The sequence below is a fragment of the Trachypithecus francoisi genome, unplaced genomic scaffold, assembly GCF_009764315.1.
Source record: "Trachypithecus francoisi isolate TF-2019V2 unplaced genomic scaffold, Tfra_2.0 Lachesis_group6, whole genome shotgun sequence".
Lineage (NCBI taxonomy): Eukaryota > Metazoa > Chordata > Mammalia > Primates > Cercopithecidae > Trachypithecus > Trachypithecus francoisi.
In genome coordinates this window covers 40,113,892-40,185,980 of record NW_022681471.1, presented here as the reverse complement: position 1 = coordinate 40,185,980, position 72,089 = coordinate 40,113,892, and positions in this window count along the sequence as shown.

Sequence of the window (72,089 nt, the reverse complement as noted above, 5' to 3'; positions counted from 1 at the left end):
ACTTCTCTTTTACATTTAGGATAGTTTTTGCAGTCAGATAATTAAAACTTTTCTGTATTTAAATATATCAGTTTTCCTACATGACTCCTCAGTTTTTCTGTTGCTTGGAAAGGCCTTCTTCAATATTAGATTATTTTATAAACATTCTGTGATATTTTCATTTAGTCTTTTTACAATTTTATTTTTGACCCTTAAGTCTTTTACTATCTGGAATGTATTTTAGGGTAAGGAGTCAGCCAATTATACCAACATCAGTTATTGAATAATTTGTTTCCTGGCACATTTTAAATACCATCTAGACAATTAAAAAATTCCTGTATGTATAGGTGCTCTTTCTGGATACTCTGTTGAGTTTCATCGACCAGTTTGTTTTCTTATTATCTAGCCCCAGGTTATTGAAATTATTATAGTTTTATAATATGTTTTTCAGTAGTTTTCTGGCTAATCTTGTATGTTTATTTTCCAGCATGTTTAAATCCAAAAAGTCCTGTTGGCATTTCCATTTGTATCATAATTAAATTAATAGATTAAATTTTAGCCCTATATGTGATTTGACATCTTAAAATATTGAATTCACATATTCAAGAACAGTATATCTTTCTATTTGTGCAAGTTTTGTTTTATAATTCTTAGTACTATTTAACATTTAAACAGTCCTCATAGAAATCTTATATATTTTTGTTTAGTTCTGTTTGAAACAGAATCTTTATTTCCATTTAGAGTTTCTAACAATATGAAAGTTAATCATTTTGTATTTGTAAACTGGTGATGATAATAATAGTTGCTAGCTCCCGGAGATGCTACAAGGATTGAATGAAACACAATTGGGTTGGTTGGTGCAAGTGTAATCGTGTTTTTTTTGCCATTGAAAGCAATGGCAATAGGGGCGGAGCAAGATGGCCGAATAGGAACAGCTCCAGTCTCCAACTCCTGGCGCGAGCGACACAGAAGACGGGTGATTTCTGCATTTTCAACTGAGGTACTGGGGTCATCTCACTGGGCAGTGCCGGACAATCGATGCTGGTCAGCTGCTGCGGCCCGACCAGTGAGAGCTGAAGCATGGCGAGGCATCGCCTCACCTGGGAAGTGCAAGGGGGAAGGGAATCCCTTTTCCTAGCCAGGGGAACTGAGACACACAACACCTGGAAAATCGGGTAATTCCCACCCCAATACTGCACTTTAAGGAAACGGGAACACCAGGAGATTATACCCACACCTGGCCAGGAGGGTCCCACGGCCACAGAGCCTCCCTCATTGCTAGCACAGCAGTCTGCGATCTAACTGCAAGACAGCAGCGAGGCTGGGGGAGGGGCGCCCACCATTTCTGAGGCTTAAGTAGGTAAACAAACCCACTGGGAAGCTCGAACTGGGTGGAGCTCACAGCAGCTCAAGGAAACCTGCCTGTCTCTGTAGACTCCACCTCTGGGGACAGGACACAGCTAAACAACAACAGGGGAAGCAGCAGAGGCCTGTGCAGACGCGAACGACTCTGTCTGACAGCTTTGAAGAGAGCAGTGGATCTCCCAACACGGAGGTTGAGATCTGAGAACGGACAGACTGCCTGCTCAAGTGGGTCCCTGACCCCTGAGTAGCCTAACTGGGAGACATCCCCCACTAGGGGCAGTCTGACACCCCACACCTCACAGAGTGGAGTACACCCCTGAGAGGAAGCTTCCAAAGTAAGAATCAGACAGATACACTCACTCTTCAGCAATATTCTATGTTCTGCAACCTCTGCTGCTGATACCCAGGCAAACAGGGTCTGGAGTGGACCTCAAGCAATCTCCAACAGACCTACAGCTGAGGGTCCTGACTCTTAGAAGGAAAACTATCAAACAGGAAGGACACCTATACCAAAACCCCATCAGTATGCCACCATCATCAAAGACCAGAGGCAGATAAAACCACAAAGATGGGGAAGAAGCAGGGCAGAAAAGCTGGAAATTCAAAAAATAAGAGCGCATCTCCCCCTGCAAAGGAGCACAGCTCATCGCGAGCAACGGATCAAAGCTGGTCGGAGAATGACTTTGATGAGATGAGAGAAGAAGGCTTCAGTCCATCAAACTTCTCAGAACTAAAGGAGGAATTACATACCCAGCGCAAAGAAACTAAAAATCTTGAAAAAAGAGTGGAAGAATTGATAGCTAGAATAATTAATGCAGAGAAGGTCATAAATGAAATGACAGAGATGAAAACCATGACACGAGAAATACGTGACAAATGCACAAGCTTCAGTAACCGACTCGATCAACCAGAAGAAAGAGTATGAGCGATTGAGGATCAAATGAATGAAATGAAGCGAGAAGAGAACCAAAAGAAAAAAGAAGAAAAAAAAATGAACAAAGCCTGCACGAAGTATGGGATTATGTAAAAAGACCAAATCTACATCGGATTGGGGTGCCTGAAAGTGAGGGGGAAAATGGAACCAAATTGGAAAACACTCTTCAGGATATCATCCAGGAGAACTTCCCCAACCTAGTAGGGCAGGCCAACATTCAAATTCAGGAAATACAGAGAACACCACAAAGATACTCCTCGAGAAGAGCAACTCCAAGACACATAATTGCCAGATTCACCAAAGTTGAAATGAAGGAAAAAATCTTAGGGGCAGCCAGAGAGAAAGGTCGGGTTACCCACAAAGGGAAGCCCATCACACTAACAGCAGACCTCTCGGCAGAAACTCTGCAAGCCAGAAGAGAGTGGGGGCCAATATTCAACATTCTTAAAGAAAAGAATTTTCAACCCAGAATTTCATATCCAGCCAAACTAAGTTTCATCAGTGAAGGAGAAATAAAATCCTTTACAGATAAGCAAATGCTTAGAGATTTTGTCACCACCAGGCCTGCCTTACAAGAGACCCTGAAGGAAGCCCTAAACATGGAAAGGAGCAACCGGTACCAGCCATTGCAAAAACATGCCAAAATGTAAAGACCATCGAGGCTAGGAAGAAACTGCATCAACTAACGAGCAAAATAACCAGCTAATATCACAATGGCAGGATCAAGTTCACACATAACAATATTAACCTTAAATGTTAATGGACTAAATGCTCCAATTAAAAGACACAGACTGGCAAACTGGATAAAGAGTCAAGAGCCATCAGTCTGCTGTATCCAGGAGAACCATCTCACATGCAGAGACATACATAGGCTCAAAATAAAGGGATGGAGGAAGATCTACCAAGCAAATGGAGAACAAAAAAAGGCAGGGGTTGCAATACTAGTCTCTGATAAAGTAGACTTTAAACCATCAAAGATCAAAAGAGACAAAGAAGGCCATTACATAATGGTAAAGGGATCAATTCAACAGGAAGAGCTAACTCTCCTAAATATATATGCACCCAATACAGGAGCACCCAGATTCATAAAGCAAGTCCTTAGAGACTTACAAAGAGACTTAGACTCCCATACAGTAATAATGGGAGACTTCAACACTCCACTGTCAACATTAGACAGATCAACGAGACAGAAAGTTCACAAGGATATCCAGGAATTGAACTCATCTCTGCACCAAGCGGACCTAATAGACATCTATAGAACTCTCCACCCCAAATCAACAGAATATACATTCTTCTCAGCACCACATCGCACTTATTCCAAAATTGACCACATAATTGGAATAAAGCACTCCTTAGCAAATGTACAAGAACAGAAATTATAACAAACTGTCTCTCAGACCACAGTGCAATCAAACTAGAACTCAGGACTAAGAAACTCAATCAAAACCGCCCAATTACATGGAAACTGAACAACCTGCCCCTGAATGACTACGGGTACATAACGAAATGAAGGCAGAAATAAAGATGTTCTTTGAAACCAACGAGAACAAAGATACAACATGCCAGAATCTCTGGGACACATTTAAAGCAGTGTGTAGAGGAAATTTATAGCACTAAATGCCCACAAGAGAAAGCTGGAAAGAGCTAACGTTGACACTCTAACATCACAATTAAAAGAACTAGAGAGGCAAGAGCAAACACATTCAAAAGCTAGCAGAAGGCAAGAAATAACTAAGATCAGAGCAGAACTGAAGGAGATAGAGACAAAAAACCCTCCAAAAAATCAATGAATCCAGGAGTTGGTTTTTTGAAAAAATCAACAGAATTGACAGACCGCTAGCAAGACTAATAAAGAAGAAAAGAGAGAAGAATCAAATAGACGCAATAAAAAATGATAAAGGGGATATCACCACCGACCCCACAGAAATACAAACTACCATCAGAGAATACTATAAACACCTCTACGCAAATCAACTAGAAAATCTAGAAGAAATGGATAATTTCCTGGACACTTACACTCTTCCACGACTAAACCAGGAAGAAGTTGAATCCCTGAATAGACCAATAGCAGGCTCTGAAATTGAGGCAATAATTAATAGCCTACCAACCAAAAAAAGTCCAGGACCAGATGGATTCACAGCTGAATTCTACCAGAGGTATAAGGAGGAGCTGGTACCATTCCTTCTGAAACTATTCCAATCAATAGAAAAAGAGGGAATCCTCCCTAACTCATTTTATGAGGCCAACATCATCCTGATACCAAAGCCTGGCAGAGACACAACAAAAAGAGAAAATTTTAGATCAATATCCCTGATGAACATCGATGCAAAAATTCTCAATAAAATACTGGCAAACCGGATTCAGCAGCACATCAAAAAGCTTATCCACCATGATCAAGTGGGCTTCATCCCTGGGATGCAAGGCTGGTTCAACATTCGCAAATCAATAAACGTAATCCAGCATATAAACAGAACCAAAGACAAGAACCACATGATTATCTCAATAGATGCAGAAAAGGCTTTTGACAAAATTCAACAGCCCTTCATGCTAAAAATGCTCAATAAATTCGGTATTGATGGAACGTACCTCAAAATAATAAGAGCTATTTATGACAAACCCACAGCCAATATCATACTGAATGGGCAAAAACTGGAAAAATTCCCTTTGAAAAGTGGCACAAGACAGGGATGCCCTCTCTCACCACTCCTATTCAACATAGTGTTAGAAGTTCTGGCTAGAGCAATCAGGCAAGAGAAAGAAATCAAGGGTATTCAGTTAGGAAAAGAAGAAGTCAAATTGTCCTTGTTTGCAGATGACATGATTGTATATTTAGAAAAACCCATTGTCTCAGCTCAAATCTCCTTAAGCTGATAAGCAACTTCAGCAAAGTCTCAGGATACAAAATTAATGTGCAAAAATCACAAGCATTCTTATACACCAGTAACAGACAAACAGAGAGCCAAATCATGAATGAACTTCCATTCACAATTGCTTCAAAGAGAATCAAATACCTAGGAATCCAACTTACAAGGGATGTAAAGGACCTCTTCAAGGAGAACTACAAACCACTGCTCAGTGAAATCAAAGAGGACACTAACAAATGGAAAAACACACCATGCTCATGGATAGGAAGAATCAATATCGTGAAAATGGCCATACTGCCCAAGGTTATTTATAGATTCAATGCCATCCCCATCAAGCTACCAATGAGTTTCTTCACAGAATTGGAAAAAACCACTTTAAAGTTCATATGGAACCAAAAAAGAGCCCGCGTTGCCAAGACAATCCTAAGTCAAAAGAACAAAGCTGGAGGCATCACACTACCTGACTTCAAACTATACTACAAGGCTACAGTAACCAAAACAGCATGGTACTGGTACCAAAACAGAGATATAGACCAATGGAACAGAACAGAGTCCTCAGAAATAATACCACACATCTACAGCCATCTGATCTTTGACAAACCTGAGAGAAACAAGAAATGGGGAAAGGATTCCCTATTTCATAAATGGTGCTGGGAAAATTGGCTAGCCATAAGTAGAAAGCTGAAACTGGATCCTTTCCTTACCCCTTATACGAAGATTAATTCAAGATGGATTAGAGACTTAAATGTTAGACCTAATACCATAAAAACCCTAGAAGAAAATATAGGTAGTACCATTCAGGACATAGACATGGGCAAGGACTTCATGTCTAAAACACCAAAAGCAACGGCAGCAAAAGCCAAAATTGACAAATGGAATCTAATTAAACTAAAGAGCTGCTGCACAGCAAAAGAAACTACCATCAGCGTGAACAGGCAACCTACAGAATGGGAGAAAATTTTTGCAATCTACTCATTTGACAAAGAGCTAATATCCAGAATCTACAAAGAACTCAAACAAATATACAATGAAAAAACAACCCCATCAAAAAGTGGGCAAAGGATATGAACAGACATTTCTCAAAAGAAGACATTCATACAGCCAACAGACACATGAAAAAATGCTCATCATCACTGGCGATCAGAGAAATGCAAATCAAAACCACAATGAGATACCATCTCACACCAGTTAGAATGGCAATCATTAAAAAGTCAGGAAAGAACAGGTGCTGGAGAGGATGTGGAGAAATAGGAACACTTTTACACTGTTGGTGGGATTGTAAACTAGTTCAACCATTATGGAAAACAGTATGGCGATTCCTCAAGGATCTAGAACTAGATGTACCATATGACCCAGCCATCCCACTACTGGGTATATACCCAAAGGATTATAAATCATGCTGCTATAAAGACACATGCACACATATATGTTCATTGCGGCACTATTCACAATAGCAAAGACTTGGAATCAACCCAAATGTCCATCTGTGACAGACTGGATTAAGAAAATGTGGCACATATACACCATGGAATATTATGCAGCCATAAAAAAGGATGAGTTTGCATCCTTTGTAGGGACATGGATGCAGCTGGAAACCATCATTCTTAACAAACTATCACAAGAACAGAAAACCAAACACTGCATGTTCTCACTCATAGGTGGGAACTGAACAATGAGATCACTTGGACTCGGGAAGGGGAACATCACACATCGGGGCCTATCATGGGGAGTGGGGAGGGGGAAGGGATTGCATTGGGGGTTATACCTGATACAAATGACGAATTGATGGGTGCTGACGAGTTGATGGGTGCAGCACACCAACATGGCACAAGTATACATATGTAACAAACCTGCACGTTAAGCACATGTACCCTAGAACTTAAGGTATAATAAAAAAAATTTAAAGAATAAAAAAAAAAAGAAGGGAGGATAGAACGTCCCCAGTGCTGGCCAAGGTTGCAGTCTGCATTCTGTGCTACCAGACCTGGAGTTGCGCATTCTTGCTGAGACAACCTAGGCATCTCAGAATAAGAGTGACACAGTTGGTTGGATCACATGGTTCAAATACCACAGATGCAAAGTCCTATTAGTAGATTAGGCAACATAAACCATAAATCTAGTGTGTGGCTCAGGATCAAGATAATGAAACCAATAAAGAGGTTAGATATGGGCAGATACGGTCAACACTGAGTAGGTGTGGGATTCAGGGTATTATTAGTGCAGTCACAGGCATCTGGAACTGGCAGTAACATCCTAGAGGGAGGAGATTATGTCTCATTTTTTCATTGACTCCTCAGCACCCAAGAGAGTGTCTTTTTTGTTAATCGCTGTATTTAAGGGTAATCATGGAATTGGGCTGGACTGCAAACATGCAGCAAAGGTCTGCTTAGCTTAAAATACCAGTGTCAAATAAAGGAGGTGGAGAGAGTGCCAGGATAAGAACTAGAATTCCTCTGCAGGGGTGGAGTCGGATGAGAGCACACGGCCAAGACATTTCCTTCCATTTTTATGCTGTCACCCTCGGAAAAGTCGGCAAGGACTCTGTCACAGTGACACTCGCAGTAACTTACATATCAATTCTTGGTAGCCTGGATCAGACATTTTAAATCCTCCCCATTTCATCATAGCCAGTTTCTCAATGAATGTTGATTTTTTTTTGTTTGCTTTTATTTAGTTTTGCTTGTTCTTGATGGACAAATACAGCAATTAGATGTCTAGAGGCTCTGCAAAGGTTTGCCTGTGGATGCAGGAGAAAGAACAAATGAAGAGCTTTTTTCTCACTGCAGTGCTGGTATCTTTGACTATCATTTTTATTTCTGCTAAGACTATCACAATTCTTTTTATTTTCTCAGCTTAGCACTGGACTCTCACGCTTTTATGATATATGTAACTCAATGGGATAGTAGGAAACAAATGCTTCTGCATGAAGAAGTCACTCAGTTTTGGTTCTAGTATTCTATTTTACCTGTAGTAATTTACTAGATTGTAGAATTATTAACAAATTTTTGAGAGCTAACAAGTATGATTCCCCAGATTCAGAGTCAAACACTTCTTCACCGTAAACCAATTCTTCACATAGTTCCTGGGCCAGTGTACTTTTGCAAGATGTTCAGGTATAAGATGTCATTTTTGATAGCACATGTTGATATTAGCAATCGTCAAAAATAATTGTCTCTGTCAAAGCACAACTATTGTAATGTACACGTACCTTTTTCTGTCAACTATGAATTTGAAAACAAAATTACACTGCTTTGCAAGTGTTGAAGCTCTTTACGTTGCACTTCAAATAAATGATATTTTATGGGGAAAAAAGAAAGAAAGTAATGGCAAAAACCGCAACTACTTTTGCACCAACCTAATAAAAGCACTTCACACAGTGCCTGGCACATAATAATCATACAGTGGTACCCAGTTTTCTGTTTCCTTGCCATAGCATCTGGACTCTGCCTCAGTATCCTTGTTGGAACATAAGACAAGCAATTCCAATCTCTAGTTCAAGAAAAAGTGGTGGCTATGATGTAAATGACTCATTCACTAATCATAAGCAATCAAAGCAATTCTCAGAAATCCTGTTCTCTGAATTTCAATCCTTCTGTCCAGATTGCCTAATAAAATACCAGAGCATAATGTATTTTCTTCATACCCGCTCAACACTTTTCTAATTACTGAGAAGGCAATAATGTGAAATCTCTAGCCATGGTTGGGAACTTTTTGCCAGGGTGAACAGATTTGGATTATTATAGAAGGGAATTTGGTAGACTGGACAGATGCTTTCTGCTTCTGTACACCCATGTAAGTCATTCCTAGTAGTCTGAGCATTAGGTCCTGACGAGGCCAATCCTTGAAGCTTGAGATAGAATTTCCATTTTTGATCCCCTTTGGATAGAATGCTCTGGAGTTTTTTGCAGTAAGGTACCAAATCTTGGTTGCCTAGAAGCAACAACAATTTATCTAGGGCTGGTGGTTGCAGTACCTAACTCCTCCGTGCATATCAGCTCTAGTTCACGGGGGCCCCTGAAGGAAATAGGTCTAGCTCTTGGAAGCAAGCACAGCTTTTAAGACTGGCCTATATTCTATGATTTTTAGGGTTCTGAGCATGCCTCACTGCCCTTTAGAGTCCTTCTGTCAGCTTACAGAGGCCTTTTACTCTGTGGTTGAAAAAGAAGTGCATGGGAAAAGGATTGCAGTAATGTGAGGTTAATTCAGAACAGAAGACTTGACTAGTAGGCTAATTTTTATAAGAAGAGGGCCTTGAATGTCTGGAACAGATATTATATTGAAGAGATGTTACCATGGAGTATTGATAATGGGTTTAAAAAGTGGAGGGTTGGTTTGCTAAAGGCAATTTTCTTTAAAGCCAAACTTGAATACACTAATAGTAAAATTAACAAAATCACCATCTTTATTATACCCTGGCATCAGTGTTACTAACTTTATAGATCCATGCAAATGACTATCTGCAAGGCTCCAGAAAGTGAACATATACACATAAGGCCTCCCCTTTCTCAATTATTTAATCCCCATCCTTCTTGCTTCAATCCTGCTATACCTACACATTTCATTACACACTTGGTGCTGAATCTAAGCACATTCTCAGACATTTCTGTTTTTCATTCTGGGCCTCAAGCATAAAGAAACCCATGAATACCTAATTTTAGATAAGCAACTTTGCTTTGATTCATAAGCAGGCTAAGGGGTGTATCCAGTCTCATTCAGAAACACTGAGTGGTTATTTGATTTAAAGCATAAATTGTAACTCTGGCCTGATCCTTAAGGACTTACAATTTGGTAAGGCATCACTACGATTGAAACTTGACTTACATTAATTCATGAAACAAACATTGATGGAATGTCCATAACACATTAGGGACTGTGCAAAGGAATGGGGATATAAGAATGAATGAGGCATGGGCTCTGCTCTCAAGGCAGACTAGTTGAATGACAATTATAACAGAAGCAGTAAATGAGTAAATGCAGTGGTAGAGAGAAGCATTGGGTTCGGAGGCCTCAGTTTCAGAGGTGATCACCTAGGGGGCTAAGGTGAGAGTCTTGGAGCACAACACAATTTGAGGTTTGAGTAGAGCAAGAGAATCTGGATACGTGACCAGAAAATGAGCAAGGATAAATGGCCAGAAGAGGAGAGAAACTGGTAGAAGAGGACTTCAAAGAAGTCAAAGAAAGAGAGAGAGCAATGTCCCCTCATTTATTCTAACTCCCAGCACCTGACCACCACTGTTTTAATCTCTGCTTCCATAAGCTCAACTTTTTTAGATTCCACATGTAAGTTAGGTCATGCAGTATTTGTCTGTCTGTGTCTGACTTATTTTACTTGGCATAAGGTTCTCCAAGTTTACTCATCTTGTTTCAAATGGCAGGATTTCCTTATTTTTATGGCTGAATACTTCTAAGGATCTAAAGTACAGCAGAGTAGCTATGGTTAATAATATTGTATAGTTTACTTAAATTTTATAAGGGAGCAAATTTTAAGTGTCCTCACCCCTCCCTCACACACATACATACAAAATGATAACTATGGGTGGTGATGGATGTATCAATTACTTTGATTGTAGGAATCAGTACATACTGTATATGTATGTAAAATCACGATGTGTACCTTGAATTTGTGCAATTTTTATTTTTCAATTAAATATTTTTAAATAAGCAAAAGGAAGAGAGAGGAGTTTAAGGAGTCATCTCACTGTTTTGATCTAGAGAAAAGGAGCTAATAGTGGGTGTGGTTGCTGGATAAGAAAGTCTCCCTGATGGATGGACTTGATTTACTCAATGAAATAAGAGGCTCAGGCATCCTTAGGCAGTGATGGAAGAGATTGAAGAGTAAGATTCATGACAGTCAAGTGTCTGGCCCAAACCATGGTGCCCAGGAGAGAATATGAGGGAAAATAATGACGACTGCTACCATTACTAGTAATAAATACTTGCAAAGTTCTATTCAACAACTCTAACACTTGGAAATTAGGCTAGTGTGTAGAGGGATGGGACATCAGTAAGCAGGGCTCAACAATCTCTTTAGCTTCAGGGCCCTGCTATGTTATTGAGATAGATAATATTAGTATTTGGAGCCTTCTCATTTTCCTCTGTAAACAGCTCCACACACACTGCAGGTGCCAAGACTTTGAAATATAACTGCAGATGATGATGAACATGATAAGAAGGAAGAATAGTTAATACTCATTCAGTGCTTTCTAAGTGACAGACATGGTCCTAAGCTCTTTCCAGGAATGAGAATGGACTAAACAGATGAGTTAATTCATAGAAAGTGATTATGTATGTATATGTTTGTGTATATATGTTCATGTATATGTATGATAAATATAATACAAATGATGCATGTATAACATATAAACTTCACACTGTTTCTAATGTTTAGTAGGAGCTCTAATTTTTCCCTATCTTCCTCCATCTTCCTTCTTTTCCTCATTACACTTCCTAGTCATCTACCAATCCCCTCCTACACCAGAACTGGGATAAGAGAGGTGAATGCAGAAGGGGTCTGTGTGTCATTTTCCCTGACAAGAGACTGGTTAGTGGAAGAGAGATAAGCCCTTGGAATTGTCTTTGGACTTGGTGTCTAAGAGTTTTCTTCCTATTGAAGTTATAATTTCTTCAAGGACAGTAACTATGTGGTACCCTTGTTGTGTTCCCCATAAGCACTGGCATGGTAGTGGGTATGTGGTAGGTACTCAGTAAACTCTTTGAGGCCAGTCTCGGCTTGGGGGTCCTGATTATTGGCACCATCAACATTTTCAGTGATGACTGAGGCAGGTGGAGCCACAGCTGAGAGTGTCTAATGAGCTCATAGACAGCAGCAGCTGGAGCCACCCAGTAGTGGCCCTCTTGGCAGTGCTCTGCGGGTGATGGGCCACGAGGCCAGGAGGCCAAGGACTTGCATTCCAGAGGCCACTCACAGGTAACCCTGTTCAAATCTCTCTACTACCTGGATTCTTACTTGTAAAGTGAAGGTCATAATCTTTACTTTGCCTCCTTTGTAAACGTTCTCTAAGGATCCAGTTTAGATGACAGTCATGAAAGCTCTTTGCAAAGTGAAAGGGCATGCAGATGTGAAGGGATGATAACTCCCAGAGCCTGGCCTTGGTTCAGAAGAAGACAGGAAGGGAGAGTCCCTGTGTAACCAGACATAAGGGGACTTTAATTTGTTTTCTTCCTGTTAAAATAACTTTCATGATTCAAGCTGGTACTGCATGTGGAACATTCTGTCCTTTGAGATCTTCAGGGACAGGAGAATTTGTAAAGCAGTGAGACTGCAACCAACTCATGATGTAATGAAAAATACATGAAATATTGTGGGGTTCATACTTGTGCTTCTTCAAACATTTCCTGCCTAATAGCAGTAAAGTGAGACAGGTAGCTTGTCCTCTGCTCAAATCCTTAGCAAATCTTTCTCTTCTTGCCCCTGATCTTGCAATGTGGTCAGGCTCCACAGCTCTGTTTTGGACCATATTTTCTTCTCTCCCCCTCCATTTTCCCCTTCCCTTCCTGTTTTCCCCTCCCTTTATTCTTCCTCTTCCTCCATGCATAACCTTAACCATTCTCTTGGCCTCACGTAACCACCTCCCAATTCTGTGCCACCTTCACTCTAGAACTCTAATGTGAGCCCTACGCCTGAAACTCTACTCAGATCCCCCCACAGACACCTCACAGTCACCCTCTCCAGAACCTAACTTTCCCTTCTTCCCACTTCAAATCTGCTGCTTCTTCAGTTTGACGGGAGTGTTATAGGCCTTCCCTTGTAAAAGGCCAAACCAGATAGCCACTATCAAGGACTTGGAGCAACTCAGTGTTATGTATGGATACCCTCAAGGCACACATTTCATTGGACATGAGGGCTAAGATTGGGAACATGAAAAAGACATAGATTGCTTTCACTTGCCATATAACACCCAAGCAGCAGACTTAATTGAAAGGAAAAAAAATGCCATTTCAAAGGCACAATGTGAACACTTCTGCAATCCAATTGTTTGCATGGGTGGGTGAAGGTTTTGCCTCAGGCCACTAAAAACCTTAATTTGGTTGAAACAAATACTTGGCTGGCAGCATACCAATGACTCGAAACCACTGCAGGAGAAGGTCCATTGACCATAGTTGTAAAGAAAGTCCAACCATACACATTTCTACCACAGCACGTAAAAAGCCTATGACAAATGTTATTTAGGACTCCTCAAGACCTTGAACTAGGGGAGGGGGAGGGGACACTTGAATGGGGGTTGGACTGGCAACTTCCCTCAGGCTGGATAGGGTATTTCTTGCCAGAGAGTGAGGAATTCCCCTGCCAGATAACGTGGTCTCCGTCGATACTGCTGGAGTCCAAGCCAAAATGCTCCACATAACCGTACACTGGAATAGAACCCTTTTAAAGTTGGCCATTTGACATGGTCTTTTGCTGCCCCTGTAATCTTACAGATAATATCAGTACCGTCTCCCTTCAGGCAACATGTTTGGTATACACTCTCAGCCCATAATCCTTAGACCACCTGTTTCCTAACAGATGTCATAGCTCTCATAGTTATGACAGTCATTCTGTTTGATGGGGAAGAAATGCCCTGCCAAGTACCTACTAAACACTTGTATTTCTACCCATCTACCTGTGAATGTACCCATATTTTTTCTCTTCTCTCATGTTACTGTGAAAGAACCATCTCTGCACCTATCTAAGGCCAAACCCTCCATTTCTGCACTATCTCCCAACACCTCTAGGTTACTCAAAGATACTGCTCTAGCAATTTTTGCTTAATCTCCTGCATCAGTGGAGCTCTACTGGTTCATTCCCAGCACTATATAAACATACTGTTATCACTCACATCTTAAAGAAACCTTCCCTTGACCCCACTTGCCCTGCATGTATGGCCTCATTTCTCTGGTTCCCTTCGTAACAAAACTCCTCAAAGAAGTTCTTTACTTACTGTCCCCAATCTTCTTTTTAGTCCACTCAAATCAGGCTTTTGCCTCGATCACTCCATCAAAACTGTTCTTTGTAGAAATCACTAATGACCTCCACTTTGTTACATTAAGTAATCAATTCCTATTCTTACCTTTCTAGACCTATCAGGAGCAATGAACACAATCAACATCCTTTCTCAAATACTTTCTTCACTTGACTTCCAAGACTCCTCACTCTCTGATTCTTCTCCTATCTTACTGGTTGTCCTTCTCACTTTCTGCTGATTTCTTTTCCTCCCTCTTCCTCCAATCTCTGTGATCTCCATGGCCAGTCTCACAATCTTCTCTTCTATTTGTACTCATTGCCTTGGCAATCTCATCCAGATTCATGGTTTTGAATATTAACTATATAATGATGAATCCAAGTTTATATCCTAGGCCCAAACCTTTTCCCTAGTTTGCAGACTCATACTTCCAAAATGAAATTCCTGATCTTCAACTCCAAACATGTTTCTCCTATAGTCTCTCCCATCTTAGTAAATGTCAATTCCACTTTCATCCTTGAATCTTTTCTTACTCTCTCTTTCTTCCCCCTTATTTACCCACCCCACCCCGTTTATCTCTCTCCACATCCAACTCATAGGGGAAATTATGTTAGCATTACCTTCAAAATATCCAAAATTCAACTATTTCTCATCATTTTTTATTGCCATGACTCTGGTCCAAAACATGATGTCATGTTTGGATCATTGCAATAGCCTCATCTTACTTGACTCTGTGCTTCTGTTCTATACTCCTACATTCTATTCTCCACACAGAAGCATAAATGAACATTTGGGAACATCAGCCAAGTCATGTCATCCCTCTTCTTATAACCCTCCAATGGCTGCCATTTCACTCAGATGAAAAGCCAAAGTCCTTATAATGGCCTGCAAGATCCCACCTAATCTGGCACCAGTCCCCATCCTTTATGTACTCTGACCTTATCTCCAACCACTCTCTTCTTTTTATTACTTTGTTCTAACCACATTGATCTCCTGACTCGTTTTACTACATAGTGGTTATATTCCTGCCTAAGGGCTTTCTCCCTTGTTACCTTTGCCTAGAAGGATCTTCCCCCATGTGTCCCCATGGCTTGTTCTCTCAAAGAATGAAAGAACCAAAACATGAATGTAGGATAAACAACTTTCTGAAACCTCACAATACTCAAGCCCTTAAAGCACTTCCTTTATATATTTTTATTTTACATATACTCTCTTAGGGCAGATTGAACTCTTACCTATAAGCTCATGACTCCCAAATCTGTATTTTCAACCCAGATATCTCTTACCAAACTTCAGATCCACATCTTCAGCTAGCTACTAGCAGAGCAATTGCAAAAGGTTCTGGGAGAAGTGGGAGGTGTAATCCAGCTGGTGCTCTGCTCACCAAGCCCCCTACCAGCCTGTGTCAAACTGGATAAAGAGGTGCTTTTTTCTTCACATAAAGGTACTATCTGTCTGTCCACTAAGTCTTGTGCTCAGGGCTCTGTCTATCTGGAGAGAGCACCTTGTTAGATATCCACACAAAAATTCTAAAAAAGCTAACTGTAAGTCTGCCTGCTGGGCATCACTGCCTGAATGTTCCACTGGCACCTCAAACACATGTACAAAATGATCTCATTATCTTTTCTACCTCTACCGCAAATCCACTCCTGTTCTAGACTTCCAAATATCCCTTAATGGCATAATCATTTTCCCAGTCATTCAAGCTCCAAACTCTGGCACTATCCTCCCACTCCTTCCTGCCATTTGAATGCAGAGTTTCAATTTCTCTCAATTCCATCTCCGCGACATTTCTTGTCTCTGCACCCCTAGGATCTATTGTCTCCACTTGAATATAACCGTGTTCTAACTAATTCGAAGAGCTGCTTAGGAAATTGCCTCAACAATAGCTATGGAAGTTGTGGGCTACAGATGGATAATAGTCCATTTAAACTGTAAGTATAAAATCTAGGAAAAGATTGGATAAGGAGTATCTCCTTTTCATGTCCCTTATCTGAATAAGAGTGAGTAATGCAGAGTGATTTATAGATTTCCTCAGAATATTAAAATATGAATTCTTAGCCCCATTCCCATTTTACAAATCAACTTAGTAAACCACATTCAACTTTTCTAAACTTTTGTTTTCTTATCTGAAAACTGAAGGCATTGATTTAGAGGAACCTTTAGTTTCTTCTTGCTCTGACAGCCCAAATTTCTCAACTTTTTGTTCTGAATCACACTTGATATCAGGGTAAAAAAAAGAGGAGAAACTAACACTTATTAAGTATCTCAATACTTAACACTTATAAAACGGACCAAACTCTTTATATCAATTTTGTAATATGTTACTCATCACAATTCTATAAGGTAGATAAGGTTATGCCTATTTTTTCAGTTGAAGAAACTGAGGTTTGGCCAATTTAAATATTTTTTATGGTCACAGACTTGATAAAGACTGGGCCTGACCACAGGTCTCTTGCCTTGAAAGCCCACCTCCCAGATACAGATGTAAAAGGTACTCCTGTATATTTTTTTTCTTAGTTGCCTTTCTTTGATCTCAATCCTCAAGACAATTCATTTTTCAAATCAAGTGCACTGAACCAATCACCTCAATGTCAGTTATAATCATCTGAACTCTGGAGCTCACTTTTCTCTCCTTCTTACTGTCTACTTCACTTCTAACCACACATTGCAGTAATGTTGAAGCATGCTGTTCCCTCCAGGGAAAAACATAATTGTTCATAGCTTTGTGGCATGAGCAGGATTAATTATGGAGAAGGATAATTAGACTGATAAGTAGTATCATTTACAATATCATTCAAGTCACATTATTGGCAACATCCTAAGAAAGGACTCACTCCTTTCCTCTTCTGCTCTAATCAAGTCCCTTTTTTCAGACCCCTGGAAAAACTCTCTGTTGGGAAATTTCACCTTTAGATGAAGTTCAGTCACATCCATTGAGGTCATATATACCAGTTGGAAAGTGAAGGAATCAGCATAATTTGCCAGGCACTTTAAAGTCTTCTTATGTGACATGACTGGTTTGAAGGATTGCTTTAAAAATTGCTAATAGATTAATCAAAGTGCTTTCTACAAACTTGTAAAAACCACAAAGCCTTAACTAGCTAAAAATATAGTCACATATCTGGATATCTGTTTTTCAATTCCATGGACAGCAAATGACTTTTGGATTAACGTAATGAGGAGCAGGATACTTTAAGATAATACTAGTCTTTAATGCCTTCACTCAGATTTGTTTTTATATCAGTAGCATTACCCAGCAGGATCCCTAAGGAGGGAGATGTAGGACAGGTAAACTTTGTTAAGAAAAAGAGAGGATGTGGACCTTGGGGCAATGGTTCCAGTTGCTATAACTGAATTAGCCTATTATTTCATTCTCTTTTCTGTCTTTTCAGTGCCTAGTCTCACTCATCTAGACAGTTAGCAGACAGCTCTGTGGCAATCACTGAAAGGGAAATGGGTTGGCAATTAGGAGGTGGCATGATGATGCTTGGTGCCTGGGAGAGAAAAGGAGTTCTGTTAGGAGGAAGGAGGGTGCATCTAAAGTAAAGAAGGCTCTCTCAAGCCTTAACCTAGAGAAGTAAGGAATGTGAAATGCTGCCTTTTTACTGTCAGAGCCTGTAAAGAAGAGACATTTGAAGGGCAATCAGCTTTTTTTCAAGGCCATTCAGTAACATAGAGGTAACTGATGCCTAAGCCATCTGTGCCGATTAGACATCATAGTTCCTAAGGGGTAAAGAAGCACAATCAAGAATCAGTGAGATCCCCACTCTAAGATGTGGAACTGCTGTGAAAGATTTAGTCCTGGAGACAGCAAAGAAAAAAAAACAAAACAGAATGGAACAACGGTAGGCCAGATCAGTTAGGGTTTGCAGGAAAGAGGTAAGAACAGCACAATGGGAACTAAGCTGATACTCTGATGGGATTAAGGAAAACAAGAAGGGCTTTCAGAGACAAATGGATAAAGTGGGAGGATCAAGCAATTCATACATAAGACAGAGTGTGAGATTAGCAATGACTGACAAATGGCTGAAACCCAGAGCTCAGTTTTGAGATCAATCTTCTGAAAAGAACAAGATAAGCAAATAAAGCATTGACAGTTTGAATATGTTGAAGATCTAGCATGAAGTGGTATAGACCAAATTGCAAAAGCGAACTGCATACTTTGTTCAAAGACACACTCATTCTTATAAATAATTTGTTTTGCCTGTGCTTTTTATATGTTTGTGCATAATGCTACCTTGTTTCATTTATTCATTAATCATTTAATAAAAACCGCTTGTTACCTAGAACTGAGGGGGAAAGCTCTGAGCAATTAAAAAACAAAGAAGGCATACATCATTCCTGCCCTTGAGGAGTTTATAATATTGTTTTAAAGACAAGACTCCCAATTATTTTTAAAATTTGGCTTTATTAAGGTATAATAAACCAGTAAAAATTGTATATATTTAAAGTATACAACATGATGTTTTTTCTTACTTAGTTTTTAAAAAAACAATTAATTTTGAATTTTTGTGGGTGCATAGTAAGTGTATATATTTATGGGTTACATGAGATATTTTGATACAGGCATACAATGCATAACAGTCACATCAAGGTAAATGGGGTATCTATCATCTCAAGCATTTATCCTTTCTTTGTGTTACAAGCAATCCAATTATACCCTTTTAGATATTTTAAAATGTAACAATATGATGTTTTCATATGCATATACATTGTGAAATGATTGCCACAATCAAGCTAATTAGTATATCCATCACCTCACATAGTTACCATTTTTGTGTGTGTAGTGAGAATATTTAAGATCTACTCTCTTAGCAAATTTTGAGTGTACAATACTGCACTATTAACTATAGTCATCATGCCATGCATTAGATCTGCGGAACTTATTTGTCTTGAATGCATAACTGAGACTGTACTCATTAGCCAACATTTCAGTTAGTCAACAATTAAAAATTGTGGTAATAGAGAAATTTTAACATAATTTAAGCATATCATGGGTTAAATAGTTATTTTAGTAGGCTGGCCATAAATGAATGATTATATCTAACATTTTTTTCTTTATGGAAACAAACCCTGAGTGATAAATTAGAGGCAAAAGGGTCATTGCGAGTTAGGATTTCTCTGCTCAGTGGATCCTGAGCTGAGTCTGGGTGAATGGACATGGAGGAGGCGGAAAGCAACAGGCACAGATGCAGAGGCAGGAATTGCAGAAAGTACACTTGGTAGCAGTAAGTAGAAAAGTTTGACTGGAATGTGGGGTTCATATTGGGAGGCAGGATGGCTTGTGAATGGGGAGGCCCTTGAATGTAAGTCTTAACATGGTCACTTCAAGTCTATAGGGCTTTTGAGTAGAAGAATGGCATGATCGATTTAATATCCTTTTTACTTACTTAACAGTATAGAATGTCCATTTCACATATCATGTAGTCTTTGTAAAGACTCAATTTTAAGTTGGGACGATTAAATAAAATTAAGATATTAAGATCTATACTTTTTTTCCTAGACTTTTGTCTTCTAGTGTCCATGTAGCCAATTAGACTCTAAAATTATTTTTTGTAATTAAGAGAATTATGGTGACACTCTCCTTGGCCTAAGTGTACCTATTCTAAGTGCTTTACATCTATTAACTCATTTAGTCCCAAAAATATCTCGTGAGAAAGATGCTATTATTATCCCTACTTTATAGCTATATACCAAGGTGAAATCTCCTGATGAAAGCAGCATTCTGTTTAACGAAGTGATTTTCAACTTGTATGGACAATCACCACGCAGCTATAACAAATTTCACAATAACTGTCAAAACAAGAATGTTCTTTTCCATTACATGAAGAAAGAACTTTCAGGAATATAAATTGTAGCATCCTGTAAAGTCTTATATATCTGGGATTAGAATCTGACTCTGTTACTTCCTAGCTGGGTCACTTTGAACAAGTTTCTTCATCTCTCTGTGCCTCCATTTCTTCATCTGTAGAATGAGGAGAAACATTCATACCACATAGGGTTGAGGATTAATGAACATCATGCATGCAAAGATTTCAGCACAGAGTCTGGCAAGTGGTAAGCATTCAATAAGTTCCATCATTTGTTGAAAGTGGTGCTGACAGTTCTGAGTGCAAGCTGCATGGAAGGTAGCAGAGTGAGGTGGTTAAGATAAGAGCACGACTTCTGGAGCTAAGCTGCCTTGACTTGAATACCAGTTGTGCTTTGTGACCTTGAGCAAATAACTTAACCATTCTATGCCTGAATGTTCTCATTTGCAAAATGAAGATAATAATGATAATTATGTCACAGAATTGTTATGAGAGTTACATAAGTAAATGCATGTAAAGAATGCTAAAATGCTGCTTGACAGGTAGCAAATCTCAATAAGTGTTAGCCACTATTATGTGCCAGGTACTACGTTGAAGGTTTTATATGCTTTAACTCATTTAATCCTCAAACACACTATGAGATAGGTATTAGTACAGTATTATCCCCATTTTATAGAAAGGCAAATTGAGGCTCAGATAAATTAAATTCTAGTTAGTAATATGTCTATGATCACACCACTAGCAAATAACTCCAATTAGGTCTGTCTGACTCTAAAAACCTGAATCCTCTTGACTACTGCTCTATATAGTAAGGCCTGCTTTTCACAGGAGAGTAGTTTAAGTGTGGTACACTATGCCGGGCGCGGTGGCTCAAGCCTGTAATCCCAGCACTTTGGGAGGCCGAGACGGGCGGATCACGAGGTCAGGAGATCGAGACCATCCTGGCTAACATGGTGAAACCCCGTCTCTACTAAAAAATACAAAAAACTAGCCGGGCGAGGTGGCGGGCGTCTGTAGTCCCAGCTACTCGGGAGGCTGAGGCGAGAGAATGGCGTAAACTCGGGAGGCGGAGCGTGCAGTGAGCTGAGATCCGGCCACTGCACTCCAGCCCGGGCGACAGCGAGACTCCGTCTCAAAAAAAAAAAAAAAAGTGTGGTACACTATAAGAGAATTGGAATGGAGGAGAGCTGGTCTGGAAAGGAAGGTGAATTGGATGTGAGATATATTGAGTTCGAGAAGCTAGAGGGAAATTTCAGGGGAGGATGTCTTGCTATTTCCTGTAGAAATCTGTGTTCCCATTAGAATAAGCAGTCTGTTCTGAGCCCATGTTATAAACACTTTAGGGGATTTGCAGTGCTTAATTTAAAAACTTAGGCAGTATTTTAAAATAGCAATAACACAAACTTCTACTTTAAAGGGCAAAATGCAACTGGTGAAAAATGAAGAGCAAACCTCCTGACTGAGAAAGGTCAGCTATGCCAAACAAGTACAAAACTAAGAATCAAACAGGAAGAATGGTTAGGAACACAAAAGAGCAGAGGTAGGTGGCATTGTAAAAGACTCATAGGTCACATCCACAGCTACAGAGTAGAGCTAAGAAGGCGGAGCACCAGCAGGAAGAAAAGATCCTAGGGTCTTAACCACTTGAGAGTACTTGGTTAGGGTCTCCTTTTCCACATGGTCTTGACTTACAGGTTAATCCTTATTTTTCTGTTTTCTTTTAGAGTGCTGCAATATTAAGGTCTACTTTTCGGGATTCACTTCTTCAGCTCTAGAAACTTCCCATAATCAAATAAGAATAGTCCTAGTGGGATAATGATCATAACTGAAACTACCAGAGCACATATCATGAGCTAGACCCTATTCTAAGTGCTTTACATATATTAACTCATTTAGTCCCAAAAATATCTCATGAGAAAGATGCTATTATTTTCCCCACTTTATAGACAATAAAACAGCCACAGAGAAATAGGGAATTTACCAAGATCATACACCTAATACGTGGAAAAGCCAAGCAGTTTGGCATCAGCATCTATGGGTTAACTGCCACGTTATACTGCCTCATTGAGCCATTATCTGCAGTACGCTAACATTTTAGTTTGATCTTATTTTCTTTTCTTTCTTTCCTTTCCTTTCCTTTCCTTTCCTTTCCTTTCCTTTCTTCTTTCTTTCTTTCTTTCTTCTTCTTCTTCTTTTTTTTTTTTTCCAGTGTGGTAGCTAGCTGAGAGCTGGGTAAAGAAAATCTTGCAGTCACCATGTTCACATCCGAGAACCAACCACAGAACTGAATAAAGTTCTGGGCCTCCCTCTAGGGGAAGAGGTGTTGTGGTTCAAATTAGGAGTGTGCCAGTTAGATTGGCTTTGGACTAGCCCCAGAGTTAACTGTTGTCTTTTCCCAAGAATTGTGATGGTGGACTCTTTTACTATCATCTTCTCTGATAGGTAATTCAATGTAGTGTTTAAGAGCATCAGCTATGAAGGCAAACAAAAGGGTTCAAATGCAACCCCTGAAATTTTCTAACTATGTAACTTATGCAAGTTACTTAAATTTTTGTGTATCAATAATGCTGGTAAAATGAGGAGAAAACGAGTATCAATCTCACGATTGTTGGAAGGAAAAATGAAATAAACCAGTATTAAAATGAAAAAAACTTGGCCTGATGTGGTGGCTCATGCTTGTGATCCCAGCACTTTAGGAGGCCAAGGCAGGCAGATTACTTGAGGCCAGGAGTTCAAGACCAGCCTGGACACAGAGAGACACTTTCTGTTTAAAAAAAACCATAAAGATTAGCCAGATGTGGTGGTATGCACTTGTAGTCCTAGCCACTCAGGAGGTTAAGGCGAGATGATTGCTTGAGTCCAGGAGTTCAAGGCTTCAGTGTGCTATGGTCCCGCCACTGCTCTCCAGCCTGTGTGACAGAGCAAGACTCCATCCTCCACTTTTTTAAGAGTAAGCAAGCTCATTTTGCTGTTATTCTCTCTGGGAGTGTTTAGCAGCCTCAGTAGTTTATTTCCAAGCCTGACTAGCCATTCCTTTTTCCTTCCTGTCATTTTTCAGAAGTTCTTTAGGGTCTCCATTCATTTGTCTCCATGGATTTTCTTTCCCCTACATTTGGCTTTCAATTTAAAGAAAGAGAGCATTTATTCAGACCACTCAACCTTTTGACAGCTTCCATCATATTCTTTGCTAAGATGTGTCAGTAAATTAATCAGTTTTGCTTGGGGGCAGAGTGAAAGGAAACATGAACAAGAGATTGATGTTGAAAAGCCACCAAGATGGCAGTATCTATTTTCTTAATGAAACCTTTCCCAAAGTGTGTTATGTGTAATTAGTCTCATGAGATGCTCCCAAGAGTAAAATCAAAACAAAAGACAAAACAAAAACAAAACCAACTCAGTTTACATTGTCAAAAAGTTTGGGAAATAGAGCATGCTATATTTTCTCCTTGGAGAGTCATACTCCCCACTAGTCTATTAAAAGCTCTAAATAGTCTGCAATAAGGAGATACGTTTAACTCTGTCTTACTCAACACTTAAACAAATTAATTTGACCTCAGAACCTCTTTTCTACTCTCAGAGTGGGAAATTACCTGGATGCAATGGTCCTCTCCAAGTATGCTACCAGGCAAGTAACATAGCATAGAGGGCACGCAGCAGAAGGGCTGAAAGACCAAATTAAGGTGACTGCATCGTATGATTTATCAAATTAATTTTAATATACTGTGAAAAGCAATTGAAAATAGATTGGTATTTTAACATACTGGGGATAGAGATCTGCTAGTGCAGCTCATCAATTCATTAAAATGAAACTATTAAACTGGTCGTTTGTTTTCAGATAATAGTAAAAAATAATTAATATTTTTAAGTACTAGGCACTATTCTATGTTTTTTGCATATACTTAACAGAGCCCTAGTTGTGCATATTTTGTGGTATGGAAATGAATAAAATGTTCAGTTTCACAAACAGACATTAAGTTTTTTCAAAGTCAATGGTTTTGAGCACCGAGTGTTTCTTATGATTATCCCTGTAGATTTTGTTAAGAAGGAAATAAAAAATAAGACTTTGGGGCTCACGGTGCTGGTGAATTAAACACAGAGACCTAATTTCACTCCAAGAGTTTCTCCCATGTCTTGGGTCCAGGGAAAGCTTCTGATGTAATACAGATGACATCAAGGACAAAAACTAGGAGGATTGAGTAAATCTGTACATACTGAAGTCAGAAACCTCCTGCTTCTTCCCATCCTCAGCTCTCAAAATGTTGGCAACCAGATTTTCATCCCACTGGCTGGAGATTAGAATCACATTCTCTGGGAAACCTGAGAACTTTAAAAGGAAAGACCCAAAGATATTGACCTTGGAGAGTTCATCAAACCTGAAATGTCTCTAAACTACAATCAAATGATTTTTCAAAAAGATATAAAGCCCAAAAGGATAGAGAGAACTGGAGGGAATACAAGAGCAATATTTTGGAAGATGGAAAGCAAATAGATCAAGGTTAACTGAATTAACAAACCTAAGAAAGATGAACTTTAGACAGTCAGTGGGGAAAGCTGAGAGCCAACCTGGTTCACCACGCACAATCATCAAAAGGCCCACAATTGGAGGCAACTTGTACCTCTGAAACTGGGGATAAAGTGGAAGCTATGATAAGGAAGATTGATTGAAAGCTGTTTAAGAAGTAAATCCCTGGATGTGCTCACTTACTCCACACTTCCAGGCAGCAGAAAACTAGAGATTTATTCTCTAGAGATGGTAAAACAGAGGGTATTTGAACTGTGGAATGCCATAAACAGCTGACAGCTTGAATATCATAAGGAACATGGGATTAAATAAAATGAATCCTGAATACGGAAATCCCAGCCTTTTCTTCCTTCTAGATTCTGTTCAGAGAAAGGATCCAAAAGTTGAAATAAGGCTAAAAATTTGCAGCATGTTTTTTTCTGATGTTATATAGAGCACTGTTTAACAAGCCCATCCAAGAATGATTTAATTGTTCAGGGAAATATACCTCTATTTGACTTTACTTACTATTTTCTCTTAAACTCAGTGAAGATTTATGTTTACTTGAAGATTTTACCCAAGAGAGATATAAATAATTTTTGTCCATTAGAAAATATAACTCTAAAGATTATTGGTTTTAATTGTCTTATTGGACACTTACCAGTTGTACATATAACCTAACAATTTGACTTTAAATTTTTTCTAAATGACTGTAAATAATGTTCAGCTTCTCAAAATATTATCTGAATCTGTTTGACCCTAGATTTGTATATAAGAATCATGTTTTTAATTTTTGAACTTTATACTTTGACAGTTTCTAAAACATTGGCAGTCAGGCCTTTACCTCTAGGTAGGAAATTGAAAGAGTATTCCCTGGGAAATCTGACCACCCAAAGAGGAAAAACCTAGAGATATGGACATCTAAATGTCCTAATAAATGACCCAGGCAGATCACTTTGTATTTAGGATAACCATATAATTTATCATACAAAATGGCACATTTTTGAGCAAAAGGAAGCTTCATTAGTTATTATTGAACAATAAGCATAACCTGGAACTGTCCTGGTAATACCAGGACATATAACTATACTACCTATAGTGAAGTTCTCGGTCAACAATCCCATTCATGCAGTAAGAATTTCCAATCAGCTTTTTAGCTGCCCTATATACGAGCAGAAAACAAAGTATCACAAGGATTTGATGAAAGCTTCTAACTTGAAAGACAGAACAAAACAAAGAAACAGTTAAAGGCAACGTGGAGGGAACAGAGGCTATACAAGGATAATAAAGTTTCCTCCTCCCCAAACATACTACCATAAATAACGTTAGAGAGCTAAAATTTGCGTTGAATTTATGAAATGAGAAATGATGATTTAAAAAGAAGAAAACAGAGCATTTAGAGAGCAGCTGCAATGAAACCTTTGAAAATTTCAAACATAATAGCAAAAATGAGTGAAAGGATTAGAAAATAAAGTTATGGAAATCTCACAGAAAGTAGAGCAAAGACAAAAGATGGAGAATAAGAGAGAAAAACAATAAGAAAACTAAAGGACTAATTAATAGGCCCAACATCTAGATAATAGAAAATTTAAAGAGAGAAAACAGGGAAAATGGAAAAGAAGAAATCATCAGTAAAGTAAAACAAGAAGAGTTTCCCATGCTGAAGAATATGAATTTCCATATTTAAAGGGCCAAATTAGTGCCCAGCACAATTAATGAAAATGGGCCCACAGAAAGGCACATTATTACGAAATTTATACTATTAGTTACAAATAGAAGATCTTACAAGCTTTTGGGATGGGGTAGGGTAAGGTCATATATTAAGCATAGAGGATTGAGAATGATTTAACAGAGAAACAAGAAGACAAAAGAAAATGGAGCCATGTTTTTTAAATCAGATGAAAAACTATTTCTAACTTAGCAACCCAAATTATCAAGTATGATCTTGTCTACTCGAAGAGTAGAATCAATATATTTGTAGATATGAAAGATCTCAAAATAAATTCTTTCCATGCACACTTTCTCTAGTACGTACTGAAGGATATATTCCACCAAAATGAGGAGGTTAACTTAAAAAAAAAAAAGATGTAATATATGAAACAGGATCTGAAACATAGGAGAGATGCCAGAGGAATCTCCAGGTTGAAGCTAAAGGGAGAAATCAATGTAACACAGTGTACTAAAGCAGAAAGGACAACTTGTCCAGATTGTTGAACAGAAGATTCGGAGATAAACTTCTCCATGAATTTGATATTGATTCAATAATTGATGTATAATATCTTGAGAGTAGATTTTGACAACCGGAGAAAATTTGGGGTGGAATTAATGATAAGTATGTACTACATTAAACAAACAAAAATCTCCAGTAATTATTAATTGCAGGGAAAATAAGAACTTGTGCAACAAAGTTAAAGTAATCAAAGGTTACTATATTGCCAAAATAATGTAAACACTGATCTAAACCAATTATACTGAGATTTTGAAGAGATGGAAAATGTGTAGTTTGTGGTGGGCAGGGAAAAAAAAAAGAATGCCAAATCTTCATCTTCTAACCTGGCAAATCAATAGATACTGTCTAAAACTGAAAATCTATGAGTCAGCAATACAAACATGTAAATTTGGAGATACAGAGATATGCATAAAAAGAATCAGAGTCATTATCCTAAGTGAATTAGCATGGGAACAGAAAACCAAACATCACATGTTCTCACTTATAATTGGGAGCTAAACATTGGGTACTCATAGACATAAGGGTGGGAAAAACAGACACTGGGAACTACTAGAAGAGGAAGGAAGAGAGGGGGGAAGGGTTGAAAAACTAACTATTGGGTACTATGCTCACTACTTGGGTGATGAGATCATTCATAACCCAGACCTCAGCATTATGCAATATACATAGGTAACAAACCTGTACATGTATCCACTGAATGTAAGGTACAAGTTTTTGTTTATTGTTTTTGTTTCTTTGTTTTTTTGGAGATGGAGTCTCACTCTGTCACCCAGGCTGGAGTGCAGTGGCATGATGATGGCTTACTGCAGCCTGGACCTCCCAGACTCCAGCAGCCCTCCCACCTTAGCCTCCTGACTAGCTGGGACCAAAAGCATGCACCACCATACCTGTCTAACTTATTTTTACATTTTGTAGAGATAGGGTCAGTCTCACCATGTTGCCCAGGCTGGTCTTGAGCTCCTGGCCACAAGCAATCCTCCCTCCTTGGCTCCTAAAGTGCTGGGATTACAGGTGTGAGCCACCAAACCTGGCCCTAAAATAAAAGTTAAAAAAAAATTAGAGTGAATATATTTAACTTATATTTAATTATTTATTTATTTTTCAGTGACAAATACATATTGTATGTATTTATCATGTAGAACATGTTTTGAACCATGTGTAAATTTTGGGATGGCTAAATTGAGCTAACTAACATATGCATTACCTCACATACTTATCATCTTTTGTGGTGAGAACACGAAATCTACTCCCTTGGCAATTTTCAAGAATAGAATACATTGTTATTAGCTATCGTCACTGTATTTTTATACTATATTTCTTAAATTTATTTCTCCTATCTAAATGAAATTTTGTGTTCTTTGACCAACATCTCCTAAACCATTCCTCCACCTCTGTTACCCACCATTCTATCTGTACTTTTATGAGTTCAATATTTTTAGATTCAACATATGAGTTTGATCATGTGGCATTTGTCTTTCAGTGCATGACTTATTTTACTTAATGTAACATCCTCCAGGGTCATCTGTGTTGTCACAATGACAGGATTCCTTCTTTTTTAGGGCTGAATAGTATTTCAATGTGTATATATTCCACATTTTAAAAATTCATTCATCCATTGATGAACACAGGTGATTCTGTATTTTGGCTGTTGGGAATAATACTTCAATGAACATGCCTTGTTCAGATATATTTTTGACACGCTGATTTTGTTTCCTTTGGACATATACCAGTAGTGGGACTTCGAGATGATACAGGAATTCTATTTCTGTTTTTTTAAGAAACCTCCACACAGTTTTCCAAAATGACTCTACTAATTTACATTCCCACCAACAGTGTATAAGAGTACCCCTTTCTCCTCTGGTAGAACCATTCCTTCTGAAACTATTCCAATCAATAGAAAAAGAGGGAATCCTCCCTAACTCATTTTATGAGGCCAACATCATCCTGATACCAAAGCCTGGCAAAGACACAACAAAAAAAGAGAATTTTAGACCAATATCCCTGATGAACATCGATGCAAAAATTCTCAATAAAATACTGGCAAACAGGATTCAACAGCACATCAAAAAGCTTATCCACCATGATCAATGGGGCTTCATCCCTGGGATGCAAGGCTGGTTCACATCACACAATCAATAAACATAACCCAGCATATAAACAGAACCAAAGACAAGAACCACATGATTATCTCAATAGATGCAGAAAAGGCTTTTGACAAAATTCAACAGCCTTCATGCTAAAAACGCTCAATAAATTCGGTATTGATGGAACGTACCTCAAAATAATAAGAGCTATTTATGACAAACCCACAGCTAATATCATACTGAATGGGCAAAAACTGGAAAAATTCGCTTTGAAACTGGGCACAGACAGGATGCCCTCTCTCACCACTCCTATTCAACATAGTGTTGGAAGTCTGGCTAGGGCAATCAGGCAAGAGAAAGAAATCAAGGGTATTCAGTTAGGAAAAGAAGAAGTCAAATTATCCCTGTTTGCAGATGACATGATTGTATATTTAGAAACCCATTGTCTCAGCCCAAAATCTCCTTAAGCTGATAAGCAACTTCAGCAAAGTCTCAGGATACAAAATTAATGTGCAAAAATCACAAGCATTCTTATACACCAGTAACAGACGAACAGAGAGCCAATCATGAACGAACTTCCATTCACAATTGCTTCAAAGAGAATCAAATACCTAGGAATCCAACTTACAAGGGATGTAAAGGACCTCTTCAAGGAGAACTACAAACCACTGCTCAGTGAAATCAAAGAGGCCACAAACAATGGAAGAACATATACCACGCTCATGGAGAGGAAGAATCAATATCGTGAAAATGGCCATACTGCCCAAGGTTATTTATAGATTCAATGCCATCCCCATCAAGCTACCAATGAGTTTCTTCACAGATTGGAAAAACTGCTTTAAAGTTCATATGGAACCAAAAAAGAGCCCGCATTGCCAAGACAATCCTAAGTCAAAAGGACAAAGCTGGAGGCGTCACGCTACCTGACTTCAAACTATACTACAAGGCTACAGTAACCAAAACAGCATGGTACCGGTACCAAAACAGAGATATAGACCAATGGAACAGAACAGAGTCCTCGGAAATAATACCACACATCTGCAGCCATCTAATCTTTGACAAACCTGAGAGAAACAAGAATGGAAAGGATTCCCTATTTAATAAATGGTGCTGGGAAAATTGGCTAGGCCATAAGTAGAAAGCTGAAACTGGATCCTTTCCTTACTCCTTATACGAAGATTAATTCAAGATGGATTAGAGACTTAAATGTTAGACCTAATACCATAAAAACCCTAGAAGAAAACCTAGGTAGTACCATTCAGGACATAGGCATGGGCAAGGACTTCATGTCTAAAACACCAAAAGCAACGGCAGCAAAGCCAAAATTGACAAATGGGATCTCATTAAACTAAAGAGCTTCTGCACAGCAAAAGAAACTACCATCAGACTGAACAGGCAACCTACAGAATGGAGAAAATTTTTGCAACTTACTCATCTGACAAAGGGCTAATATCCAGAATCTACAAGGAATTCAAACAAATACAAGAAAAAACAAACAACCCCATCAAAAAGTGGGCAAAGATATGAACAGACATTTCTCAAAAGAAGACATTCACACAGCCAAGAGACACATGAAAAAATGCTCATCATCACTGGCCACCAGAGAAATGCAAATCAAAACCACAATGAGATACCATCTCACACCAGTTAGAATGGCAATCATTAAAAAGTCAGGAAACAACAGGTGTGGGAGGATGTGGAGAAATAGGAACACTTTTACACTGTTGGTGGGATTGTAAACTAGTTCAACCATTATGGAAAACAGTATGGCAATTCCTCAAGGATCTAGAACTAGATGTACCATATGACCCAGCCATCCCACTACTGGGTATATACCCAAAGGATTATAAATCATGCTGCTATAAAGACACATGCACACGTATGTTTATTGTGGCACTATTCACAATAGTAAGGACTTGGAATCAACCCAAATGTCCATCTGTGCCAGACTGGATTAAGAAAACGTGGCACATATACACCATGGAATACTATGCAGCCATAAAAAAAGGATGAATTTGCGTCCTTTGTAGGGACATGGATGCAGCTGGAAACCATCATTCTTAGCAAACTATCACAAGAACAGAAAACCAAACACCACATGTTCTCACTCATAGGTGGGAACTGAACAATGAGATCACTTGGACTCAGGAAGGGGAACATCACACACCAGGGCCTATCATGGGGAGGGGGGAGGGGGGAGGGATTGCACTGGGAGTTATACCTGATGTAAATGATGAATTGATGGGTGCTGACGAGTTGATGGGTGCAGCACACCAACATCGCACAAGTACACATATGTAACAAACCTGCACGTTATGCACATGTACCCTAGAACTTAAAGTATAATAAAGTAAAATAAAAAAATAAAATAAATAAACACCTAGATCCTTCAACAAAAAAAAAAAAAAAAGAGAGTACCCCTTTCTCCATATTCTCACCAGCATTTGTTGTCTTTCATCTTTTTTACAGGAGCCATTCTAACAGGTGTTGAGGTGATATCTCATTGTGGTTTTAATTTGCATTTCTCCAATGATTACTGATTTTGAGCATTGTTTCATATTCCTGTTGGCCATATATTGTCTTCTTTTGAGAAATGTCTATCTGGGTCCTCTACTCAATTTTAAAATTCAGTTATTTGTTTGCTTACTATTGGATTGTTTGAGTTCTTTATATATTTTTACTATTAATCCCTTATCAGATATATGGTTTACAAATATATTTTCCCATTTACTTTCCCAAGTAACAATCAACTCTTACTCTGTTGATTGTTTCCTTTGCTGTGGAGAAGTTTTTAGTTTGATATAATTTCACTTGTGTATTTTTGCTTTTATTTCTTGTGCTTTTGTGGTCATATCCAAAAAACTGTGTCTTAGACCAACATCATGGAGCTTGCATCTTGTTTTCTTGTAATAGTTTTATTGTTTTAGGTCTCACATTTAAGTCTTTCATCCATTTTGACTTGATTTTGTAGATGGTGTGAGACAAGAGTGTAATTTCATTCTTCTTCATGTGGATATCCACTTGTCTCAACACCATTTATTGGAGAGACTGACCTTTTTCCATTGTGTGTTCTTGGGACCTTTGTTAAAAATCAATTGGCCATAAATGCATGAATTTATATCTGGGCCTTCCGTTCTGTTCCATTGGTTTATGTGTTTGCTTTTATGCCAGTATCATGCTGTTTTGATTTCTATAGCGTCGTAGTATACTGTACTACCTTGAAGTCAGGTAATATAATACTTACAGTGTAGTTCTTTTTGTTCAAGGTTGCTTTGGCTATTTGGGGTCTTTTGTGGTTCCATACGAAGTTTAGGATTGTTTCTATTTCAGTGAAAAATGTTATGGGAATTTTCATAGGGTATGCATTGAATCTGTCGATAACTTTGAATAGTATAGACATTTAAAAATATTAATTCTTCCAATCCATGAACATGAGATATTTCCTCATTTATTTGTGTCTTCTTCAATTTCTTTCATTAGTATTTTATAGTTTTCAGTGCACAGGTCTTTTATCTACTTGGATAAATTTATTCATAAGTTTTTTCATAGCTATCGTAAATCAGATTGTTTTCTCTATTTTTTTGATAGTTTATTGACAGTGAAAATATTAATATTTGAAGATGCTTTCTTAATGGGAAGAAGAAATTGGGTGAAAAAAGAGGAATAAAGACTGCTGTTTGACCTAAGATACCGTGTAGAATTAGTTGGTTTATTATAGTAGGTGTATATGAACTTTGATAATTTTTTAAACAAAAAGGAATAATAACTTTGTTGGGGTCATGATAAAGAAACAACTGATATTGGAGTTTGGAAACTTAAGTACTTGGTTCTGGCTTGAAGTTCAGGTTTTGGTAAGGGATTCTGGCTTATGGACTTAATCTAAAACAACCATGTAGAAAGGCTTTTCTCTTTCAGAAAATCTGTTTTGGGTCCTGGAATGTTTAAATTAACTCTTATCATTTATGAGAAAAATACTGTTTTGAGGTAACAGAATACTGTTGTTCTTAAGTAAGGATCACCTAGGAATCAGGAAACTTTAATTCTAATATCTATGCTGCCACTGAATGTTGTACCACTTTGAACAACTCATTCACCTGTTTTGGACATCAGTTTTCTCACCTGTCAAATGAATATAGTAAGAGCAGTTGTGTCTGCTATCATGCTATGAGCCAGAAATTCTCTCCTCCAGCACCAGTGCCAGAGAGATCAAGAAACCTCAGAGAGAAAGACTGGTAAAGAGGCAACAAAGACTATCAAGAGTATAAATCATTTTAAGTCAGAATGGAACCTTAGCTCTACAGAGGAGACTCAAACTATTCCACAGGGATGTGGTATCCCCAACAGGATCAGAGGCTTATTGAATAGATAAGAATACAGCTGCTGAGAATAAAGACACAAAGCTGCTATAGCAAGCCTACTGTCCTTTAAAAATCACACAACATCTACTCCTAACAGCAGAGATATCTAGGCGCCCACAACCATTTCCAAATAGAGTAAATAAAATGCCTCTTTTGATTTACACCTATTAAAATTTAATTAGTTTTACTATGCCTTCCTATGCCTTTCTCTCACTGAGCTTTTGTCCTGGCACCCAGTTTCTCATATTTTTATTATGCCAACCCTATTCTGACTCCTCTTTTGTCACCCTTGCTTGCAGACATCTCATAACCTGCTCTAGTGACCATATCTTTTCCAGAACTTGGCCTTTATTTCTAATCCTAATTCCCTACCAATCTAGCACCTATGTAAAAAAGGTGTGCACAACCTCAAGTGACATAATGCCATGTTTTATTTATTTATTTATTTGTTTTATTTTATTTTCCAAACTCTAGAGGTTCATACTGATGCCTCAGGATCCAAAGAGTGACTGGCGTAAGGAGTGGGAAAAGTAACTGAGGCCTAGTTCACAGAGCTTTAGAACATCCCTTTCAACTAGATCACCTCTACTTTTATTATATATACATGTATGTATACAATTTATATACAATATGTATTTTTATGTCTATTTAGTTTCTGGGCAAGTCTTTGGCAGAAGAAATCTTCAAAAAATGAAGTTTAAAAATACAAATGTTTGATGTGATATATGTGAAAAAATGTATTATTTGGATTGAAATCCCAGTTTTCTCACTTATGGGTTGTGTGACTATGGGTAAGTCACTTAACTCTCCCTGTGCCTCAGTTTCATCAACTGTACATACTATATATAATGAAAAAACAGAATCCAAAGGTAAGGGAATATTATTTTTCATTCCTCCTGAACTTTCTCATTCTAACTTCTCAGGTGGTTGTAACCTTCAACAAACCACCTCTTCCCTGCTCATGCTAAATTTGGGGGCCAGCAGTCAAGATTCTTTAAACTATGTGAAAAGCCCAAGTACCATTCTATGGTCTTTGGTAGTTGTGTGTGGCCCAAAGGAATCTTTGCATTGGTCAGGTTGTACTCATTCTATAACCGGAAGGTGCCACTCATCCATTTTTTCTTCAGGGCATGACTCACAAGCAACTGGCAGCCAGGCCTCTATGAGTCCCCTGCTCACACTGCTTAATTCTTGACAACTCATTGTGCCTCTGACATAAAAAGCATATTGTCCCAGGTGTCATCAATTTAGTATGTTTCAATTTGCCCGTTCTGATCCCAGAGACACTCTAGAGCCTTAATTCTTAACTGTTGAAAATTAATCTGACACTTTGTGCACTCTCAGATGGAGACAAATGGACCCTGAATAATTTAAAGGACATTTTCTCAAAATGTCCCGCAGAGTTAAAGGCTCCTGGTTTGTCATTGTTCTTATAACCTAAGCCAAACTGGCTAAATGACCAATATTAATGCTTTCATTATCTAAAAACAATGGCCAGTAAACATACCAGGTGATCAGAATATATTTGCTTATCAAAGTTGAATAACCATTTTGGGGAGCTGGTATCTTTGAATCTGCCTCTAGCTGGATTCTTGACACTGAAGAGTGACAAGTGGTTTAGTTTGTTCTAGGATGTTTCAAATGTGCTCTAGTTAAAAGAAGGCAGAATAAACACAGGAAGTAGACTAAATGAAGTCCAGGGATAATCCAGTGGTTACAGTGACATATGCTTGGCTTTTTAATATTAGTGGAATTCCCAGTAACAGTTGTATTAATAGATTTCTTAAGCAACTGAAAATCATGAACCATAACAAAAATCGTTCAGACATATTTTCAATAGATGGATCCTTTTAAAATATGGCTTATCCCTTAGAATATTCAGAGTTTCCCTCTGAAGGTAGGTTTTATTTTGCATATATAGAAGTATTGCCTTTTTTAAATCCAGCGTCCTCCCAAATCAAGGCAACCTACAGGAAATGGACATTCAATAGTCAAAGGGAGAATTGGGAGAGGCTGAAGGAAAAATAAAGATGGATGGTCTTCATCATATCAGTCTTTAATATTGGTAACTGCCATGACCCAGTCCTGGATCCTCACCTTTTTCACTGTATACTCCTATCTAGGTTATCTCATTCAGCCTCACGGTTTTAAATACCATCTCTATACTTATGACTTTCAAATTTGTAGCTCCAGCTTGATCTGAGCTCCAGATTGTACTATGTACTTCTTATTGGACATCCCAGCTTGGATTTCCCCAATTCACCTCCAAATCAGCACATCTAAAGCTAAACTTGTTGTCTTTTCCCATTCCTGTTCCTGCCTGCTAGGTACCAAACACTATTCTTGGTGATAGAAAATTTAACTGTGAACAGATTTCTGACTTCTGGTATCTACATTTTATTGGTGGGGAGTAATAATTTTTAAAAAGCAAATAAAGAAGTCCAATGACTGTTTTATACATAAAATATAAAATAAAGTATATTGAAACAAAGTGAACCAAGGAGATAGAGAGTGATGGGGAGGATACTGTGTTTGATAGGGTGATGGAAGAAAGTCTGAGAAAACACTAATTAAGAAAAAAACTGAACAAAAAGAAAGAATAAACCATGTATCTGGGAGAAGAATATTTCACACAGTGAAAATAGCAAGTGCAGATGCTCTGAGGTAGGAATACGTTTGGTGCATTTGAGGAAAAGCATAATGACTGGGGAGTAGTAGGTAAGAAGAAAAGTTTTAGGAAATGGTTTAGAGAGGTAGCCAGGGTCTGGATCATATACATACTTGTAAGTCTTAGGAGAAGTGGAATTTTGTTTCAAGTGTGATGAGAAGTCATTGTAAGGTTTTGAGCAGAGGAGTGACATAGTCTGACTTAGGTTTTTAAAGGAGTTATTGCCATTATGATGAGAATAGACTGTAGAGGGCCGGAGTGGAAGCACAGAGACCAATCTGGGTGCTATTCCAAAAGTCTCGGGGAAATGATGGACTAGAGTGATAGCAGTGGGTGTGGTAAAAAGTGGTTACATGCAGCTTATGTTTTATAGGTAGTGCCAACTGGATTTGCCTATCTAAGGGAATGGCACCACCAACATCCAACCAATTTCAAGTCAGAAACCTAGAAGTCATTCTTGACTCTTTTTTTTTTTTTTAAATTCAACCCTACAACCAATCCATTGCTAGAGTCTGTTGATTCTCTCCACACAAAGAATAACATTTCTGGTAGAAAGAGAAGAACGTGAACTGAAATAAAATGTTTAGTAGGATTGATTAGACCACAGACTATTTTCAAGGAAACTAATTAAGGTAACAGCATCCAGGATTAAATATCACTACATGGAATGACCCTGTCAGACTCCTCCCCCAACCTAAATTATCTTACCACATTTCATGTTAACACAGTTCCTTGATATTTTCCTCATAGCAGTCATGGCAAATTGTGGATACATATTTATTCATTTGATTATTTATTTAATATCTCTCTGCCTCACTAGGTTGTATGCTTAGATATGTGCAGGAACCATGTCTTACTTATTTTTGTTTCTCTAGTGCCTAGCCCAGTGCCTGACTCATAGAAGGTACTCAATGTGTGATGAATGAATACATGCATCAGTGAATATAAATATAGGAAAGGCTATTATAAAGAGAATTCCAATATAAAGAGAGGTCATTATTAAATACCTTAGAGCACTGACAGATAATGAGATTAGGCATAAAGAAAAAACTCCTGACCGAAATATTCTGAAATTCTGGAATAAGTCTAAGAGTAATGGTATCTCATTTCTTATATTCATTATACAAGAGACTTCCAAGTACTGTATATAAAATGTTTGTTCCCACATGGACTAAATGATCTTTAAATTCCCTTCTAGAATTGTAGGATTCTGAGAAGTATAACTGACAATCTACTAATCTTGGAAGTATTCATTGACCTATTGATTCAGCAGAAATATTTTGAGTACCTACTCTGTGCTAGGCACTGGACCAGGCATTATGGACTCAACATGTATTCTGTCTGTACTCTCAAGGGGACTGCATTCTAGTAGGAGCATTCATTTGAGAAATATGCATGGTATAAGTGGACATGATCTCTTGCCTCCAAGTCTAGCCCCAAGTATGACATCTTAAAGACTGACAGCCAGCAATTGTGGTATGTGTGTCAAGTTCCCATGAGAAACCAATATCAAGGTGACAGTAAATGTCCAAGATTTTATTAGGAAAAACACCTGTGAGAGAAAATGGAGAAGGGGCCAGTAAAAGCTAAAACAGCTGTCAGACCACAATCTAAATCTGACCCCGAGTGAAGTACAGTCCAGTAGATATGTCTTAGACCTCTGAACACTCTGAAGATGATTTGACAAAGGTTTAGAGAGTCAGTCATCAGAGGAATCTTGTGTCTCCCCAGGATGGACCTGCCTAAATTTCTCTGCTGCATTTAGTCAGGAGCAGCTTGTAGAGAGTGTGACTTTGGAACAAATGCTGTGCTTGATTCAGAGGACAACAACTGTTGCTCTCGGTCAATTATTCTTCTTGTAGTTGACAAGTCTATAAGGCTCATTCTCATGGCTGCCACAGCCTGCTATGGAATTATGATGACTTACGAAAGCTGTAAATACTTATTTGGAGCAAGTATTGTGAATAGTTTCCCAAGAAGTCTACTGTTATAGAAATAAACCAAAGAAATAGCTCAGCATAAGAAATTGATTGCCAGGTTGCTAGTGAGAGAAACACTCGAAGCTTAGTTCTCTTGGTTCATATGTTCACCTGATCTATGCAGATATGTGTATACAATTTAATTATCCTGATGTTTGTTTTTATTGGCACTCTATAGGAAAGGTACTGCCTACTCTAGTGAGGGCACTGCCATAGCTATGGCTTGTTTGTAGCAGTTTCCCCTCAAGTGTGCCAATATTCAACCTTCCAAACCCCATTAGTTAATAAGCAGCTGTTACTAAATCCATAGCAAAGGTTGTAAAAGCATGGGATGCTGTCTTATTTTACTCCTTTCACTTTGTATCAATCAGGGTATGCTAGATTATGCTGTAGTGAGAAATGAGAAATAACTTGAAAAATTACATTGGCTTGAGTTGGCAGAAGTTTATTTCTCCTCACACATTTTGTGGTTGGCTAGGGCTCTTCTCTATGCCATCCTTCTTCTGGCACCCAGGCTAATGGAATAACTACCATCTGTAATATTGCTGGTCATGATTGTAGAGGAAAAATTGGTTGTGGCTGAGCATGTAGTAACTCTTAAGCTCTATTAGAAGTGTGTATCTCATTATCTTCATCCAAACACATCTAATGCCTAAAACTGCACTTCAAAAGGGTGGAAAGTATTATTTTTCCACAGGATGAGGATTCACACGTTAGGAAACACTAATATAGGGAATGCAGTCTCATTCTGGACAGTCTGTATCCCTGGTACCTACAAAGGTACCTGCAACATAGTATGTGCTCAATCAAGATTTGTTGAATGATGAATAGAGTTTAAACCTGAAACACTAAGACCCTTCAAGTCCCAGCCTTCTCCTTATTGCATCTCTAACATAGGGGTTACCAGTCGAATAAGTACAAAGGGACTGAAGTATAAAAAGCTTACAGGCTGGATCAGGAGGAAATGATCAGGGTGCCTGGTAAGTCTTGCTGGAAACATTTTCATGAGTTCAGCAATAAGGGAAGTAACCCCTTTGTACATGAAGGTGATAGTTTCTAGGATTGACTCAAAAAGTACCTTTCAAGTCAGTGGATGTTTATGAAAAGCCAACTTTGTGACAAACAACTAAGGATACAATGAAGAGAACAGAGGATCTAGAAGTATTATAAGACCTAGATTTTGTTCTTGGAAAGTTTATAGTCTGATTGGAAAGACAAAACATATACAATAGAAACAATTAGAATAAACACTATATAATGAAAAAATACTGACTTGGAGCCAGATCAATCTGGATTTGAGTCCTGCATAGACCATTTTGTTTTGTATGACCTTGGGCATGTGTATTAACCTTTCTGAGTTTCATATGACTCATCTGTTTAATGGGGATAATAATAGGACCTTATGTCACGTGGTTGTTGTGTATATTAAATGAGATAATGCACGTCACAAGCCTAGCACATAGTAGGCAAGAAATAATAGTTAATATTTACTGAACACTCACCAGGTGACTGGGCTACTTTAAGTACTATGTGTGTGTATGTATGTGTGTGTATAATATATATATGTGTGTGTGTGTATATATAGTACACATACATACACATAGTCTTTTCATCTTTACCACAACCCTTTGAGGTAAGTGAGGTAGGTACTGTTATTATCCTCATTTTATAGATGAGAAAGCTAAGGCACAGAGAGATTATGTAGCTTGCCAAGGTATACAGATAGTAAGTGAGAGCTGACATTTTAACTCAAGAAGCTTGACCTTAGCAGCTGTACTCTTAATCACAATGCTGCAATGTGAGCAAGTGTGGGACATGTGCAGACAACATGAAGTAGCCAAGACTGCATATGGCTTGAGTGTGTATGTCAGAGAGCAACAGGCTATAAAGCTGCTCAAGGAAAGTTTGTGGAGTTTTAGAAGTAGATAAACTGTGATTACTGAAATTATTGTCTGAAATGCAGCAGAGACTAAAAAAGGTAGCTATTGTTCATTGGAATGACTAACTAGAAGATGATGTGAAAGTATTTATAAACCGAGACTATATTTCCTGATAGCATGAGAAGGTTTCTTGGTCATCAAGAAGGAAGCCATCAGCACAGGGTGAAATAATGATGGATGGCTTTATTAAGGAGCTAGGATCTGAAGATTTATGTTTTTAATTTAAAAGACGAGCAAAGGCATGACATGTGGAGAAGTAATGATGGACAGTGACAGACAGTCTTGACCAAAAAGGGAGGATCATCTTGGGGAGTCATGGGACAAGCAGTTGGCATTTCAATAAAATCAGGACAGTGGTAATGCTAATGCTTTTCATGTATATTGCATATTCCCGCTTGTACTGTTCAGTATTGTGTGAGAGAAAAAGTACTGGACTGAGACAGTTTGTGGACCCAGGTTCATAAGCTACTGCTATAACATATTAACTAGCTCAATAAGCTTAGACATATAACAGACCATTTCTAATTCTCAATTTCCTGTTTGCAATTTGAATATAGTAATATAATATTTAGCACAGAGTTGTTTTAGCAATTAATTGAGACAATAGCTATGAAAATAGTGAAACCACTCCACAAATGTTTGTTCTTTTCTTCTACATCTCATTGGATCCCGTCTATGAAGTACATTGTGCAAACTTCATTATTGAACCTTATCTTTTGGGAGAAGGAAGCTGAGATTCAGAGAAACTGAGGTTTAGAGAATCCAAGTGATTTGCCCCTGAATTACATGGCTATTAAGTGGGATATGGTCATTGTAATTTCCAGTCTAAAATATATTCCCTAAATACATTCTAGTTAGACAGCTAGGGGACGGCAGGAGTTTGTGGGACTAGGACCCAAGATAGGAATACTTTGCATAAGGGAGAGGGAGACAGGACCAGCTCTGAGTGGGTTATTGCCTGGGAGAAGGGAAGTAGAAAAGGGCCCTAAGTAGCCCGGAGGTAGGATGAGGTCTTGTTGGGTGGGATAGGTGTCCAAGTAGGGAGCAGGAAGCAGAAAGTGTGGGGACCACCACAGATCAACATTGCCTTCCTCAGTTTGTCTCAGACAAGTTATCCAGGATGAGTGTTGGCTCTGTATCTTATAATATGCATTTTGCAAAGAAGATTTGAACCAAATTCATGAATATAGATATATGTATGTTTGTATACACACACACACACACACACACGCACATACTGATGGGGTGGTGGGGTGGAAAAGAAAAGAAATAATAGCGATGTTTGGAATTGTTTCCAACAGAAACATTGACATCTAAAACTGGAGTTCATAGCTTCATAGGTCAATATGAAACATCACAGGGTGAAAACCAGAAGAAACACCATCTACCCCTATGTACTTGAACTAATTAGATATCCTCTAGTTCTTTTTTTTTTTTTTTTTTATGGAGTCTTGCTCTGTCACCCCAGGCTGGAGTACAGTGGCACCATCTCGGCTCACTGCAAGCTCCGCCTCCCGGGTTCACGCCATTCTCCTGCCTCAGCCTCCCAAGTAGCTGGGACTACAGGCGCCCGCCACCAGGCCGGCTAACTTTTTGTATTTTTAGTAGAGACGGGGGTTTCACTGTGTTAGCCAGGATGGTCTCGATCTCCTGACCTCGTGATCCACTCCCCTCAGCCTCCCAAAGTGCTGGGATTACAGGTGTGAGCCACCATGCCCAGCCTAGATAATCTTTATTTCTACCAACCAACTCCCCCTCTCCTTCCCTCCTCCCTTCCCTCCTAAAAGCAGGATTGCCTCCTCCTGCTACTTCTCCTACAGTCAGTAGTTGCAGCGGGGTGATTTCTGGAGAAATTGAATTCATTAGGATTTTTATGGATAATTATATTTGTAATATGCTTGGAGTCATTTTATTAAAGCAGTTGTGAGGTAATTAATCTTGTCAATAACCTCTGGAGTGAATGTGCATTTTCTGTATTTTCCATGCTTTATACCTCTATTCAGGTCTCTGAAAATACCAATGTGTTTGTCACTTCTGATGCTCCCACATCCCTCAGAGCTGAAAACTGGATGGAAACTCAGACCAGAATTATTTTCTCACTTAAGGAAAAAGATCTAGGACAGAAGACCTTTAGTTGTGCTTTGATTTTGTTTTGTTCCTTTCTACTTATGAATGAAAAACTACCTGTGGTCCGGTATCTCCTCATAGACCCTTCTCATCAAATTAAGAGAACTGACAGTGCTGCTGGATAATGACTAGCAAAGCAAGGACCTCTGAAGCCTCTTTCTCACATTGAATATCCATGTGCCTCCATTTCCCAGAACACGTGATAAGCAAATTCTGAATATATTGTTCCACAATACTTGGGTGTTTAACATTACAATGATCAAAAGATGATTCCTTACCTACAGATTGCCTTTCAATAGGCATTTAATATAGGATCTGATTTGTAAAACCAATTAATAAAAAATTCCATGTACTAAAATATTGGAAAATGTTAATTTGCATCAAAACCTAACTAAAACTCAGTACTTTTTTCTTTTTGAACTGTGAACTAACCTAAAGATTTATCCCCTCAATGTGTAGAGCACAGTAGCTCAATCCAGTGTATGTATGTATATACTGTTCAACAGGAAAAATATGTATCATAAAAATAACATAAAAACATATTTTTATATGTATATATTTTTTAAGAAAGATCATACTAGAAAATCACTGACTCTCTGACTCACTGACTTTTAGTCTCCAATTTACACCTAACTTCCCAAGAACATATCTACTGTGTAAAGCAGGCACCTTTGCTCTTCCTACTGCGCTTGTGAAAGCTTCCGTCCAAAGAATTGCTAATAGTAACACGGACAGCCTGTGGAGAATCAAAGGACCAACTAATCTGAACCTCCGTCAGCTCTTTGATCTTCTTCTTAAGATTCTTGTTTTCTCTCTGTAACTCAAAGGTGATGCCAAGGATGGCCATTATTCCCCATGTAGGCAAAATGACTGAAGAGATAGATGTGACAAGCTATCCCCTTTGTTAGCAGTACTTTCATCTTCCTTCCCATGGCTGGTGAAGTCGGAGAAGGTCTCTATTAAGGACCTCCATCTATAGAGGCACACACATAATTCTGAAAACACTCATTCCATTAATAGATACATATTCCTTGTCTTCTCCATTTTTCTTCTGCATTATTCTCGCCCTTTAGCTGCCAACTTTGTATAACACAGTATTCACTATTCATTCAGATTTTTTTAATGAATCAGACACTTCCAGTGAGATTTCTGGAGTGATGTAATTATCTGCCAATATTATCTGAATAATGTGTGCTGATAACTTCGATAGTCTTAATCTATAAGAATGGGGTAACAGTTTTCCATGCAATCATCTAAACTGCAGGATATCTGGTGGACGTGACTACCTTGGGGAAGATCAAAGGGAGTTGAGATAGTTCTTGATTAGAAGTAATTTCCTTTCTGGCACTAAGAGAAATCAAATTAATTAAAAGTACAATAGCTTCTAATCTATAATATTTCCCGGCCACAAAACCATTGCTAAGATTGTATTGTTTACAAGACATCCTCCAAATTTTTAGGCTTGGAAATAGTACCTACAGAAAAGCCAGTGGTTGTTCCAAATATTAGATTCTGTGCTAAAATGTAACTTAGCCAATTCCCTACCTCTACTAGCTTGAGCAGTTTGAGAGTTTTCATGTTCCAAGTAGGTTTCCATGCATCTTGCTCAATTGGGTAGTGTCAATTGAGAGGTATGAAATAGCAAGTGCTAATACTCAGAAAACGTCACTAGTTTGTAAATAAGCCACTGTTTATTTAAATAAGCTATTCTTTATAAATAAAACATATCTAGAAGAGGTCTTCCATTTTGGAGAGGTCTTTGACCACTTTAGGAATCAGATGAAAAACATTGATTCTCTTCCCCAAAGAAACGCCTGTGTGCACATATTTTTTGTAGATAATTATGGGAGATACATTGATCTTGTAAACTCTGGTCTAGATCAATTTTGTACTAATTGCTGAGTGCTTAAGCCTCTACAGCCTTGGGACCCACAACATAGGCAGAGATTTGGCAGATGAGAATAGTGGATCAAATGTTTTTAGTGTGTCCTAGGATTACTCAGAATATCAACCATGGTCAGGCACAATGGCTCATGCCCGTAATCCCAGCACTTTGGGAGGCTGACGCAGGCAGATCATTTGAGGTCAGGAGTTTGAGACCAGCCTGACCAACATGGTGAAACCTGTCTCTACTAAAAATACAAAATAATTAGCCAGGCATGGTAGCACATGCCTGTAGTCCCAGCTACTCAGGAGGTTGATGCAGGAGAATCACTAGAACCTGGGAAGTAGAGTTTGCAGGGAGCCGAGATCACGCCATTGCACTCCAGCCTGGGAGACAGAGCAAGACTCCATCTCAAAAACAAAAACAAAACGAAAACCATCAACCATTAATCCCTCAAAACTACTTTTCATATGTGCTATGTAGTTTGACATCTCACATCTACTTTTAATCCCGATACTTTTAATCAGCCTTAATCTTCTGGGAATTTATAATATGTTCTTTGAAATTTTCTGGATGTTTTTTAGATGGCCAACTTCCTAGGAAGTTCATTTCATTAGCAGTTAGCTCAATACCTGATCTGACCATTGAGTAATAGATGACCTCTTTTTAATGTTCATGTGTACATTCTAAGAAACTCACCATAGTGTACCAGCCAACAATCATAAAGACCAGTCTCTGACTGAGCAGACCCTGGTTTGACTATATAATCAAATATTGCTACAAATGCATTTTCTTATAATTCAACTTTAAAACACAATTTCTTTTTGTCATCAAACAATGCCTCCCAAAGATTAGGGCATTTGAATCAGTATGTCCTTGAGTTTCACTATAGAAGGCTTTTTGGAGGCAGCATAGCAGCTACTTGTTCCTTGTGGATGACTTTATTGCTTCTAAATGTATCGAAAATGATTTTGGCCTCTCAGAGACCTTGAATTAAACCTCTCCAGGTAAGAGCTGGTATTTTTTTTTTTATCTCCTCATAGTCTTCCGCCACTGGACCTTCTGCTCCTCATTTCATGCTGTTGTCTTCCCCATCCTACTAACAACTCCTTATCTCCCTGGCTTCTAGGGCAGTATGCTTTTTGGTCCTGCTCAAGAGGTTCCTTTTACCACTCCCACTTAAAGTATATAAATCTTCTTCTCTTCTCTTCATTTGTTGCCTTCAAGTGGTTTCAGTGAGCCCTTTTCTTCAAAGGGTCATTCCACGTGTAGTACTCACCCTCACTGCAGGTGCCTGCCTGCCAGCACAAATCAGGAGCCATGGGGACAGCCCACACATGAGATCTGCTGGTAGCCCACACAAGGGCCATCCCACTTCTACTTATGTTCTTCTGCAACTCCAAGGCTCAGAGAAAAATTCAGTGCTATGAGCCTTCCGGGGCATTATGACCAATCATTTTCAACTGTAGCTGATGGGAGGGATCCCAGAAAAAGCGAGCTTAATGGGTCTATTTCCATTCCTGCCTTCATCATCTATAACTCCAATTTCATCAAGCACTCTGAGTACAGCTCATTAAGTTTGCATTTCTCTTTTTTTCTCCATCGAAATTACTGTGTAATTTGCATAGAGTGTTTTTATATTGAACTGCCTAAAGATTGTACCCAAATGTCCCAATTCCAAAGTCAGGTAAGTGACAACAATCAGTTGTATTTTATATTGTTGAAATACATTGCTGAAAAATATTGCTGAAATATATTCATGTATACTGAAATGAACTCTCTGCCTATTTCCTTGTTTGTCCTCTACCATACTGCAGAGAGGGGAAAGGATGAAAACTGCTTTTCCTCCAGAGAAGCTGAGGCTCTGAGGGGGCCAACTGCCAGGGACTGCCTCAGAGGACATAAGACTATTCGTCACTGCCGCTGATTCTTCCTTCCTCTCTATCCAACCTCATCTCTTGTCGTTTTCTTATGCATCCCAAACTCCAGCAGAGTGAAAGGACCTGAACTTCACCAACTCTGTTATTCTCTGAGTTGCCTTAGTACCTTAGTTCTTGCTATTAGCCCATTGCCCCTTTATCTGACTAATTAATGTGGGTTTTCAAAGACTTGGCTCTAACTTTGTTCTATTCTAGAATTCCTGAACGTGTTCCAGGAGTTATAGCAGAATCAAATAAGGTCCTTTTAGTTGCACTACACCCTGTATTTTGTTCCCCACTAATTCATAGAGATACTGTGACTTCCTCCCTACACACACATACATCCCTCCACCAAACCCCATACTGAGCAATTGGGCTCAGTATGACCTCAGAGAATCATTTCCCTGTTTTTTGTTTTTCCCTTACATCTGTGTTTACCCCTCTTGAGAATTGAGAATCCTTTTTCTTTTCTTTTCTTTTCTTTTTTTAGACAGAGTCTCACTCTGTCGCCCAGGCTGGAATGCAGTGGCACAATCTCGGCGCATTGCAAGCTCCACCTCCTGGGTTCACGCCATTCTCCTGCCTCAGTCTCCCGAGTAGCTGGGTCTACAGGCGCCCGCCACCACACCACGCCCAGCTAATTTTTTTTTTTCAGTAGAGACGGGGTTTCACCGTGTTAGCCAGGATGGTCTCCATCTCCTGACCTTGTGATCTGCCCCACTCGGCTCCGGAAGTGCTGGGATTACAGGCATGAGACACCGCGCCCGGCCTAAAATCCCTTTTCTTTTCCATCTCTTCCTTGGCCTTTTCTCTCCCTAAGTTATTCTTAGGTCAAAAAGATAGGATTTAGGTGAAGTGGAAAAACAGGTTTTGTCCATCTTTTTCCCTTTTCCTAATTCAGTGCTGACTGCCTTTCCCTGCCTTCCAGGGAGCTCTGTCTCATCTGTGGTAATGTGTTGGAACAGAAGGAATGTCCTCCATGCCTTAGAGGTTCAGCCTGTTTCTGCCTCCCCAGCGTTACAAGTTAAGACTCTTAGAATCCCTTATCATGGGAGCAACTTAACTACCCCCAATTTCAATCTTTCTTTAGTCCCAAGTGGTTTTAATGGTGTATTCTCACACTGCTATGAAGAGATACCTGAAACTGGGTAATTTGTAAAGAAAAGAGGTTTAACTGGCTCATGGTTTTGCAAGCTGTATAGGAAGCATGGCTGCGGAGGCCTCAGGGGACTTACAATAATGGCAGAAGGCAAAGAGGAATCAGGTGCATTCGACACAGCTGGAGCAGCAGGACGCGAGCAAAGGGGAAGGTGCTACACACTTTTAAACAACCAGATCTTGTGAGAACTGTATTACAGGACAGCACTAGGGGAATGGTGATGGTGCTGAACCATGAAAAACCATCCTCATGATCCAATCACCTCCCACCAGGCCCCACCTCCAACACTCAAAATCACAATTCAACATGAGATTTGGGTGGGGGCACAGAGCCAAACCATATCAAATGATTCCCTCCTTTACATGCCTACCAGCTGATAAACAAGCCATTGTAGTGACTGATTTCTAGGTCTGTCTCCCCAACGAACAGTGGCTCACAACCCTTTTCTTAAAGTGCAACACATATGTTCACTTACACTCGATTTTTCATAGACCTACTTAACTTAGACGTACGACATAGAAAAGATGTTCTGGAACACTCCTATTGGGTCAGCACAAGCTATAACATTATCTCTTCTCATACATGACACTTGTCTGAGAGCTGCTTGACTAGACTCTGGGTTTCTTGAGGACAGGGTCTAAGACTTAATCATGTCTGTATACAAAGTACATGAAACTGAATAGGTTCCTAGAAACATGCTTATTGGTTGGTTGATGGGCTGGCTGGTTGGATAGATGGGATAACATAGTGGAGTGATTCAGAATCAGAGTGTCTGAATCCCAGCTTTGCCATTTACTTTCGTTTCGACCTTAGGCAGATTATCTCACCTATCTGGGCATTAGTTTCCCCAGACATTAAGCAATATATAATATTGTATCCACCTCAGAGTACTTTCTGTTTGTTTTAACTCATATTTATTGTCTACTATGTGATAAACACTGTTCACACTGCTTTGCATAGATTAACTCACTTAATCTTCCAGATGAAATTGAATAAAGCATGTGTTTTGTCTAGCATATAGCAAATACTCATAAACATTAGTTATTATGAAAGAAAGAGAGACTACCTGGGCATAGCTATGAAATTCTGCCTCTAAACTAGATCCTGAAGAGCTTTGGAGGTTCAGCCTGGTTCTACCTCTACAGTGTTACAAATTAGGATTCTTCTTCTCAGAATCCCTTATCAGGGGAGCAACTTACTTTAGGGTCCTCGGGTTCTTATTCTTGAGATTTTTCATTCCACATGGTTCTTTTATTTTCCTTATTCCTCAGGAACGTGGGTCAATAATTGGATAGAAAAATGTGTGCTCTGGGTCTTAATAATTGCTCTTCCGCACAGTAGGTTTGTTTAGTGTTCCTGACTCCAGGCTTTGCCTGATTTGAATGAACCCAAAGTTGTAGCCCCAGTGACAGTGTGCAAACACCCCTTTGTGGGTAGTGGGGTTATCTGGGGGCCCTTTTCTGTTCTAGATCTCAGAAGCAAAGTGAGCTTTCACCTGTACTCAGGTGCATGCTACCAACGACAAAAGAAGTTATTTGACCTTTCCTTATACTTCTTGTATTGCTTTTCTAATTACCAAAGCAACACTCCGTAAAATGTACCAACTGATGCCCAGGCTCTCTTCTAAGTTGTGTAAGAGAACTTCAGCTGTGTTTGCATCAATTAGTTTCCAAGACCTTTTATGTCCTTCTCCGTTTTTGTAGGCTGCTCTTGCCAATCATAGGTCATTCAAGACAGGGCATTAAACACTGGTGTTTCAGTTTTAACTGTGAGATTTGAGAGTTGGTTCCCTCAGTCTTTTCAATGATGCTTTCCAAATGGGACATTGTGGCGTACTGATGTGCCCTGAGTCGGTTGCAAATGCGCTGAACTATTGATCTTTCTAGGTTGTCTGATAGATAATAGGGCAGCCATTATCCATGAGCAGTCTTTGCTTCTGGCCATGAGCAAACTTATTTTACTTCAGTGTGCCACATAAACATTATCATCTTCCATTTGTGTCATGTACTGAAAAAGTTGGGAAGTACTATGTTTAGAGCATTTGTTATCAAGTGTCTTTTAACTATTGAGCCACAATATGTGAATCAGAATGAAAGTGAATATTTTTAATAACACAGAACTGAGCACTTAAAAATAGTTAAGATGACAATTTTATGTTATGTGCATTTTACCACAACTTTTAAAAGTAAATCTGTTTTGAGTAAAATAGCAGCTGGGCCCTGGAACTTTGTCATCCCTCTCAGTGGACTTGGAGGTCTTCAGAGAACACAGCTGAGGAAGCATTACTTCAGAGCAAGAATCAAAAGCCTTGCTCTCACCCTTGGACTTTGGAGTCTGCAATAGTGCATTCCTCTGTGAAACCAACCCTTCGGCAACTCTGTAACAGGGCAGAGGTTGCCTCCTGGGCTTTCCCATGGGACATATATACTCTTCCTGACAGTGTGTCCTCTGTCAACCTTCTTAGGAACTTGATGCCAATATAACTTGTTCCTGACTTTCCCTCCCCAACAGATTGAAAAATTACTTATCATAAATATAAACTAATTAGTGACGAGGTTTTTCATCATCATACTGTATGTGTGTGTGTACACATACACACACATATATCACACAAAATAAAATATTCAATCATATCAGAAGAGTATAAAATAAATAGAGAACCTCTCCCTGTCCATTGGTAGTCCTATGCCTCCCCAGGTAAAATAATTGCTGACAGTTTTGTATTTTTTGTATCTATATATTCTTTCAGAAATATCTTTGCACATATAAACATCTATCTATCTATCTATCTATCCATCTAATATATATAAAGGTCCTTTCACTCATCTGATTTTACAGTTTTATCTTTTTGCTTAATAATGCATCTTGGTCATCACTCCATATCATCACTTACATTCTACATTAAGCTTTATAACAGCTGCATATATTCCATTGAATGGTTGTATCATATTTTATTTAATGGTCCTCTGGTGATAACATTTAGGTTGTTTCCAGTCATCTGAGTAGCAAAGGATTTGAAACCATCTCAGTGTTCAATATTCAATAATTCATTAAATCAACTGTATTATACTGTATTATAATCTGTAATATGATGTCTTTTAAAGATGACATTGTAAAAGCACATTCAAGGCTATAGCAAAGTGTTAACTATGTCTTTTTACAGGAAAAAGCAAGTTACAAATCCATTTGAATAGTGTGGGCCCTAATGGATAGAAACTGTGAGCACGTGTGCATAGAACAGATGTGAAAAGATGTTCACTAAACTGTTAATCTGTTAACAAAGATTCTCTCTAGGTGGTTGGAAGATAGGGTTTTAAATTTTTTCTCCATTTTGCTTGAGTGTATTTTCTAAATTCTCAACAATAAATGTATATTGCTTCAGTAGTTAGAAAAGCAATACAACAAATATTACTTTCTTAAAAAACAGATTCGCATCCATCATATGGCACTGCAGCCACATTCTCCTGTTCCTACTGTGTTTATGGCACTATGCCAGCTAGTGGAGAACTAGACAGTCAGAACTGGTTAGCCTAGACCATATATTGTGTGAGCTCTCAATCTAGTGAGAAAGACCGGGGAAGACAAGTACACTAAAGAAGCCAGAGATCAGTGCAAGGCAGCAGGAATCAACAACCCTTTGAGACTCACACAGACAGTGCTGAGGGGGACTGAGCCAAGGGAACAATCCCTGTGGAGTATATCAATGAGAGTTAGGGAATGCTTCTCAGGGGAAGTGGGAATTGGGTTCAATATGGAAGGGCAATAGGATTTGCAGAGGCCAAGCTGAGGAGAGTAGGATTCCTACAGGCCCTGACAGTGTTGGTAGGGCAGCAATAAGATCTTCTGTTTTGTCAAATTAGCTGGTTTGTCAGCTAGTTACCAAAGTGGTACAGAGTGACTGAGAGGATGTGCCCTGTAATCTGACATATGTGGTTCCAAATTGCATCTCTGTCAATTACAAGATATTTGCCTAGGTAAGCTACTTAACTTCTTCAAACCTCAGTTTACTCATTTGTAAAATGGGAATAATAACAATACCTACCTCATCAGGTTGTTTAAAGGTTAACTGAAATAATGGCACAGTACTGTGCCTGATTGGCACATAGTAAATGCTCCACATACGGTAGCTATAATTATTATTAATACTAATAAAGAAAACAACATATGTCATAGCATTTAAAAACTTGGTTAATAGTAACAATGAAGTCATGTGCAAGGGATTCATATTTCTCAGAAGCAGACAGTTTTTTCTTTCAAGGTCTCTGACATGAGGTGTCAGGAAACTCTGTAGTCTAGAGAACCCAAACAAGTGTACAAATTTCTAAATGAGAGAACAGAAGTGTAGAGGGGATGGTAGCCAAAAGCATTAGCTTTGGCTGGGCTCAGTGACTCATACCAGTAATCCTAGCACTTTGGGAGGCCGAGGTGGGAGTATCACTTGAGTCCAGAAGTTCCTGGGCAACATAATGAGACTCTGTCTTTAAAATTTTTTTTAAATTACCCATTTATGATGGTCTGAACCTGTAGGCCCAGCTACTCAGGAGGCTGAGGCAGGAGAATTGCTTGAAGCCAGGAGGTCGAGGCTACAACTGAACTGTGATTGTGCCAATGCTTTAGCCTGGGTAATAGAGCAAGAGCCTGTCAAAGAAAAAAAAAAAGGCATTAGCTTTGGACTTAAGAAACAGGAGTTTACATTCCTGGCTCTCACACATGTGTTGTGTAATATTAGCCAAGTTCCTCTTTAATACTGGGCCTGGTTTCTCCATCTGAAAAACGAGGATCTACAACATAGGTTTTTTAAATTACAGATTTAGGCGGTAAATTGCTATTTTGTTGCATGAATATATTGAGTAGTGGTGAAGTTTGGGGTTTTATTGTAGTGATGGCTACAAATAGTGTAAATTCTACTCATTAATAGTGTAAACTGTGTAAATAGTGTCAATTGCACTCATTAAGTAATTTCTCATCCCTCACCCTATAGGGTTATTAATGTTAGAATTAAATGAGATAATGCAGGTAAATTGCTCAGTACCTGGTACTCAATTAGTACTCAGTTCATTCATTGAACAAATATTTGTCAAGCATTTACAATGTGCTAGGCTTTGTGCTTAGGCACTGGGAGTAAATTGGTGAATGAGGCAAACAGGGGCCTTGCTGTTAAGTCATTTTTAGTAAACAAGAACTACCATTACTACGGCTGCTACTACTAAACAGGTATCCCTTGCTATTTGAACTCTCACTATCTAGACGTTCACTATTTTTTAAAAAATTACAAAAATTTTTCCCAAACTTCGCTATTCAAATCCGAAGTCCTCAGGTGAAAACATTTGAGTTTCACAGGAATCCTATCCAGAGGACGTAGAATGTACCCTTCTCTGGATACGCCAGCATCTTGGCTCCAGATGCCTTGTGCATGATCATTCTCATCTTCCACACCATGTTCTTAAGGATTTAGTCCTTCATGAGCCCAGTGTTTGCTTCTTTCAGGTGCCTAGGGACACTATCAACCACGGTCCACACAGACCACATGCTGAGAATCTCTAACACATTATTTCATTGTTTATATTACAATATATGTTCATTGCAGTTTAGAAGAGAAACAGTTTGCTCCCAAAATTGTAAATGATTATATACCAAACACAAAAAATACCCATTAATGAGTTCATTATGTGCTAATTAGGTATTGGCACTTTAAGTGAATTATATTATTCATAAGTCCTTCAGGGATTGATGTATAGCTGTTTAAATGTTTTAATAATGATTAAGAAAATTGTTTGGAGTTTTTGGATGGCCTGGGAATGTATCGTTAGTTCTCCATTTAAAATAATGGGATATAGGCTTCTGCTTATGTTAATTATGCAACATATTCTCTATTGCATTTTATATTTGAATATACAGGGATGCTTGTATTATAACTACTAGCACAACATTACTACCACCCACCGTTTAGTACTTGCAAATTAATAATTGCTACCTACTGACTTCCACAAACTACTGTCTCGAAGTGTTGCATGTATATTCTTTACAGTAGCTAATGTGACTCTTTTTCTCTTTTTTGAGTGTGGTCATATGGTTGGGTGTGGAGCCTAATTCTTGAAGTGAAGGACCTAGGCCTTTCTGTGGCTGATACCCAAGCAAGGCTGCCTAAGGACAAAGAGCGCAACCCCAGTCATGTCTTTTCTGTGGCTCTCAGGTCACTCCAGAAGTCAGAGATCATCAAATCCAAGGGTGTTTGCATTGGGAAAGAATACTTCATGTGGAAGAGTAGCCAGAGATGCCCTACTCCAAAGACACCAGCCATTGCCTGGTGATTGTGTGTGTGTGTTCGTGTTTGTGTGTGTGACTATCTTGTCCCCTAGTGTATTGTAACGGCACTTGGTTGTTTTGACAGTGTTGATCAACACCTGAATGGGCAGATATAGAATGAATTGCAGTTTTACTACTGATTTAAGAATTTTTTAAAGGACCTGTTTCTGATGAAAGGACCAGGGCAAGCCCCCTGGTCAAAGACATTTGGGGGAGCAACGTTTGCAGTATTTCCTGGGGGATGTCATCAACATATAAAAGGCTCCAAGTAGTACTGCAGGAAAGCAACCTGACTACTCTTTGCTTACTAGAGTTTTCCCACACCCTTTTTTTTTTTTTTTTTTTTTGGCTCACAGATATCTTTTCTGTGTGGCAGCCTATGGAACACTAATCCACAGCACGTGTTTTAAGAAACACTGTTATAAATTGTTCTAGAATGAGGTATGACAGAATTTAATAAACCTCTTGACCCACTCATTATCCTCCTACTCCCTCCTGCCCCCTCTTTCCTCATGCTTCTTTCCTCCCATCCCACTCCTGCATCTCTCTTTCCTTATCTTTCCTCTTTTCCTTTCCACATTCATTGGCATATTAGTAAGAAACCTGACCGTCACCAAAAGCATTTCAATGACATTTTTAGCATTGGGAACAATAGCAAGGGCTGTCAAAAACGTGAAAAAAATACTCCCTGCTTCTGCCCCTGAGAAGCTGTCAGTAGCTTATGGATCTCGGCTGGGTATAGCTGCAGATTCTCCATAACATAAGAATCTACATGCAAGCAAATTACTGAACACATGGCATGCTCATGGAGGGGAAGGGGAGTACTCAGTGAATTACAGCTATATCTTTTTTTTTTTTTTGACAGAGTCTTGCTCTGTCGCAGTGGCTCAATCTTGGTTCACTGCAACCTCTGCCTCCCGAGTTCAAGTGATTCTCCTGCCTCAGCCTCCTGAGTAGCTGGGAGTATAGGCGTGCACTACCATACCTGGCTAATTGTTGTATTTTATTTTATTTTCATTTTTATTTATTTATTTATTTATTGATACGGAGTCTCACTCTGTCGCCCAGGCTGGAATGCAGTGGCCTGATCTCCGCTCACTGCAAGCCCCGCCTCCCAGGTTCACGCCATTCTCCTGCCTCAGCCTTCCAAGTAGCTGGGACTACAGGCGCCCGCCACCACGCCCGACTAATTTTTTATATTTTTAGTAGAGATGGGTTTCACCACGTTGCCAGGATGGTATTGAACTCCTGACCTCAGGTGATCCGCCCGCCTCAGCCTCCCAAAGTTTTGAGATTACAGGCGTAAGCCACCACACCCAGCCAACAGCCATACCTTTTAAAATAAGTACTAAGAGCTTGCCAACACAGCTCAGCAGGAAGAGAAGAAACACTATTGTTATTCCTTGTATAATATATGCCATTGTACAGCCAGTGCTGTACTCTCAGAGGGACATTGTGTAATTTTCAGATTTTGTCATGTGCTGCCTTCTTTGGGAAGCTGCACTAGAATTAGGTGGTTTGCTTTTGGTGGCCAGCTCAGGCACAGACTTGCTGCCTTGCTTCAATCAAACCGTTTGGCCTCTCTGGGCCTCAGAGGAGATTTTACTGTATCACTTGGAGTAGCCCGTCCCTTCCTGATCTGAAATTCTGTGATCTGTCTAGTGGGATTGCTGCTCCTTGGTGGTGGCTTGAGGATGAAATGAGATGGGATATGCAGAGATTATTCCCTTCAAAACTTATTGCTGGTTTTCAAAAGCCTTATACCAAGTGTCACTTGAGAGAGGAAAGACTGACAAATTTGCAAGTGGAAACTGATTGTGGGCTGGTGCTCATGTGTCCATTTCTAAATCTCGCCCCCCACCCCCAGAACAGCCCCAGCATTCCCCTGCTTAATGAATATTTGATGTTGAAGCACAATTTGTTCAGATGATGTTTGCATTCTGGGAGTAAGCTACAGTGTGAGGTGTGCTCATAAAGAACAACGTGTGACAATTGAGTAACCAAAACTATCACTTTTCCAGAATGTACATGCATGCAGGGCTCCAGGAGAAGAATTTACCATGTGTAATCTCATTTAAGCGTCATGTAATCCTGTAAGAAAGGTCAATTCTATTATCCTCATTTTACAATTGAGAAAACCAAGCCTTGGAGAGATTCCATGACCTGCCCAGGGTCACACAGTAACTGGAGAAACCAGCTTTCAAACCTAGCCAGGCTGACTCCAGAGTTCTTAACTAGCCTACTTTTCTTTTAATTGGTTCAAACAGATAGCATGAGAAGTAATCAGTTATGAAGAGGGCAAAGATGGAAGAAGGCAAGCAGAGCCCCTTGCTTTGGATGGGTGAGCACTGAGCTTGTCAAGTGCTATCTGTCCTGTGCTGGCTTTATGTAGAAGCAGTGCATGCAGATTCCCAGCTACCCAGAGTCTTCCCACAGTATTCGGTACTCTTTACCTCCTCCGTGGGAAACTCTACTTGCAAGGGCAAGGGGGAAATATTTCTGCAGTGGCCACAACAGGAAGCTAGTTCCAGTGCTGTCTGTGCACATGATTGTCCAGGAGCTAAATCCTGAAAGATGAGGAGCTTATCCTTGGCACTTCCTGTCCTTCTCTCAGGATCTCTGCCTCCCTCTGCTCAGCATCTGCTGGCAACCTTGTGTGTGTATGCCACCTCTGGGATCCCAGCTTTCTTCATGTTGGCATTCCTTCCATGGGCCTACTGTTCTCCACAGTTTTCATTGCTTCAGATCTTTCTGTCCCCATTCTTCCTGTTAATAGCTCTTGACTCTGTGTCTGCCATTAACCGAGATAATAATAGCAAATAGCTGATAATAGCTAACATGTATTAATCATTTTCTGTGGGTTGGGCTGTGTTCTAAGCAGTTACATGCAATATCTCATTTAATTCTTACAGCAATGCTGTGTAAAACTCTTATTGTGCCTACTTCACAGTGGAGGATGCTGAAATTCACAAAGGTTAACTTGTCCAAGTCACCTAACCAATGAGTGGTTAAGAAAGACTCACAGCCAGGTCAGGTCTTTCTAACTTCAAAGTCCATGCTTATGTGCATGTCCACTAGTCCATGTTACGTCATTGATATTGTATCAATAAGCAGGATTCCCAGCCAGCCTGGTTAGATTTCTTCCCTATCTGAACAAGTAACTTCGTAGCAATTTCTTTTCATTAGCAGATCTTCCCACTGCACGTGATCCCTTCTCAATGTCTTTGGAACTACAGTACAGGCCTTACAGGACACACCTATTAAGATCCCCAGGATATTTTTATCTCTCTCTCATCTTCCCTCCATTCCTTCCTTCCATTCATCTTACCCAAATTCAGCACAATTTTTCTTGTTGCCTCCACAGTTAACTTTCACTTGTGATCCTCGCTGTGCTATAGATTGGCTAATTCAAACTTTTGAGTACTGCTAAGCTTTCTTAATCTTGTAACGATATTTCTTCTGTTGTTCTTTTATTTTTCCTTCTCTCAACAAGAACTGCCTGATATCTGCCCTCACAATTCCTTTCCTGTGTTTTCTACTTCCTCATCATCACTCACTTACAAGAGGGACTCATTTTCTGTCATACTGTCCTTGTGAGGCAAAGTAGTAGTTATATTAGCCCCATTTGATAGATGAGGAAACGGAGGTTCAAATGGCTTAAGTGACTTGCAAGGGATTATTACTATCTTTTCTCCAATTGGGAGATACTCTCTAGTACTATTTGATATAGGCAAAAGTTGGTGTTAAGAGTGCTTGAGTTATGTGAGGACCTCTAAATTTTGACATAAAATCATACCACTTTCTGGGGGTTTTTGCTAAAGTGCTACAACTAGAATCGGGTGAGTGGGGTTAGAAAAGCTTCTAAGAGGTCTCAAATCTACTACCTAACTGGAAGAAGATAAACTTGGTACTTACAGTGTCATTCAAATATAAGCAAAGTAAATCACCTGCCACTCTGAGGCAAAGCCAGGTTGAGTCTGGTAACTTTAAAAAATCATCCTCTTATTTCTGGGCTGTATCTTCCCAGTACCCTAATGTACCCTAATGATTAAGGATATCAAATGAAAACACATGGCTAACAATATTTAGAAGTCAGTGCTGTGAGGAATGAGCTATTATTGGAGAGGGCCCTATTTTTGTGTTAGTATTTAATTTTACAATATTCTATAAGTAGCAGTTGTAGCTCTCTGATTGGATAAAAGGATGGTAGGTGGGGAAATGGAGGACAGGTTAGGCTTAGGGGCAAAAGAGCGTCTTTCCTTTTTTTCTGGATACCAGACATACCTTTCTGGTCAGATTTCTCCATTTAGGATTATGGCGAAACTCTCTCTCTACTTCTGGTACATGGCCTGCTGCTTGGCACATAGTAGAAACTTTCTATGTGGATGAATGGATTTGGGTAACTGTTGTACATTGATTGCTTGTTCTTGGTTTTCATTCAATGTACCAGCCTATGCTGTCCTTTTTAGAGACTCCTTAGAGCCAGTATGGCTGAAACCCTAGGTGTAATAAGCCACTGCACATAGTGGGAAACGCAGAGGGGTGGGGGGGTTAGAATGATTCCAGTAAAACAAAAGCAAAGCTTCCTTCTGTTACCCAGTGCCCTTCAGATTAGACCTTTGCTTCCTCTTGAGATGCAAATCTTCCTGGATTGTGTAATAGGTTAAATAACGTGTATCTTCCTGGAGTGTCAATTTTTACTCCAAGATTTGAGGAAAGGGAAGTTATAGACTTTTAGAGTATTTAAACCCCATTGTTTATATGTTGAAGCAAGCATTGATATTAGTAAGCTCAGCTGTCATCACAAAATACCATAGACTGCGTAATTTAAACAAGAATTTTATTTCTCACACTTCTGGAGGCTGAAAAGTCCAAGATCAAGGTGCTGGCCAATTTGGTTCTCCAGTAAGGTCTCTCTTCTTAGCTTGCAAACAGCTGACCTCTTCCTGTCTCAAGTGGCAGAGATAGACAAGTAAGCTGTCTGGTGTCTCTTCTAAGGGCACTAATCCTATCATGAGAGCTCCATTTTCATGACTTCACTAAACCTAACTACCACCCAAAAGCCCCATCTTAAAATGCCGTCATATTGGAGGTTAGGGCTTCAACATATGAATTTGGGAGGTGGTACAATTCAGTCCATAGCAGTATCTAATAGAATGGACTATGAAATTCATGTATCTTTTTTTTAAGACAGGATCTCACTTCGTTTACAAGGCTGGAGTGCAGTGGCACGATCTCGACTCTCTGCAACCTCCTCATCCCAGGCTCAAGCAATCCTCCCACCTCAGCCTCCCAAGTAGCTGAAACCACAGGCATGTGCCACCATTCCCAACTAATTTTTTGTAGAGACAGAGTTTCACCATGTTGCCCGGGAATGTCTTGGACTCCTGACCTCAAGAGATTGACCTGCTTCGGCCTCCCAAAGTGCTAGCCACCACAGCCGGCTATATGGAGCACACATACACATATAGATGCACACACACATATATATACACATACATATATATGTATATATAAAACAGGAGACAGCAAAGAAATTCCAGTCTTGAAATTAAATTAAATTCCAGTCTTGCAGCTATGTCTCTGACCTCCTGGGAGGTATTTTTTCATTCTCTTCTGCAAAGGGGGAACTTGAGATGAAGTTTAAGAAGCACTACTAGGCCTGTGTAAGTAGCTCTAATATGAAAAGTGCTCCTTGGAGTTGTGTCCTACACAAGACTTAAGCTCTTTGAAGTTGTTAGGAATAGTTTATACCTGAATGTGAATGAAAGATCTGAAAGGACATTTTGGGGATTGTAAGTAGGCATTGGGTGTGATAAGGCTGAGAAGAGAAGAGTACTGAGTGGGAAGAAGAGGAAGAACTGAGAAGCCGGGGCCCTTGATAATTCTCTTCTCTAATTTCACTGTTTGTTGGGGGAAAGATTGCCCTTTCTGGGACCTCTTTCCCCATCTGATTCCCTCTACATTTTATAGGATGTTGGCTGTACTTCTAAAAGTGCCCTCAGACGGGTTCTAGAGAAACAGATTAATCGCTGGATCCTAACAGGTTTCATTTCTGGGGATAGGGATGGGAGCACTGGACAGGAATTCTGATGCAGTAACCTCATTTAAACTTTCTACAAAGTGTATGTGGGAGCAGCTGCCCCCGTAAGTCCCTTAGGCCAAGATCACTGAGACTTTTTCCCTCCCTCCACCACTGCCTGCTGTATTAGAAAAGTAACACCTTATGAGAGCATATTTCTTCATTTACGCCTTGAAAGCCAAAAGTAAGTGCAGTTTAAGTGGTATTTTCTATTCATTAGTGTATTTAGAATTTCTGGAGCTTTGCTTTGAAACCATTTCTGTAGGTGCTCTGGCCTGCCTCCTAACTCATCCTCCTTTCTTAATTTTTCTACAGTGCTCACATTCACTTCCTTTTAATCCTTTTATCCCCTTTCTTTACTTTCACAAAAACCGTCTCCTCTATATCCCCTGTTGAGAAAAGTCTCTCACTCACTACAGAGTAGCTGCTCATATCTTTCCAACCCAAATCACTGTTTCTTGTTAATTTCACTCTAAAAATAATTGATATGCTATATGTGGTATCTTATTCACAACCAATACTATCATAGTTCACTTGAATGAACCGCTTCCACTACACAAATTCATTCATTCTCTTGACAATAATATTAACAATAATATTGGATACTTAATTAAAATGCTTCTATTCCCAGCATAGGTAATAACCCATTAGCATATTTCCAGACATCAAAGTGTAGTAGTTGGAAGTACAGGTCATGGCATTGGACAGATTTAGGTTTGAATTGTGACTCTACTGGTGACCTTGGAAAAGTCACTTCCACTCCCTGGATCTCTTATATGTAAAATGAGGACAATAATTCCCATGTACCAGAGTTATTATAAGAACTAAATGAGATGGTATCTGTAAAGTGCTAACAGATAAATGACAGCTTGTCATTAATAATCTACAATTCAGATTGGAAGTGATACAGATCCTGCCAAATAAGGAGCAGAGCTTGATTTTCAGCTGTAGAAGAAGTTAATGTATTTTGGAGAAAATACCTCAGGGCTCCTGGGAGAACTTTGGAAAAATTTCACAGTTAAAGACTGTGTTCATTCCCCTAAGAAATGAAGCAGTAGGTTTAGCAAACAATTTGACCTAGTTTAGGACGTCGTGCTGTATAACTTAAATAAAGCCCAGTTGCCTCATGGCCCCACGTCTTACAGTATTACAATCAGAGGAACACCAATCCTACATAAAAACTAATTGAAGAGCAGTTGAAATCTTCATTGCAAGCTCTCTCTAAAGTGCCAAAGACAGAGTACATTCATAAGGAACAGAAAGAGTTCTCCAAAACCCCCTTTCAATTTCCCGCATTCTCAGTACATTCCAAACACCACAGCTGCCCCCAGGTCCTGTTTCTCCCCAACTCTGTCTCCCAAAACCTTTCTCACAAATAGAGCCCATGGAGCCTCTCATGTCTTTTTTTGTTCCCCCACCCCCTTTCCTTATATTAGCTCTTTATTTTGTAGACCCACTTACCCAGATTCTACATCAAAAAGGAGGATTAGTAACATGTTCTAGATAGCCTGACCACCGTCAGGGAGTGCAGGGAATGTGTGTGTGCATTCGTATGTGTGTTGAGGTGAAAATGGGAGTGTAGTGGGAAGTTGATTGCAAACACTTATTAATTAATGACTTTTCTAGGTTCGGAGCAATTTAACTCAATTGAAATTGTACACATACTCACAATATGGTTGTTCAGGCTAGAAAGGACATTTTTTTTCTTTTGTATAGGAGTTTAGTAATTCACAGATATAATACTGACCATGTGGGACTATTCTGACTGGTGGCCATTTATGTTTTTAAGAAAAAAATTGTTATCTTATGTATTTTAGTAAAAACGAAACAAAACCTCAAAACCCAGAGTCCAGAGTTGTGGTAGTTAGGGGAGATAAGATGAGCTCTGAGTGGTGAAACAAGTTTGAAAACCTCTGATGTGGTACTTCATGCCCCATGCATGATTTTATTTAGTCTTCACAACACCCTGCACAGTGAGTGCTGTTATCTCCATTCTGCAAGTGAGGAAACTGACTTACAGAAGTTAAGTATTTTGCGTTATATCACTCAGATGAAGTTGGGGCTTTGTCCAAGAGCTGCATAACTTTAAAACGACAGGTGGAATAAAATAAAGATATCCAGATTGTTTCAGAACATCTCTCTCTCTCTCTCTCACTCTCTCTCTCTCTTTCTCCCTCTTTCAAATCCATATCTTATCTGAGAGGGTTAGATTGAAAAGGATATGATTATCTGAAGGCCAAATTCAGTTATAGAGCTTGAGATGACGTTGCTCTGACAAGGACAGAGGAAGGAGAGGAGTGATTAAGGTACATAAGAACTAGCAAATGTCACTCAAATGACAAAGTCCTAAAGATGGATGTCAAAGGGAAATTTAAGAAAGAAAGGCAAAGAGGCTGGGGAGTTGAGTATTCTCAGCATGGAATTTAGAGGGGAAAGAGAGATCAAAAGGAAGTGGGGAAATTCTGATGCCTCTCATATACTAAACACTATAATATATGTAAAACTTACACTGTGTTAATAGGTTATCACCACACTGCCTAACTTTCACAAGGATCCTGTGAGAAAGTTATGCTCATCATCATTGTATAGTTTTGCATTCAGTTCTCCAGATATACAAATATCAGTTACATGCCAAGTACTAGCTACTGCGAAGAAACTGAGATTGAGAGAGATTAAGTAACTTGCCACGCCAAGGTAGAACCAAGTCTTCAACCCTTGTCTGACCCATTCTAAAACCTACCCTTCAGCACATTCATTGGAGTTTTAAAAATTTAGAAAATTAGATAAAACCGATCAAGCAATTTCCAGTGCTAGCTTTCTGGGAGTTAAGTGCAACTTCCTAACACCATGTGTAATCCTAGTAGTGGGAACTTTTTGGTCCTGGGAGTTCCCCATCTTGGTTTGCTGTTTGGTTGGAGGTGAGGATAAATACTACAAAACAACAGAGATGCTGCACCTGTATAAAGGGCAAAAGGGCCAAAAGGAGTTGATGAGATAGTAGTGATGAGGAAGGGGATCCAGGTGAAAGCTACATTAAGGACTTTTGAAATTTTTGTATTTCTGAGAAAATGATGATAAGCCATAGTTTCTTGGAAATTTTGTCAGCTTCTGCAACTAGGCAGGTTGTAAATATGGAAATGCTTAAATGATATAATTAGCTTGCAGTTTAACATTGATTTCACATCTCTCTCATTGGAGCCTCTCAGATTGTTCTTTTGTTTTCCTCATCAACGTGCTCTTTAGAAACATAAAGTATTAATCACAAGGACCTATTTTACCAGCCCCACTTTTCTCATACTCTCCTACAAATTTTAGGCCTTCTCAAGTTCTTCCCCTTTTCCATGCACACTATCTTTGACCAAGTCCCTTTTGGTGATCTTGATGGAGAGATGTCCCTGTTTTCTTCTGCCTTTCTTAAGTACCTTCAGAGTAATTCCATGCCCCAAGATTCTGGACTTGCAGGCTTTAAAATATTCCTTCATATTGTGAAGCCGTGAAGTTGTAAAACAGTCATAGCCCGTCATTGGCCATGATGAATATTTTCCTGTTGCCTCAAAATTAAATATATAATGGCAGTCCTTACAACAAACTCTCCTGGGAGAAGCCATCAGGGGAAGCAGAAAAAACCTTGTATTGTTGAAGAGAGAAAGCTCCAGAAGTCAGGCCCCATGTGTTGGTGATTAGGAGAGCAACTCTCCCTCCAGGAGCCACATGAGAAAGAGTTGAAATAAAGAACCAGAGAAAGTAGATCTAGCAGGCTCCTTTGGCCTAGATATCCCCTCAGGGAGTGTTGAAGAGATGAATTGGAGTGGATTGATTCATAAACAAAGCCCATGGTTACACTGAGTGGTTTGGGGCCTCTCAAAATCTTCCAGCAAAATAGCTCTAGGGGAAGAACTCATGACCCCCCTCCACACTATTCCACCTCTACTCTTGACAAGACTGGAGATGTGGTCCAATGCCAGCCACAAGCAGAACGTTTATTTGAAAACTACTGTTTTCTTTTAAAAATTCATGTGAATCTGGCATTGTACCTCTTGTTTATTTCATTGTGATTTTATTCTCCTTTAGTCTTGACTCCCTTTCCCATTTTCCCCCCAACATATACAGCCATCCTCATGTGTTTTGGAGTATCTTTTGATTTGAATGTGTTATTCAAAATATATGGTTTTATGTACGTGCATTTTAATGTGCGGAAATGGCATTTATTACACGTCTCCTTTCAGTTTTTATGTCTTTCCTGTCAGCACTGATATAAGAACCATCCATGCTCTTTGTATACATCTAACCTGATGCTACACTGAGGCATTACACTCCAGCATGTACATCTGCCACATTTCACTTGTTCACTCTCCCAGGGACAAGCACCCAGATGGCTGCCAACTTCCTGCCTCCCTAGACAAAGATGCAGAGAGTATCTTTGTACATGTCTGCATGTGGATTCATGTGCAACTTGCTTTGGAGTATATACCAGGAGAAGAACTGCTGGGCCATAGAATGTGTGTTTTCTTCATGAGAGTGAGTTGTGCCAGACTGCTCTTTGGAATGGCTGTACCAGCTTTGACTCCCACCTGTAGTGGACGAGGGTTTGTTTCTCTTTTCCCTCATCCCTTCCAACCTTCAGTATTATCCAAATTTTTTTACTTTTGCCAGCCTGAAATGTGTAAAGTGACAGCCCAGTGACTATTTTAATTTGCATATCTCTGATTATGAATGATTCCTGTTTATATTAAATGACCAATCTATAGTAAAGTTGATGCACCAAGAATCAATAATCCTGTTGTTTTGGGTTCCCCTCATAAAACTTTAATGTGTTCCCTGGCTTAGGCATGTATTATTTTGAGAAGTGCAGCTGCTAGCTGTGTGATATTGGGAAAGTTGCTTTCCTTCTCTAGATCTCCACTTCCTCTTCTATAAAGGAGGACTGGACTGGATCATCTCTGAGGGCCCTTCAGGGTTTAACATTTTGCAATTCAAATTATTTAATGGGGACAATGTTCCCTGTTTGAGTGATGGTTACACTACAAGCACAGACTTTACCACTATGCAGTATATCCATGTAAAACCCTACGCTTCTACCTTTTAAACTCATACAAATAAAAAAAAATGATGTCATCTTGAACCATTAAACGTTGCACTACCTCTTCTATACTAACCACCCCCCAACAAAAAATTAAAATCCATTCAGTTCATTTTTCTACATTTTACCAACTTACTCTCTACTAATATTACACATCCTTCCCTCCCACTTCTCCCAACCAGAAAAGCAAACTGCCTTTTTACACTCTGTCCATGACATGTGAAAAGAATGACATTAATTTGTTCCTGCTGTTCTTTAGTTTCCCACACAGCATTTGCCAAAATTACAGACCTATCAACTCCACTGCCCAATCAGAACAAGGGGAAGATTAAAAGACAAGTTTGAGCTCAGCCACACGTCTCTGTAAATACAAAATGCAAAGGGAGCTAATAATATAACGTTATGATCTGGCGATCACATAGTACTCATTATTCTTTGCACCAAATAAAGGTCATTTATGTCTCTTTTTTGCAGATAGTGGGAGGGAGCAAATAATGTCTAAACCTTCTCTGATTCAGTTTTCATGGAAAGAAAATAAACAAATAAAAAATAAACAAGGGAGTTCAAGACCAGTCTGACCAATATGGTGAAACCCCATCTCTACTAAAAATACAAAAATTAGCCAGGCGTGGTGGCGCACACCTGTAGTCCCAGGTGCTCGGAAGACTGAGGCAGGAGAATAGCTTGAACCTGGGAGGTGGAGGCTGCAGTGAGCTGAGATCGCGCCACAGTCTCTTAAAAATCCCAGAAACGTAATTACCAACGGCTTCATTAATACCCTCTTTTCCCTTTCCAAATAAGACTGATATGTATTCTTTACCAGGTAGTCAGGGCTTAAACAAGGGAAACTATTGCTTTGTTGATGTTGAACGACTAGTGAAGAAAAAAAGCCATGCTTCCCCCAACTAACTTGGCCATGGACTCTGCCTTTCCTTGAGTATTTTGAGTGTTTGTAGACCATGCTGCTCACTGGGACTCTGCCTCCTGGGGCTGTTGTGTGAATCAAATTTGATGGTGTCAGGTAAATCAGTGTACCTACTTTTAAAGCACCAGGTGTATGCAAGGAATGAGGAGGAGCTGCTATTTATTAGATATGTGTCAGATATGGTGCTCAACTTTTCAAATGCACCATGTATTATAATCTTTGAAATGGTGTGAGAAAGGCACTTTTACATCCATCTTATGAATAAGACTGAGTCACAGAGGTTAAATAGCATGCTAATGGTCACATATCTAGTAAGTGGTAGAGTTGGGACTCAAAGGTTTGTCTGATTCCAAAGCTTATGCTCTTCCCAATGCTCATTCTGCTTTTTATCAGAGCTTCAATAGCATCTAACAACTTTATTTGTGGATGTTGCTTCAACAGTGACATAGGAAGTTCCTAAAGGGAAATAGCTCTTGTATCTGAATATACTGACCACTGGTGCTCATTGCAACAACACACAGCACTTATTTTCAAAATATTTATTGATCATCTTGTGTGTGTCAAGCAAAACATCACCAACAAAATTCTACAAACAACTCTAATTTACAAATACATTTTTGACTTGTGTTCCACCTTTCCCCCAACCCCCAGGCTGCTTTAGGCCATGTATGCCAGAACCTACCACAGTCTTTCTCAATCTTGTATCTCAGAAATATGGAACTTACTCTTTTGCCTACCTGGAACATTTTTCCTCTCAGGCTAAATGTCACCTCATTAGAGAGAACTTCCTTAAACATCTTATCCAGTATGGAAGTTCCTTTTACTCCCTATCCTCTACTATTCTTAATTTTTCTCCGTTGTACTTATCATCATCAGATTTGTACATTGTCTATTTTGTTCATGTATTCCTCGCTATCTAGAACAATCCTTGGCACACATTAGGTACTCAATATTTGTGAATGTATAAGGAAATTATTTTCACCATCGAAGGAGTTTATATTTGCCTATATTAATTATACCATCATTGTTTTGATAAGTAAAACAAAATATGTATAATTAGGTTATTGTATAATGTTATTAGCAGTCATCTAAATTAATTATACCATCATCGTTTTGATAAGTAAAACAAAACATGTATGATTAGGTTATTGTATAATGTTATTAGCAGTCATCTAAAATAGCTTTCTTAAGAGTTATTTTTCTTACTGAACTACCTATACTGAAGCTTCTTATTCTTTACATGGCTTCCCATTTAGTAGCTTCTTTAAGTAAGACACTTGAATTACATAGTGGAAACATTATAGGTGATGGAATCTCAACACCCCCCCACCCCAATTCAGACATCATTACCTTAATTACTCTTTATAAAAAGCTTGACTTTTTATATCTACAAAAGAGACGTTTCCTTCAGAAACTTTCAAGCCCTGGGTTATTGATTACTGACAGCCAGATTTCATAACAGCCTATAAATAGAGAACAGAATGAATTAATCAACTTAAGAGAAAAAGATGAGGGGAGAGGGAGAGGAAGAGAACATTATAAAATCTTTTAGCTCTTCCAAGGTCAGCACTATGGACAAAAACTGAGATTTCCTACATGGAAGCTCAGTAAAGAAATACTACAGGCTTGGGTTGAACTAAACATGTGCAGGACCTGTGTGCGAGGCTTTCTAATGGGTGCAAGGTTCCAAAAATCTGATGCTGTAACCAGATTCAACTTTTGTAGACTAACAGTTCATTATAAAGATACTTGACCCCTGGATGTCTCTTTTAGGCCCATGAATAATGGGGAGTAGTGAAGGTCCCAGACATTGTAAAGTCTAGTTAGTTCTTTGCACTCTTCATGTATTGTACAAGTACCCACTGCTTAGTCAGAAAATGGGTTCCCCTCCATTGCTTCCTTTTGCTTTTCTTCTTTAATGGAAAGGCCATTCAAAATTTTAACAGCAGAGACAAGGTTGATGGACACACTGAAATATCTGTACACTGTGCCCTTTCCTTCATGTGTAGGGCAGTCTCCATAGTAATAGAAAGGGTAAACAGCACACCTTTATTCATTTTTATATCTTTATTTTTATTGAGACACAATTTATGTAAAATAAAGTGCATGCATTTTAAATATATAGTTCTATGTGTTTCGATGAATTTATACACCCAGATAACTGCCACCTTAATTAAGACATAAGACATTTCCACCACCCGTATAAATTTGCTTATGCCTCTTTCCATGAATTCCTTCTGCCACATAGACAGCCATTAATCTGATTTTGCCACTATAGATTAGTTTTTCCTGCTCTAAGGATTTGTATAAATGGAATTATACAGTGTGCAGTCTTTCATGTTTTTTTTTCTTTCACTCAGTTTAGTGTTTTTGAAATCTACCCGTGTTGAGTATATCTCTAGTTTGCTCCTTTTTATTGCTGAAAGGTATTCTCTTGTATAGGAGTCATTACAAATCATTACAACATGTGGTGTTTTGTGTCTAGCTTCTCTCACTGATTCATTCTTTGTAGAAATGGAGAGCCAAAAGAATTGGAAATTGAAACTTGGGGAAAGAACTTGGGATTCCAAAATGGGACAGAGGCAGTTATTAGGATCTTGGCAGCAGCCAAAGTGGACTATTTTGAGATCAACAGAGTGATGTGTGGGAACCTTTAAATTGAGACATATGCTGAGTTGCAGTGAGAGTATCAGAAGATCTCTATATATGAGGGATGTAGAATAGTCATCATTAGGAGATCTGGGTCGTATTACCATGTTTCCCTTGGAAGGGCTGGTCTTGATGCCTCCCCCTGGTAATTGCTGTTGTTAAGCCTCTTGTGTTTCCTGAATGTGCTCATAGATTGCATTCTTGAGTTTTACTCCATAATTCTTGAACCAAACCTGCAGCACCATCGGATGTATGACCATTTTTGAAGCTGTTTATTTCTGAAGGCTTGAGTTTTGGTATGGATTCTTATTAAACAAGATATTCAACACTTCCACTTGTTTCTCGGTGAACATAATATACTTTCATTGCTTCTGGTGCTTGCCTTTAGGAAGGACCTCTGAGCCTGACATTTAATTTAGATGTGTTCCTATGTTCAAATCCAGTGGCAAGAAGCTAGCAAAATGTTTAAAAAAAAAAAATCAAGTAATTTGTTTTCTGTGTGGAGAGATAATAGACCAGATTTCATTAATGATGGAGGTAAAGAAAAAGAAACAGTGAGGTGATTAAAGGGGTAAAAGCTACTCAAAGTTGTTAGTTGAGCCATGTGTCTGGAATTTCAGTTCAAGGATAAGAGCTTCTTCGCTCTAACTACAGTTAATAAGTCTATGACCTTATTAGCTACAAGCTTCACTTTGTGGCTTCGAAGTCATATTAACACAAATGTCTTAAATTCCAATTTTCTTACCCACTCCCCACATAAGATCAATGAAAAATTAAATCTCACAAGTACTGGTTTATCTGTCTTTAAACATTTCCACATATTTGTATAGAAAGGGTTTGGCTTTGCTTCTAAAAGAGGGAGGGGAATAGGGGCATATGTGTAGCTCAGAGAAGATAATGGTTATTATAGAGTCATTAAACACTAGAGGGAGACTAAGGTAGCTATCAAAACAACATTCACCCCATCTTAGGTTTGTAAGACGTGCTTTCAAGAAACTATTTGTTTCCTTCTATGTTGAGCAACTATTTGCTGTACGGTATTTTCTGGGGTTTTGGAGTCACAGATTGAGTGGAGAAGCTTCTCTAGTTATAATGAAAAAAAAAATGGCTATTATAGCACTTGGGGAGGCCAAGGTAGGTGGATCTCGAGGTCAACAGATTGAGACCATCCTGGTCAGCATAGTGAGACCCTGTCTCTACTAAAAATACAAAAGTTAGCTGTGTGTGGTGGTGCGTGCCTGTAGTCCCAGCCACTCGGGAGGCTGAGGCAGGAGAACTGCTTGAACCCAGGAGGTGGAGGTTGCAGTGAGCCAAGATCATGCCCCTGCACTCCGGTCTGGTGACAGAGCGAGACTCCATCCCCCCTCGACCCCCAAGAAAAAACAAGAAAAAGAAAGAAAATAAAACTAAATGTTTGAATGCCTACAAAGACTGAGGTATTGTAGTAACTGGTTTTATATATCTATTTAGTTTAATCTTCTCATAACCGTATGAAGTGAGGATGATGAAACTCATGGATGAATTTAGCAAATTGCCAGAAGTCAAACAACTATGTAATAGTAGAATTGGGAGTGAACATGATCTTTGAATCTAAATTCCACATCTCATCTTTTCTGTACAACTCCCCTGCTAAACAATATGTTTCAATGGATTGAACAAGTCACTATATATTACATACATGTATGAAAATTTTTCATGTACCCCATACATTTGTTCAATAAATAAATAAATAAAATCATCTTTTAGAAACTCCACAGTAAGAAAGTGCAACATTAATTTATCAGCGACTATTCAATCCAACTATGTATTTTTTCCAGAGTAGACTATAATGCTTTTTTCAACCCTTAATTTTTATGAGCATAAGTGGGATTCTGAAGGACTACTGAGTAGTTAAAATCAAAGTTGTTGTAAAGCAACAAAAAGTGTAGCTTTTCTCCCCTAATAGCTTTGTGGCATTCAGTGACTAAGAGTCTTGAATTTGCTAGGTGAGTTATACAGGAAGTTTCTTACCCCACTTAACCAAGGTCATTCTTCTTCAACAAATTTTAATACCATATATCAAAATAAGATAAGGACATCATGTTTTCATTAATGACTTGCCTAAGGTAAGGCTCTTTTCATTTTTTTGTTGTAGAGGATATCTTAGAGTTATATATATTTCTTCATTTCCGACTACTAGAATGCCTTAGTTTTACATCATAATATTTCTTGTTTGTATAATCTCTTAAATTCACAAAGCAAAGCACATTCACTAACACTGTCTCATTTCAGCCTTAATGTAATTTTTTATATTCATTTTAAGTGTCATATATAGAGATATATATACATGAATATCTACTTTTACATAAGTGCGATCATTACCTGCAGGTTTATTTTTTCCCTTTTCTTTTTTCCTTGGCTCTCATTTCTCTTCTTCTTTCTGTTTCATTAGGTAACCCATGACAAATCATGTTGCCCTTAGGATATATTCTTTGATACTGTTTCATGTTCATACATGTACACACATATATAGGATTTCGCCATTATTTTTTAATGGGGTTGTACTATGCATAATTTTGTATCTTGCATTTCTTTTTTTATTCTAAAATTATTCTTTTTTTATTATACTTTAAGTTCTAGGGTACATGTGCACAACGTGCAGGTTTGTTACATATGTATACATGTGCCATGTTGGTGTGCTGCACCCATTAACTCGTCATTTACATTAGGTATATCTCCTAATGCTATCCCTCCCCCCTCCCCACTCCCCACAATAGGACCCGGTGTGTGATGCTCCCCTTCCTGTGTCCAAGTGATCTCATTATTCAATTCCCACCCATAAGTGACAAAAACAAGAAATGGAGAAAGGATTCCCTATTTAATAAATGGTGCTGGGAAAATTGGCTAGCCATAAGTAGAAAGCTGAAACTGGATCCTTTCCTTACTCCTTATATGAAAATTAATTCAAGATGGATTAGAGACTTAAATGTTAGACCTAAAACCATAAAAACCCTAGAAGAAAACCTAGGTAATACCATTCAGGACATAGGCATGGGCAAGGACTTCATGTATCTTGCATTTCTAAATTAAGAATACTTCTGAGAAATATCTTCAGTCATCTGGGATAACAGTAGTATATTAGTTTTAATTGCAGTCTAATAGTCTATGAATTGGATGTACTATAATTTACTCAGCCTTCACCCAATAGAGGAAATTATCTAGATTATTCCAGGTTTTTGTTTCTGTTTGACACTATAAAGAATACTGAAATAAACATCCTTGTACACATGCTTTTACTACAATGGAATAAACTACAATGAATGGGATTGCTGAGTTGAGTAAATTAATATTTTATTTCAATAGATGTTTCCAGATTGCTTTCCAAAAATGCTGTAAAACTTCACATTTCCACCAGCAACGTATGGGTGTTATTTGATTTTCAACTTTGTCAGTTTGATGGGTTTATCATATTACCTCATTTTAACTTTAATTTGCATTTCCCTGACTACTAGTGAATCTTTTTGTCTGTTAACTATTTTGGATTTACTCTTCAATGAGTTGATTATTCATTACCTTTGACCATTTTTCTATTGAATTGTTTGTCAATTTTCTTTCACTTTAAAAGAACTCTGTTTATGTGTAATAACCTTGTGTCTCTTATCAGCATTATACATTTTTGTTTATTATATTTTTGCTTATGATATATTTTACCATATAGAAATTTTGATTTTATTTTATTTTATTTTATTTTATTTTTTCTTTTGCGATAGAGTCTCACTCTGTTTCCCAGGCTGGAGTGCAGTGGTGGGATCATGGCTCACTGCAACCTCGACATCCCTGACACAAGTGATCCTCCTACCTCTCAGCCTCCAGAGTAGCTGGGACTACAGGCACATACCCCATCTACGGCTAATTTTTGTATTTTTTCCTAAAAATGGTATTTCACCATGTTGCCTTGCCTGGTTTTGAACTCTTGGGCTCAAGCAATCTATCTGCCTCAGCTTCCCAAAGTGCTGAGATTTCAGGCATGAGCCACCGTGGCCAGGCTTCAATTTTAAATGATCAAATACATCTATCTTTTGTTCTAAAGAGTATAGCTTTCCTAGATTTTTCATATACTCTTTAGTTTATAACATGTAGTATCCTGAGTTTTTCCAATGACATGATTGTACTATTATTATTTTATAAAGCTATAATTAACATACCATAAAATTCACTCCTTTAAACTGTATATCCAACGCAGAAGTTTTTAGTATGTCCACAAGGTTGTGCAACCATCACTACTACTTAAGTTCAGAATATC